Raw genomic sequence first — 72,089 nt, 5'->3', positions numbered from 1 at the left:
TAGCCTCAAATGGATTAAAAATAGTATATCAAAAAAATGTGACAGAGTGATGCAGCCACCATAATACAAAGTGAAATAGCAATCTCATAGACACAGAACTTGTGCCACCCCAGACTGTAATAAGAGTGTAGTATATCACACTATAATCAATGGGGGATTACTGGTCTAGATGCTAATAATTCAAGCTAGCTGCTTTGAAAAGCACATAAATTGCATTCTGTGTAATAAAAGTATATAGAAAGTAGCGTTATGAGAGCATACTTTACCAAGTGATGTGCACATGGAAATCCCAGGCGTCCCAATGCCTTGACGCGCGTTTCGTACTGCTTCTTTGGGAGGCATCTATCTATCCATCTACCTCATCTATCTATTTATCAATTTATCTATCATGTATCTATTCATCTATCTATCATTTATCGATCTATTCATCTGTCTATCTTATCTTTTTTCTGTGTGTTCTTTTCTCTATCTGTATTATTTATCTATCATTTTATTTATCTATTCTCTATTCTTCCTTTCTTCCTTCCTTTTATCTGTCTGTTGGTGTGGCTGTTCACCTTTTGTATTCCATTTTTTTCTTTTTCTGAGTGTCTATTAGTTTATCTAGTTATCCTTTTATCTATTACAATCTGTCATTTTCTCTTTTGTTTTATCTGTCTGTTGGTCTGTCAATTTTGTCTTTGTGTTTATCTATTAATGTAGCTATCCATCCATTTATATATGGAAATTTATCCATCGTTTTATCTGTCAGTCCATTAGTTTTTTTTTCTGTTTTTCAATCTTTTTATCTGTATGTTGTTCTGTCCACCATTTGTCTATCTGTCCACTTTATCTGTCAGTTTTCCTGTCTTTCTCTGTCTGCTTTTCTGCCTGTCATTCTAGTTATATATCCTTTTATCGGTCAGTCTGCTTTTCTTTCTATCTATTGTCCCTTTAGATGTCTGCCAGTTTGTCTACCCACCATTTGTGTGTGTCTTTTATCTCAGTTTTTCTGTGTTTTATCTATCATTTTACCTTCCATATTCTTCTACATGATGGTTAGTAATCATTGTGGCTCTATATCCTTATATGTCAGTGAGCTGTAACCCTCCAGCACATGTATAGAGATATATCCGTGATATATAGAAATATATTCTTACACAATCATCTGTACGTCTCGGAGCTCTGATGTCACTTTATTCATATCCGATATTGTGCACCACAAGTAATCTGCCAGTGGCCATTACACATGTAACATGCAGGAAATTCACCACTGACCTTAGCTGACAATGTAATGAGGGATTCCTGATAGAACATCGTCCCGCGCACAGGAGATGAATTGTACATGAGCCATTAGAACTTTCTATCATGATTGATCTGTTGTAGTACAGTCTGTATATACCTGTGGATACTGTATCTGCTGCACCCTGCACATTGATACAGGAGCTGTGTGCCAACATATGGCTCCTTTACAAATAGCTGTCTTCACCTCATGAAACTTTCTTCTTTCCCTTTAATGACAAGTTAAAATGACACCTCTGGCTGCAAAAAGTGACACAATGATTAGGCTCCCGTATTTATAAGAGGCGCTAACTCCGATTACAGGTGCTCACGTTTAATTAACACTTTGCACCTTTTTGTGAATAAGATAAGAATATTGTAACCGTCTGCAGGGTGGCAGTCTGCAGTATGGCGGGTGCATGCCTGGTACAGCCACCTTCTGCTCATTACTCCTCACTACTGAAATCTGCAGGAACAATGCTAAATCCTAGAAAGGGAATGATAGCTGTACATTGTGTGATGGGACATGAATATTGGAGTATACGTAAATGTGAAATACCAGGTAACCCACAGCCAGGAACAGGAGGATCCCCTCAATGACAAACGTTCCAATAATATAAACCTTCGATACCTCCTCCATCATTTCTGATTCCCTTTGTCTGACAGATGCTGGATTTGTAATGGTGGCAGCCAGACAGGAGCTTATAAGGGGATGTTATCCAGCTTTCCAGGGTCCCTAGCTGCCTCCCAAATCTCTAATTTCTCCATCCGTTCATGTGCCTTTCATTATATTTTACCTATGTGTTTGTCATTGGATTTATGAATCAGGAAGCACAGAATGACCTACCCCTGCCAATGGCCTACCCCTGCCAATGGCCTCCCCCTGCCAATGGCCTCACCCTGCCAATGACCTACCCCTGCCAAATTGGGCAGTGCAATTATAAACATGTTTAGTGGGAGTGTAAAACGTGTGGTGACTATAAAATCCCAACAGGCAATGAAGCGTGCCCACATCCCATACGATGGCTGATATTGAGCAGCTGAGCTCATACATGTATAATATGTGTGCCCAGCAGACAGGTAATCTCACCCATGCATTTTCTTCTCTGTCCCCAGGCACGGAGCGCCATGAGCTGACTTCCTGGAAGAGCTTCTCCTCCATCTTCAAGTTCTTCACTGATGCTCTGGAAGCCAAGAAAACAAAAACCCCGACAGTACCAACAAGACGCTCCATCAGAATAAAGAGCGAAGAACTGTAAAACAAAAGAAAAGTGTAGTGGTGAGGGGTGATCGCTCAGATCCTCCCGTCCTCCCCCCCACTATTGGTCTCTCAGCCCCTCATTAGATTGTTTTCTTCCTAGAGCACAGGGTCATGATATATACATTTAAATAGCGTTTTGCATTATTTCTAGATGACTGCAACTGTCAAAGCAATATGGGTTCACCGGTTGTTCTTCCTGTGGTCTGCTGCTTGCATTCTACGCAGCCCATCAGAGCACAGATTAAGGCTGACAGCAGCGCTGCAAAGTACAGCATGGTGCACGTCTAATTGCCCTGACATAACCCTACACTGTGAGTGGATGCCATAGCTTGTCTGCTACTCCAAGGCCCTGGGCCTACTCACTCGTTACCTCTACTGCCTACTCTGCTTAACCCTTGCTGTGTTAGGTGGGGGCTCAATGTCTTCACACTGTGGAAGAAAAACATTTTATCCTACATGTGTCCCTCTCGCATCTGACAAATGTTACGGAGTTTGTTTTTTATAGTTCACATAATGGTTAACTCCTCCTGCGCTGGAGGAAAGCAATAGGTTGCGTCGTTCTGAGGTATACAAGTTTCCATGACAACACGTAAAACTCCTTTCAGTACGACAGGTTCTTACATGATAATGTCTGCAATCCTTGAACTTTTTCTTATTCAGTATTGTAAATTGGTAAAATGGCTACTAGGCTCCTAGATTATATAATGTATATATGCCTCATAAGTTGCTCCCTCAGGCACCCAGGCCATCTTATGTTGCTCCCTCAGGCACCAGGTCCTCATGGTAATCCTTAAGGCACCAGGCCCTCATATGGTGCTCTCTCAGGCATAATGCCCTCTTAAGGTGCACCCTCTGGCACTGGGGCATCTTATAGTGCTCCTTCAGGAACCAGGCCCTCGTGTGGTGGTTCCTCAGGCACCAGACCCTTTTGTGGTGGGACTTCAGGCACCAGGCCCTCTTGTGTTGGGACCTCAGGCACCAGGCACTGTGGTGGTGGTCTCTCAGGCACCAGGCCCTCTGTTGGTTGTCCCTCAGGCACTAGGCCCTCTGGTGATGGTCCCTCAGGCACTAGGCCTTCTTGTGGCAGTGCCTCAGGCACCAGGCCCTCTTGTGGTGGTCTCTTAGACAAGGCCCTCTTGTGATGGTCGCTCAGACACCAAGACTTCTTAATGAGCTCCTGGGTCACCATGGCCTGGGTAGGACTGCGAGGTGTGTAACCTGCCCCTGATCTTCTTAGTATACCCCGAGTGTACTTTACATACAGTGGATGAGTAGGAACCCTTTTCTCTCAAGAAGATACTGTGACCTACAGCTTGTATTCTGTCTCTGCACAGGGAAGTCATAGTAACGAACCTAGGTTACCTTTTTGACTTATTTTACACAGTTAAACATTTTTTACACAAATGAAATTCTATTTTAAGGTTCAATAAAGGTGGATAATTTTATAATTGTAGCTAGAATCGGTAGACAGGGCGGATAATAGTGAATCATGCTTAGCCTGCACCCACCCAGAAATGTCAGAGTATTTCATGTCAGTTCACCATGCTTACAAGAGTAGAAGTGAAATTGCTTGTATGTAACGTATCCAAGTGCACTTTTCTGTCAGGCGTGCACTAATGGTTAATATTGCCTATTAAAACTGTGAATTATTTACACAAATATCTATATTTTACAGCATGTTACACCAATAGAACATAGGTTTATCTTCCTGATCTCAATCACTGTGAACTGTACAAGCAAGAGAAAAAATCGAATGTTATACAAAAATTTTTATTTTTTTTTTTTTGCTATAATTGTTAGAAATCATTAGAATTGTTCTTAAGACGTCTATTTTTAACCCCTTTCTGTCATGTGACGTACTGTCCCATCCATGTGCCCTGGGACTTAATTCCCAGGGACGGGATATTACGTCACAGCGATCAGCGGCACCCACATGGTGAGCGCCGCTGATCGCGGCCGGGTATCAGCTGATTATCACAGCTGACACCCGGCACAATGTGTCAGGGGCGGTCATGGACCGCCCCCGACAAGTTAACCCCTTGCACACCGCGATCAAACACAATCGCGGTGTACCGGGGGTTAAAGGGAAGCATCGGCAGGGAGGGGGCTCCCTCCGTGCTTCCCTGAGCCCCCCACAACACCGCAATGTGCAGCGCTGCTTCGGGGGGGCTCCATCCCTGCAGGTCCCCGAATCCAAGATGGCGACGGGGACCTTCGGGGGCCTGCAGGGAGCTGACTTCCTCAGTGCCTGCAAAGCGCAGGCAAGGAGGAAGCCTTGTGCAGTGCCTGTGACGGATCGCTGATCTGTCACAGTGATCTGTCACAGGACAGTGATGTCCCACCTGGGACAATGTAATAGTTAAAAAAAAGTGTAAAAATAATTTTTTAAAAATCGCTAAATAAATTAAAAAAAAAAAAAATTCCCTAATAAATTCATTTTTTGGAAATAAAAAAACAAACAATAAAAGTACACATATTTGGTATTGCCGTGTCCGTAACGACCCACCCTATAAAACTGTCCCATTAGTTAACCCCTTTAGCGAACCCCTTTAAAAATAAAAAAAAACAAAGCAAAAAATGATTTATTACCATACCGCCGAACAAAAAGTGCAATAACGCGCAATCAAAAAGACGCATATAAATATGCATGGTACCGCTGAAAACATCATCTTGTCCCGCAAAAAACGAGCTACCATACAGTATCATCAGCAAAAAAATAAAAAAGTTATAGCTCGCAGAATAAAGCGATGCAAAAATAATTATTTTTTATATAAAATTGTTTTCATTGCATAAAAGCGCCAAAACACAAAAAAACGACCTAAATGAGGTATCGCTGTAACCGAACTGACCCGAAGAATAAAACCGCTTTATAAATTTTACTGCACGCGAAACGGTGTGAATGCACCCCCCAAAACAAATTCATGAAATGCTGGTTTTTGTTCATTCTGCGTCCCAAAAATCAGAAAAAAAAAAAAAGCGATCAAAAGATGTCACGTGCCCGAACATGATACCAATAAAAGCGTCAACTCGTCCCGCAAAAAATAAGACCTCACATGACTCAGTGGGTCAATATATGGAAAAATTATTGCTCTCAATATGTGGTGATGCAAAAACTATTTTTACAATAAAAAGCGTCTTTTAGCGTGTGACAGCTGCCAAATATAAAAACCACCATAAATAGTAAATCAAACCCCCCGTTATCACCCCCTTAGTTAGGGAAAAATAATGAAATTAAAAAAATATATTTATTTCCATTTTCCCATTAGGGTTAGGGCTGAGATTAGGGTTAGGGGTGTGTTGGGGTTGGAGTTAGAATTGGGGGGTTTCCACTGTTTGGGCACATCAGGTGCTCTCCAAATGCAACATGGCGTCTGATCTCAATTCCAGCCAATTCTGCGTTGAAAAAGTCAAATGGTGCTCCTTCCCTTCCAAGCTCTGCCATGCACCCAAACAGTGTTTTACCCCCACATATAGGGTATCAGCGTACTCAGGACAAATTGCAAAACAACTTTTGGGGTCCAATTTCTCCTGTTACCCTTAGGAAAATAAAAAATTGGGGGCAAAAATATCATTTTTGTGGAAAAAAAATGATTTTTTTATTTTCACGCCCGGGCGTTATAAACTTCTGTGAAGCACTTGGGGGTTCAAAGTGCTCACCACACATCTAGATAAGTTCCGTGGGGGGTCTAGTTTCCAAAATGGGGTCACTTGTGGGGCGTTTCAATAGTTTAGGTACATCAGGGGCTCTCCAAACGCACATGACACCCACAGACCATTCCATCAAAGTCTGCATTCCAAAACGTCACTACTTCCCTTCCGAGCCCTGATGTGTGCCCATACAGTAGTTTTCTCCACATATGAGGTATCAGTGTACTCAGGACAAATTGGACAGCAACTTTTGGGGTCCAATTTCTCCTGTTACCCTTGGGAAAATAAAAAAATTGGGGACTAAATGATAATGTTTGTGGAAAAAATACGATTTTTTTATTTTCATGCCCGGGCATTATAAACTTCTGTGAAGCCCTTGGGGGTTCAAAGTGCTCACCACACATCTAGATAAGTTCCTTAGGGGGTCTAGTTTCGAAAATGGTGTCACTTATGGGGGGTTTCCACTGTTTAGGTACTGTACATTCGGGGCTCTCCAAAGGCAACATGACACCCGCAGAGCATTCCATCAAAGTCTGCATTCCAAAACGTCACTACTTCCCTTCCGAGCCCCGACGTGTGCCCATAAGTAGTTTTCTACCTCATTTGGGGTATCAGCGTACTCAGGACAAATTGGACAACAACTTTTGGGGTCCAATTTCTCCTGGTACCCTTGGGAAAATTAAAAAAAATGGGGACTAAAAGATCATGTTTGTTGAAAAAATACAATTCTTTTATTTTCACGCCCAGTCGTTATAATCTGTGAAGCACTGGGGGGGTTCAAAGTGCTCACCACACATCTAGATAAGTTCCTTAGGGGGTCTAGTTTCCAAAATGGGGCCACTTGTGGGGGGTTTCCACTGTTTAGGTACATCAGGGGCTCTCCAAAAGCAACATGACACCCGCAGTCCATTCCTTCAAAGTCTGCATTCCAAAACGTCACTGCTTCCCTTCCGAGCCCCGACGTGTGCCCATACAGTAGTTTTCTCCCGCATATGGGGTATCCGCATACTCAGGACAAATTTAACAACTTTTGGGGTCCAATTTCTCCAGGTACTCTTGGGAAAATAAAAAAATTGGTGACTAAAAGATCATATTTGTGGAAAAAATACGATTTTTTTATTTTCACGCCCGGGCGTTATAAACTTCTGTGAAGCACTGGGGGGTTCAAAGAGCGCACCACACATCTAGATAAGTTCCTTTGTGGGTCTAGTTTCCAAAATGGTGTAATTTGTGGGGGGTTTTCACTGTTTTGGTACATCAGGGACTTTCCAAACGCGACATGGTGTCCGATCTCAATTCCAGCCAAAAACGTCAAATGGCGCTGCTTCCCTTCCGAGCTCTGCCATGCGCCCAAATAGTGGTTTACCCCCACATGTGGGGTGTCAGCGTACTTAGGACAAATTGCACAATAACTTTTAGGGTCCTGTTACCCTTGGGAAAAAAAAAATTGGGGGTGAAAAGATCATTTTTGTGGAAAAAATATGATTTTTTTAATTGTACCGCTGTACGTTATAAACTTCTGTGAAGCCCTTGTTGGTTCAAAGTTCTCACCACATATCTAGATAAGTTCCTTGGGGGGGGTCTAGTTTCCAAAATGGGGTCACTTGTGGGGGGTTTCCACTGTTTAGGTACATCAGGGGCTCTCCAAACGTGACATGGCGTCCGATCTGAATTCTAGCCAATTTTGCATTGAAAAAGTCAAACGGTGCTCCTTCCCTTCTGAGCTCTGCCATGCGCCGAAACAGTGGTTCCCCCCACATATCAGGTATCAACGTACTCAGGACAAGCTGCAGAATAACTTTTGCAGTCCAAATTCTCCTGTTACCCTTGGTAAAATAGAAAAAAATGAACCTGAAGTATTTTTTTTTGCGAAAAAAAGTTAATTAATTTTTTTTAAAATATTCAAAAAATTCCTGTGAAGCACCTGAAGGGTTAATAAACTTCTTCAATGTGGTTTTGAGCACCTTAAGGGGTGCAGTTTTTAGAATGGTGTCACTTTTGGGTATTTTCTATCATATAGACCCCTCAAAGTGGCTTCAAATGTGATGTGGTCCGTAAAAATAAATTGGTGTTGCAAAAATGAGAAATCGCTGGTCAACTTTTAACCCCTATAACTTCCTTAGAAAAAAAAATTTGGGTTCCAAAATTGTGCTGATGTAAAGTAAACATGTGGGAAATGTTACTTATTATGTTTTTTTGTGTGCCGTATCTCTGTGATTTAAGGGCATAAAAATTCAAAGTTGGAAAATTGCAAAATTTTCAAAATTTTCGCCAAATTTCCGTTTTTTTCACAAACGCAAGTTATATGAATGAAACTTTACCACTAGCATGAAGTACAATATGTCAGGAGAAAACAATGTCCGAATCACTGGGATCCATGGAAGCGTTCCAGAGTTATTACCTCATAAAGAGACAGTGGTCAGAATTGCAAAAATTGGCCCAGTCATGAACGTGCAAACCACCCTTGGGGGTTAAGGGGTTAAAGAATGATTTTAAGTCACCCAGAAACAAGTGTAATGAAGTCATTGTCAAGTTTCAAGCTGATTTTTGCTATATTTAGGTAGATGTATTAAAGACAAAATCTTTGTTTTGAAATTTTTCATTTTATGGATTATTTCTCTGAGATAAATTAATCTTTCCTATTGTTCTTTTTAGATATTTGCAACACAATGTATTGTAATTGGATAGTTCTGATCTCTTCATACACTCTTCTTTAACTGTACAAAAATGCACAGAAATTTTGTGATGTGAATCTTCCCAAAGCTGTTAACAAGAGACCCCAGAATTGGCACGCCCTGTGGTCACGTCATCATTAGGGCTCCCCTCCAACTAATAATGATTCCCTGAAGTGGAGAAATGCAGAATTAGTTTAAATGGTAGAGGTAGATGATGAAAATGTGCCATTACCCATCTTTTATTTGTGCTCTGATCCAAAATTGGCACCCTGGTGATTCCGGGACAATTCCTACCATGACAAAATGGATGGACCAGCAATTCAGACCTTGTGCTTCCCACTTCTTTATTAAATCAAATAAACAGGAGAAATGCTGCATATCCTCATCTTGTCAGACCAAGAACTACTGGAGGACATACCCAACAACAAACAAGTAGTCTTGATTCATCGAGGGTCACTAACTAACAAGGCCTCTTGTTGCCCTATCCGGACATTCAGTTCAGCTTGTTAGAGGATATAGATCTTTATGGTTACTTTGTTAATCCGCTATGGGCATCTTATAGGTACCCCACTGTTTTAAAGTACGGTATGTCAGACTTGGATAGATGCATTCTGATGGTAACCTCCTACTGTTTGTTTTTCTTGTTAGGTTGGAGACTTGGAACTTGTGTTCTACTGGTCGACATCCTATTTAGCCATAACCCCAAAATATTCTGCAGCAAAATCACAATGTGATCAGGGACTTATATATAGTGCACTCCGGTAGATTAATCACAAATAGCCTTGTTATCTCATATATTTTATGTAAGACTGAGCACAATTTTTGCATTTCGCAGTGTCATCTACAGACACTAGCTGTACAACATAATGAAAGCAAATATACAGGCCAAAAAGAATGGTCTTTAAGGCTGGGCAGTGTAAAGAAAAGGGTGTAAATGATGAGGATCTGTTCTCTGAGTGTCAAATTCCAGAGCTAAAGTAACACTCCAACTTTCTAAACTGCAGTACATACAGTCTTCATAGGCTTATGACATTTGCATACAGTATTATACGCACACACATATAGATATATATTTATATAAACTACTCACACAAAGTTAGGGATATTTGGCTTTCGGGTGAAATTAGAGGATGATCCTAAAATGAAGCTAGCTTTTTCAAGTGAACTTAATGTTAACATCTCTAAACTTCTGAATGCACATGTCCAGCTGCTCAATGTTTCACACAAAGAATGTTTGCTGGCACCAAAAACCTGTGTGTTTCTCTGTACAACTGCTACTTGGACAGAACACTCACACCTTAAGGTACCCAGTCCTCACCCAGCCAAGTCCATGCAAATTTAAGACAAGAAAAAATGGTGGCACTCACCGGTCCTTTGAAATCCAACATTTTTATTCAAGACATCACATTTAAAACTGGTCACAAGTCCGTTGTCCGCCCTATGTGCCACACTCTCACATGTGGCCTGTTTTAAATGTGATGTCTAGGCCCCCGTATCGTTCCTTATCAGAAGCTCCAGTTCGCCTTATGGATTTGCCTTAACTGTCACAAGAGTAAAAATAACATGTCAATTAATTATTGTCACATCTATAATGAGCTAAAGGAATATTAAAAGTGTAATATTCATATAGAAGAGGTGCGGAAACGTCTGCTTGCTTCAGTACCTCTTCTTTATATGTGGATATGGCACACACTTAGGCCCATTTCACTCATCCATATGATGCCTATGGGGCTGTCGAGTTCATGTAGGAAGACCCGCGACTAGGCCATTCCCATAGTCCATTATGTTGATCTGATCCATAACTGTAATATTTTATATATCCTATTATGCTACCCATGCTACATATTGTGTGAATATAGCATGTGGACTCTCCTCACTTTCTCTTGAATACTGGGAATAATTTATCTTTGCTTATGTGCCAATATGTTGCCGCAAATTGTGACACTTCATTGTCTGAAATGCCTAAGCTAAATTTCTTAATGTTTTACATCGTTTAAAGGGATCCTGTCACGTGAAGAAACTTTATTGACTTGAAGATATGTGGTTAATCTGCAGGTAATAGCGTTCTGATCCTGCCCTGCCCACTTGGAGCCCCTCTGCCGGGAGGAAATATTCTTTATTCCTCCCAGCATCGTTCGAAGTTTAGCCATAGTGGCAGCACCAGCGCGGCTTCACTCACTGTTCTGTGTCTAGAAAGCAGGGGCTGTAACCTGTGACTGAACCGCGCCAGCACCACCCCCGTGACTGAACCCACGCCAGCATCACCCCTGTGACTGAACCCACGCCAGCACTACCTTTTTGATTGAACGCCGAATCCTGCAGGGAGGAATTAAATTGATTTCCTTCCAGCAAAGGGGCTCTAAGTGTGGGTGTTGGGCAAGTTCAGTATTCTATTAACCTCCAGATTAACCCCATATCTGCTGGTTAATAGCATTTTTTCATGTGACCGGTTCCCTTTAATACACTATTTTGTTGTAACTCCGCAAAAACTTAAAAATAACTAGAGAATAAGGTGTGGTTAACCTTTTGGCATGAAGTATGATATTTATAATTACACTTCTACATAAAAGCCGCATATTGTAGACAGGTCATAGCTTAAAAATATGTAAAACAAATAGATTTATGGTGCAATTAAAGAACCATATTTGACACATTGATCTCACTCTTTTCTTGCCTTGGAAAATGTACCAATTACCATGTGTAAAATGTTATAATTTGCTCCAAAAATAAATTGCATTAACTGGTGACATTTGACAAATTGGTCTCAGGATCCTATTATTAGTGAGAAATGTGCTACAGCCAATAAAAAGTTACGTTGGCGTAGTTTGTGCCAGATTTAATATTAAAGTGTGACATTTCATAGATATGGAGTGACGGAAGTGAAGATAGTACACTAAAGAATTGCTAGAAACTAGGCCATTTTTGATAAATGGGGGCTATTGTGTCCATTTCGTCCGAAAATCTACCGTATGTCCTGGGACTCCGAATCACTGTATTCTCCATGCAAACTGAATACAAAGTTAAAATGGATACAGAAACCAAGAAACAAAAGTAGTTAGAAGACTTGAGCACCATAGTGCTAGAGGACCTGCCGGCTGTAAACATTAGGTTATGTAAGGTGAATAAGTAGTGAAGACTTAAATCTACAAGTAAGATTACCAAAATGTTCTAGTCCATTCATAGAAATGGCTCCTCCTCCACTATGAATGATGGAAGGTTGGGTGACATGCCCTCATCAAAACTGCGCCTAATGTTTCTGTGCTCAAAGAAGAACAGGCCAAAAGCAAATTTATGGCAAAGTCCAGGACCTAATAGATGATGAAACAGATTACTTGAGAAGGTGCCCAATAATTTACGCCAGTCTCCAGTCTTGTGTAATGTGTTAGTGTCAGGGACAAGACACAACGTTTAGGATGTATTAAGTAAATCATAATCGAATGCTTCTTGAAGGCGACTTTCTCCTTTATTCTATGGGGGTAACAATCAGTAGGTGCATCCACATATCATGCCAATGGTGCTGTAAAATGTGGATACTTCTTTCCAAAATTTTGGTGATCTGTTAAGAGACCAAAAACAGGATGTTGCTGTCTTATGTGATATTTGCCTGTTTTTCTGTATACTGTAATAAACGAACATTGCAAAATGCTTCCAATATCTGCAGAAATCTCTCTACTGTATTGTTCTGTTGTGCGTCCAGTTTTTAATATTTTTATATGTATATAAATATATATATATATATATGGTTTTAAACTATGGATTAGAAATAAAATATATTTCCCTATATAATGTTAATGTGGATTGTTAAACATGATTAGATTGTGGGTTCAGCAATGGTCAACGAATCATGAAAGATACATAAGAACCTAATCTGTTTCCTAACCTGTAGTGAACGCCCGAGTTGGTCCGCCAACTCTGATATAATCTTCACATTGTCACCTCCCAGACACCCGCGTGCATACATACCAGGCCATCTGATGTGTTTTGATGTGAGACATAACCTCTCGTCCACCTTGTTTATAGAATCCACCATTTCCAGGAAAGTCATTGATACAAACTTGTTTTAAAGTGCCAAAAAATTGCATTTCACTTCCTTTTTACAATTTGATGATAAATCTGTACAAATATTTGGATGTTATTTTGAGTACAATCCTTTTGTATGTCCCTTCTTCATGCTCTTGACTGACTTGTGGTATTTGCTTATGTTTCAATTTGTAAAGCACCAGAACTTCTTACTGTGTATATTTCTGTTTACACTTAATAAACCAAGCATTTGCTCTTGTAATATGATGTGTACCTTTGTTTTTCCTCCCCTCATTGGTTTCTTGCCACCATCCCTTATTTATGAGGGCATGTGGTAAGGTACAATCTTCATTAATAAAACAACATACAGGGATGGTGGTGCTGCATATAACAATATTTAAAACTGAGTTATGTTCTGGTCGAGATATCTCTCTCACATTTCTTATTATATCCTGGGTTTTCTACTTATCGTGATGTGCAGCAAAAAGAGATTACCTTGCGTCTTCCATCCATTCATGGCTGTTATGGTGATATCATGTCATACAGAGAGCACATATTCATGTGCACCATCTCACTGGGGTATGCTGCCTTCATATCTGCTTGCCCTTCCACAACCATCCTCTTCCTTTCATTTTTCTTAGATTTGTGGATTCTCCTTTATTACTTTGAGCTTGCTATCATTTTCTTCATCAAATCCCATTGCATGTCTTTAGTTCTTCATAGTTCCTCTCTATACATCTTAACAGCCTAGGTTTTATCCTCATTATACTTCTATTCCCTACTTTCTCCTCTTTGTATATTTTTATATGTGTTTCCTGTAAATCTGTATATACTGTATGTTCCTCACTATACCTCTCCTACAGTGGGTACGGAAAGTATTTAGACCCCTTTAAATTTTTCACTTTGTTTCATTGCAGCCATTTGGTAAATTCAAAAAAGTTCATTTTTTACTCACTAATGTACACTCTGCACCCCATCTTGACTGAAAAAAAAACAAATGTAGAAATTTTTTGCAAATGTATTAAAAAAGAAAAACTGAAATATCACATGGTTATAAGTATTCAAACCCTTTGCTCAGACACTCATATTTAAGTCACATGCTGTCCATTTCCTTGTGATCCTGCTTGAGATGGTTCTACTCCTTTATTGGAATCCAATCCAGCTGTGTTAAATTAAACTGATAGAACTTGATTTGTAAAGGCAGTCCCCTGCCTATATAAGAGCTCACAGCTCACAGTGCACGTCAGACCAAATGAGAATCATGAGGTCAAAGGAACTGGCCAAGGAGCTCAGAGACATAATTGTGGCAAGGCACAGATCTGGCCAAGATTGCAAAAGAATTTTTGCTGCACTCAAGGTTCCTATGAGCACATTGGCCTCCATAATCCTTAAATGGAAGAAGTTTGGGACCACCAGAAGTCTTCCTATACCTGGCCGTCCAGCCAAACTGAGCAATCGTGGGAGAAGAGCCTTGGTGAGAGTGGTAAAGAAGAACCCCAAGATCACTGTGGCAGAGCTCCAGAGATGCAGTAGGGAGATGGTAGAAAGTTCCACAAAGTTAACTATCACTGCAGCTCTACACCAGCCGGGCCTTTATGGCAGAGTGGCCCGACGGAAGCCTCTCCTCAGTGCAAAACGTACGAAAGCTCGCATAGAATTTGCTAAAAAACACATAAAGGAATTCCAGACTATGAGAAATAAGATTCTCTGGTCTAATGAGACAAACATAGAACTTTTTGGTGATAATTCTAAGCGGTATGTGTGGAGAAAACCAGGCACTGCTCATCACCTGCCCAATACAATCCCAAAAGTGAAACGTGGTGGTGGCAACATCATGCTATGGGGGTGTTTTTCAGCTGCAGGGACAGGACGACTGGTTGCAATTGAAGGAAACATGAATGCGGCCAAGTACAGAGAGATCCTGGATGAAAACCTCTTCCAGAGTGCTCTGGACCTCAGATTTGGCTGAAGGTTCACCTTCCAAGAAGACAATGACCATAAACACAGCTAAAATAACAAAGGAGCGGCTTCAGGACAACTCTGACCATTGTTGACTGTCCCAGCCAGAGCCCTGACCTAAACCCAATTGAGCATCTCTGGAGAGACCTGAAAACGGCTGTCCATCAACGTTCACCATCCAACCTGATGGAACTGGAGAGGATCTGCAAATTCAGGTGTGAAAAACTTGCATAATTTCCAAGAAGATTCCTGGCTGTGCTAGCTCAAAAGGGTACTTCTACTCAATACTGATCAAAGGGTCTGAATACTTATGACCATGTGATATTTCAGTTTTTCTTTTTTAATTGCAAAAATCTCTACATTTTTGGGTTTTTTTCAGTCAAGATGGGGTGCAGAGTGTACATTAATGAGAAAAAATGAACTTTTTTGAATTTACCAAATGGCTACAATGAAACAGTGTGAAAAATTTAAAGTGATCTGAATACTTTCCGTACCCTCTGTATGTATGTTCCTCTGCATCTTCTAGGTTTATTCCTCTCTATGTACATCTCCTAGGTATGTTCCTCACTATACTGTACATTTCGTTTGCAATGTCCTCTTTTCACATCTTCTAATCTTCTAGGTGTGGTCCTCTCTGACATATCCAGGTTATGTTCCTCACTGTACACCTATGTATGTTCCTTTTTAGAAAATCTTTTAGATGTGTTCCTCTCTGCATCTACTTTGTATGATTCTTGCTATACATCTCCTAGATACTGTATGTTCCACTCTGTGCATCTCCCAAGCATATTCCTCTGTATACATTTCCTAGCTGTGTTCTTCACTATAAATCTCCTAGTTATGTTCCTCCCCATGCATCTCATACAGTGGCTTGCGAAAATATTCAACCCCATTGCCACCCATTGGCTTTTTACCCATTTTGTTACATTATCACCTGTGTTTAAATATAGAAAAAGAAGCAACAAAGATCAGCTCACCTCCTCTCAAGTCCCACCGCTCGGATCATGCAGTGCTGTAAGTAATATGAAGGTGATGCAGAAGTCCAGCATGGGTGAAATCCATAAAAAATAACTTTTATTCCGTGGTGGATGTATCAACTTAAGTCCAGAGCTCCCCTAGGCATGAATATTCGGCAAGATCTTATGAATTATTATGAATGATACGTTATAATTCTTGTATTTTTTTTTTCTCTCCTGCCTTAAGCATAGTATCTGTATATGCAAATTCCAGGCTGAACTCATTAATTATCTGTAGGTGTTGCTCTGTTTCTGTTGTCTGCAGGATCAGAGGGTGTAACCTAATGGGCCTAGTCCTTTATAGCAGCCTTCTTCCATTTTATTTTTATCACAATGATTAAGGCGTCACGACCGTTGAAACGCGTATGATTTTAAATGCACTTTAAGCTTGTGACCAGGGCTGCCACTATGAATTTCAGGGCCCCATACTGTAAAAATTTTTGGGCCCCCTTGAGACTCCACCCAGGCTCCACCCCAGCTCCGCCTCCACCCCTTGAATCTTCCACAGCCCCACTGCCCACTCTTGGAAAAACTCCACTTCTGCACCACATCCTCACCAATCACGCATTAAAAGTTCCTAGATCATATACTGTATATAGCCATCAGCTTTTGTTCTGGCCAAAAGAATTTTAAGCCGCCACCATGACAAGGTAGACTCTTTTGGCCGAGCACTACTCTACTATAACCTATTAAACATTTGTTAAAATACCCAATAATCTTTTTTTTTTTTTTTTTTTTTTTTAAGGTATATTTTTCTTTAAGGAAATGAGTCACATACATTTTTTTTTAAATAATTGAAACCAGATTGTGACTTTTTTATAATCTGTATTTCTGACTGCAGATTATTGTATTCTGTTTTCTGTATATTTATGGAAACTGTAGGTGGATATCGATCTGTGCTCGGACAGCAGTGCATGGATGGGCCCTGGGTCTCCTGACTAGAGCTCAGCAGCATCATAGCATGTATGAGGATGCAGGCCAGAAGATCGGCGCCCAGTCCATGCACTGCAGTGCGAGCGCAGAACAATTTCCCAAATAAAGATGTTTCCCAACCATATATACCCACTTTTTATTTTTCCATCAATATGGCCATGTGAGGGCTTGTTTTCTGCGGACGAGTTGTAGTTTTGAATGACATGATTAGCTTTACCATACAGTGCACTGGAAAATGGGGAAAAAAAATTCAAAGTGAGGTGAAATTGCAAAAAAAGTGGAATTCTACAATTATTTTTGGTAGTTTCAGCAGCCTCCCATCTCACCTCAGCAGCCTCTCATCTCCTCACCGCAGCAGCCTCCCATCTCCTCACCTCAGCAGATTCCCATCTCACCTCAGCAGATTCCCATCTCACCTCAGCAGATTCCCATCTCCTCACATCAGCAGATTCTCGTCTCACTCCCCTCTGCAGCCTCCCCAGAGTCCTCACACACTGCCCGCCTCCTCGGCACAGACTTCAGTATCTCCCGTCTCCCAGAAACATGACATGCTGCTCTGCTCCAGAATGAAGAGCGCGCAGCGTGTCACATGACCAGCGTCAGGACCATGATGCACTCGGGCCCGCTGCTGCTCAAAGGTACAACACCGATTTCTGGCCGCCAGATGCACTAACAACACTGTAGGTGTATCTTTAAATCACCGCAGTGTTATTAAGTATCTGGCTTGCAGCGGCCATGAACTATTGCGCCTGGGGCCCAAACAGTAGTAGCAAGAGAGGAGGGCCCAAGCTGCCAGCGAATCCGGGCCCCCCTTTTTGTTACTGTTCATCGGGCCCCATACAGTAGTAAGTGCAGTAATGCCCTGATGGCGGCCCTGCTTATGACTGTCACTGGTAAAGAATTACCAGTTTTTTGTGTCTCTGGATATAAAGATGGATTTTGGACTTATGTGCTTTTAATGAAAATTGAATAAAAGTTATTTTTTATGGATTTCACCCTCGCTGGACTTCTGCTTCACCTGTGTTTAAATAGTTTTGTAATCCGGTTTGTGTGTGATGCACAAGCTTTAAATAGTCTAAGTTGGTGAAGTGAGAAAAATACAGGCATAAATAAAATTTATGGTATCAAATAACTAAAAAATGGCATTTGCATATTTATTCACCCCTTTTGCAATGAAGCCCCTAAAACATTGTGGTGCAAGCAATTACCTTCTTAAGTCACATGCTTGGTGAAAGGAAGTCCACCTGTGTGCAGTCTAAGTGTCACATGGTCGGTCAGTATATACCTTTTCTAAAAAGCCACATAGGCTGCAACATCATTAACCCCTTTTAATAGCACAGTTAGACCATGGATGGTATAATACGTCATGGAGATCGGACGTGCTCACAGGGAGTGTGGCCGATCGTGGCTGGGTGTCAGCTGATTTTCACAGCTGACACCTGGCACTAAGTGCCAGGAGTGGTCACGGCCCACTCCCAGCACTTTAACCCCTGAAACACTGATAAAACAAGATCTCAGCATTCTGGTGCCGGCAGAGGGGCTGACAGCCCCTCTGCCTTTGGATTGGAGACCCTGCGGCATGCCGCGGGGTCGCAATCGCTGCTATGGTAACTCAATGTCGTCATGACAACATCCGGGTCACCAGAGCTGAGAAACTTCCTGTCATGCTCAGTGTATGTTGTCAGGAAGTCACTCTGGTCATTGTGCAGAAAGTGCAGCGCTGACAGCTTGGCATGCAGATGCTGCTTCATCTGCATGCTATAGAAGCGATCAGCCTGCACAGAATGATTGTCCCATAGTGGGACAAAGTGTAAAAGTAACAATAAAGTAAAAAACAATTAAAATAATTGTAACAATATTTAAAAAAAAATAATTAAAAAAATGTATTATATCAATAAATATTTGAATGAAAAAATATATAAACAAGAAAAGTACACATATTTGGTATTGCCATGTCCTTAACGACCCGACCTATAAAACTGTCCCACTAGTTAACCCCTTTAGCGAACTCCATAAAAAAGGGAAAAGAAACAATGCTTTATCATCATACCGCCGAACAAAAAGTGGAATAACACGCGATCAAAAAGACAGATATAAATAAACATAGTAACGCTGAAAACTTCATCTTGTCCTGCAAAAAACAAGCCACCATACAGCTCCATCACCAGAAAAAGAAAAGTTATAGCTCTCAGAATAAAGCGATGTAAAATAGTTATGTTTTATATAAAATAGTTTTTATTCTATAAAAGCTCCAAAACATGAAAAAAAAAATATGAGGTATCGCTGTAATCGTACTGATCTGAAGAATAAAACCGCTTTATCAATTTTACCACACGTGGAATGGTATAAACACCCCCCCAAAAGAAATTCATGAATTGATAGTTTTTGTTCAATCTGCCTCACAAAAATCATAATAAAAAGCGATAAAAAAAGTAATGTGCCCGAATATGGAACCAATAAAAACGTCAACTCGTCCCGCAAAAAAACAAGATCTCACATGACTCAGTGGGCCAAAATATGGAGAAATTATAGCTATCAAAATATGATGATTCAAAAACTATTTTTTGCAATAACAAGTGTCTGCCATGTGCCCAAACAGTGATTTACCCCCACATATGGGGTATCGGCGTACTCCAGACAAATTGCACAACAACTTTTGGGGTCCAATTTCTCCTGTTACCCTTAGTAAAATAAAAAATGGGGGTGGAAAGATCATTTTTGTGGAACAAAATGATTTTTTATTTTTTACGGTTCTACGTTATAAACTTCTGTGAAGCACTTGGGGGTTCAAAGTGCTATCCACACATCTATATAAGTTCCTTAGGGTGTCTCCTTTCCAAAATGGTGTCACTTAGGGGTTTCCACTGTTTAGGCACATCAGTGGCTCTCCAAACGCGACATGGCGTCCAATCTCAATTCCAGTCAATTTTGCATTGAAAAGTCAAACTGTGCTCCTTCCCTTCCAAGCTCTGCCATGCGCCCAAACAGTGATTTACCCCCCTATCGCTGTTTAACTTTTAACCCTTGTAACTTCCTAGCAAAAAAAATGTAGTTACAAAATTGTACTGATGTAAAGTAAACATATGGGAAATGTTACTTATTAAGTATTTTGTGTGAAACATCTGTGTGATGGGCATGAAAATTCAAAGTTGCAAAATTGCAAAATTTTTGCCAAATTTCCATTTTTTTCACAAATAAACACAAGTAATATCAACAAAATTTTACCACTAACATGAAGCACAATATGTCACGAGAAAACACTGTCAGAATCACCGGGATTCATGGAAGCGTTCCAGAGCTATTACCTTATAAAGGGACAATGGTCAGAATTGTAAAAATTGGACTGGTCATTAACATGCAAAGAACCCTTGGGGGTAAAGGGGTTAGGCAAGAGGCACCACTTACCAAACACCATGACCACCAAGGAGCTCTCCAAACAAGTCAGGGACAAAATTTTTGAGAAGTGCATGTCAGGGTTGGGTTATTAAAAAAAAAAAAAAAAAATCTTCCAATCTCTGATGATCCCCCAGAGCACCATCAAATCCATTATCATCAAATATAAAGAACAGAGTGCCACAACAAACCTGCCAAGAGAGGTCCACCTGCCAAGAGAGGTCCACCCACCAAAACTCTCAGCCCGGGCATGGAGGGCATTAATCGATCAATCAGGGAGGCAGCACAGAGACCAAATGTAACTATGAAGTAGCTGCAGAGTTCCCAAGCAGAAACTGAAGTATATGTCCATACGACCACAATGAGCCATGTACTCCATAGAGGTGGCTTTTATGGAAGCGTGGGCTTAAAAAAAAACTTAAGCACAAAAACTGAAAGGCTTGTTTTAAGTTTGCCTAAAGATATGTGGGAGACTCCCCAAGTGTATGGAAGAAGGTCCTGTGGTCAGATGAGATCAAAATTTTTTAACTTTTTGGCCAACAAGGTAAATGCCTTTTTCTGGCTCCAAACCAACACAGCTCATGACCCCAAGAACACCATTCTCAAAGTGAAAGATGGTGGTGGCAGCATCATGCTGTGGGGATGTTTTTCAGCAGCAGGGAGAGGGAAAATGAACCAAGTCAAGGAGAAGATGGATGGTGCGAAATACAGAGATATTCTTAAACAAAGCTTGTTTCAGTCTGTTAGTGATTTGAGACTCAGATGGAGGTTCACCTTCCAACAAGACAAAAAGCAACACTCAAATGGTTTAAGGGGAAACTTATACATATTTTGGAGTGGCCCAGTCAAAATCCATCCAATTGAGAATTTGTGGTTAGACTTGAAGATTGCTGTTCAACAGAGGAAACCATCTGACATCTAAAGGAGCTGGAGCAGTTTTTGCTTTGAGGAATGGGCAAAAATACCAGTGGCAAGATGTGGAAAGCCATAGAGACTTATCCAAAGAGACTTTCAACTGTAATTGCAACAAAAAGGAAGGAAACCAGACCAAATCTATGCAAACTCTGGAAGAACACATACAAACTCCTTGCAGATTGTCCTTGGTGGGATTTAAAGCCTGGACACCAGCGCTGCAAAGCAACAGTGCTAACCACTGAGCCAATGTGCTGCCCAAGGTTCAGCTTTCTCATTTTGTTTTGCCCTCTTTTCCTCTCTGGCAGAGATTTTTACTCATCTCCCCTCTGTTGTTGAGGTTTTCTCCCCTCTAATATTACCTTCCTGTTTAAAATTAAATAACCACTGGGGCTCATTATGTCCGCCCACAGATCACCTGCTGCAATGCAACACTCCCATCCACCTTGGGATAAATTATTATATTCTGCACATAAATAGGCTAATAATGCATAGTGATAAAAGTGGAACATATGTATTATAACACCTACAAATACTTGGATACCCACACGTGTCCAAGTATTTAAGACCTCACAGGATCAGTAGACCACACTTATCACTTATAGTAGATGCGCCAACCTGTCAGTTTATAAGAGTCCATAGGTTCACTTTTCTTGTTCAAATGCATTCAGGAGCTTTACTTGTGGATATAGGCTTTTAGGTCATAGCCACCGGTCAGGGCACGACTACAGGACTGACAGGATCCTTTTGGACTTATTTGAGAGATCCTTGTCTCGCAACCTTTGAACAAGTAACGCAAACCTGCGGACTCATATACACTGACAGGTTGGCGTATTTACTATATGTTTTAGTGTAGTCTATTGATCTTATGAGCTCTTAAATGTTTGGATACACAGTGCTATATATGTGGGTGTTATAATACGCATGTTCCACTTTTATTACTCTGCGCAAGTGAATGAAATTACAATAGTTATGCCTATTATACAGATTATTTGTACTGTGAATACTTCATGTTCTTTCTTCAGATTTCTCATTGTTCTTGCTTTCCTCTGCATTCTGGCTTTTTATTTTATTTTACTCATTTATATAGCGCCATTAATTCCACAACACTTTACAGACATTATGATCACTGTCCCCAATGGAGCTCACCAGTGTAAATTCCCTATCAGTATGTCTTTGGAGTACCCGGAGGAAACCCACGCAAACACGGGGAGAACATACATACAGTTAGGTCCATATATATTTGGACAGAGACAACATTTTTCTAATTTTGGTTCTAGACATTACCACAATGAATTTTAAACAAAACAATTCAGATGCAGTTGAAGTTCAGACTTTCAGCTTTCATTTGAAGGTAGCCACATTAAAATTGGATGGAGGGTTTAGACGTTTCAGGTCCTCAGCATGTGCCACCCTGTTTTTAAAGGGACCAAAAGTAATTGGACAGATTAAGTAAAATGTTCTTTTCTAGTACTTGGTTGAAAACCCTTTGTTGTCAATGACTGCCTGAAGTCTTGAACTCATGGACATCACCAGACGCTGTGTTTCTTCCTTTTTGATGCTCTGCCAGGCCTTCACTGCGGTGGTTTTCAGTTGCTGTTTGTTTGTGGGCCTTTCTGTCTGAAGTTTAGTCTTTAACAAGTGAAATGCATGCTCAATTGGGTTGAGATCAGGTGACTGACTTGGCCATTCAAGAATATTCCACTTCTTTGCTTTAATAAACTCCTGGGTTGCTTTGGTTTTATGTTTTGGGTCATTGTCCATCTGTAGTATGAAACGACGACCAATCAGTTTGGCTGCATTTGGTTGGATCAGAGCACACAGTATGGCTCTGAATACCTCAGAATTCATTCGGCTGCTTCTGTCCTGTGTCACATCAATAAACACTAGTGACTCAGTGCCACTGGCAGCCATGCATGCCCAAGCCATCACACTGCCTCCACCATGTTTTACAGATGATGTGGTATGCTTTGGATCATGAGCTGTACCACGCCTTCACCATACTTTTCTCTTTCCATCATTCTGGTAGAGGTTGATTTTGGTTTCATCTGTCCAAAGAATGTTCTTCCAGAACTGTGCTGGCTTTTTAAGATGTTTTTTAGCAAAGTCCAGTCTGAGTGGCTTGCATCGTGCAGTGAACCCTCTGTATTTACTTTCATGCAGTCTTCTCTTTATGGTAGATTTTGATATTGATACGCCTACCTCCTGGAGAGTGTTGTTCACTTGGCTGTCTGTTGTGAAGGGGTTTCTCTTCACCATGGAGATTATTCTGCGATCATCCACCACTGTTGTCTTCCGTGGGCACCCAGATCTTTTTACATTGATGAGTTCACCAGTGCTTTCTTTCTCAGGATGTACCAAACTGTAGATTTTGCTACTCCTAATGTAGCAATTTCTCGGATGGGTTTTTTCTGCTTTTGCAGCTTAAGGATGGCTTGTTTCACCTGCATGGAGAGCTCCTTTGACCGCATGTTTCCTTCACAGCAAAACCTTCCAACTGCAAGCACCACACCTCAAATCAACTCCAGGCCTTTTATCTGCTTAATTGAGAATGACATGACGAAGGGATTGCCCACACCTGTACATGAAATATCCTTGGATTCAATTGTCCAATTACTTTTGGTCCCTTTAAAAACAGGGTGGCACATGTTAAGGAGCTGAAACTCCTAAACCCTTCATCCAATGTTAATGTGGATACCCTCAAATGAAAGCTGAAAGTCTGAACTTCAACTGCATCTGAATTGTTTTGTGTAAAATTCATTGTGGTAATGTCTAGAACCAAAATTAAAAAAAATGTTGTCTCTGTCCAAATATATGGACCTAACTGTACAAACATACAAACTCCTTGCAGATGTTGTCTACAACCTTTCCATTCATATTCCAGAATTTTATACTTTTTCTTTTGTCTCCTTATTTCTTTGCCATGTTCCATGTATAAATGTAGTAGTGTTTTCGCAGTTTCCCAATCTTCCACCTCTGCTGATACTCCCTGTCCTCCTGTGTTCTCTCCTTTACCTCTTGGGTTTCCCTCTGGTTCGTTTCCTCTTCCTTTTCCTCCATCTGTTTGATGCTCTGTTCTAAGTGTCACCCTTTCTTGCCTTCTCCTTGAGTCTCTTCTTCCAGTTCTCCCTCCTCTTCCTCTCTTCTCTGTGTACAGAAATGACATTGCCATAAACATTTAGGCTGTGACTAGCTCTCCTTCTCATTCGGAGCCTGATTGCAGTTAATACAAACTTTCTCTCCTCATCTGTGAGGAGGTAAAACTAAATTATGTGGATAGTGTTGTGGTTTCCCTTGGGAAATCTGCAGATATTTTGGAGGGGTTGCGCAGCTAAGTCTTTCTTTTGCTTGGAAGCGTTATGGGATTTCTCTGGCTTGCTTCCTAGCCCCTCTGTTTTACAACCTACAGTATGCATATATTATGGCACCTAATCTGGGAGAGGGAATGGGGTCCTGGGACTGTGATGTGTGTTCTCCAATCAGACACAACTGGCTGAGCTTCTGAAAAGGAAACTTCTCCTCCACTGAGATAGGAAGCCCCAGGAGTGACTGGTTTGAAGGCTGCTAATTCTTCTTATGTTTCCAATTGTCAGATATTTAAATCCGTCCTCAGTTCCTTCCCAGGCCAATTTAGAAGCGTAAACCGGATAATAAATAAGGTTAACACTGCTATTTGCAATATGGTAAATTATTTAGGAACATGATTATTTCTGGTTTTATTCTGAAGACTTCATATTACCTGTAGGAAATAAGGTCATAGTGGTCGAAATCCTACAGAGCAATCTCAAGTATCGCCCAATCTTGCACCTCTACAAAAATCCCTGGAAGATCTCCAACCACATATGACTAAAAGTAGCATCTCTTTCTGTATGGGATAAATTTTATAAATGTTTCCCCATGTCAGGATATAACAGCTCTTATGACATTTTTTCACCAAACGCAGAATATATTGACTTTCCAGGCTACAGGATGTTCTCCGATTTTTCTCCTCTGATGTTGTCCTAGTGATGTCTCTGAGAGTCAGGGATGTGTCAAGAGCCTCCTTACATTTCATCTCTGAAGAGCTCTTGTTCCTCTGAAAGAAAGTAGGGAAACTGCTCCAGTGACCCTGAGAACCATGCCCACACTGATTATGTATGGGAAATCTGTAAGGTCCTGAGGATTTCAGTATTGACACTAAATGGCCGAGATTTGACACTTCAAGGAAAAATAAGACCAGAAATGTGCCATGTAGTACACGAGGACTGATCCCACAAAAGGGGCTGAGGAAAGTCTTGCATCTTGACACACACATGTGAACAATGGGCTGGATGATCTCAGAACCATTTTCCATGTGTGATGGTGAGGAGCAGTGGACGGTGGGGGGGGGGTTAGAGGACCACTCTCACTGAGGCTTTGTGTAGTCATAACTACTTGCAGTTTCCACTTTTTGTTCGCATTTTCATTGATTGTGTTGTGAAGATTTCACTAGATCAGTGACAGCTCTTTATTTGCATAATTATATGCTCTGGACTAAAGAGAAAACTCACCCCCAAATTTCATGGGTCATCAACCAGCAACAATCAGTGTTTTATCATCTGTGCTGAGCAGAACCTGAAGAGTTGCATGTGTCTTGGAAGTGTCTTAGAAACTTTTTTTTTCTTCCTACTCCTGGCTGAAGTAGAGGTTCTGGCCCCTTCAATGAAGGAACAATCTCAGGGAAAGTCTTTGTGAGCTCTGTTCTGTTTGAAGGCAAACGAGTTTATCACTGGGTGCTCCAGCCATGTCAGTGAGGGCTTCCAGCACCAGCATCTCTCCTGTCTGTTTGGGGTGTGCACTTTACATACAGGGAAACAACCAGACCTCTACAAAATGACTAAACTCTTGAAACCCTGTAAGACATCCAGATCGTTAGCAATCAGATGGATAAATAGAATGATTTACTATCATTCCAAATGAAGAATGACCCGTTTTATACCAGTGGTTTTACTAGAATGAAGAATGACCCGTTTTATACCAGTGGCTTTTACTAGAATGAAGAATGACCCGTTTTATACCAGTGGCTTTTACTAGAATGAAGAATGACCCGTTTTATACCAGTGGCTTTTACTATCTTATTTTACAATATAACTTGCATATAATGAACTGTAATAATCTGATAGCAGGAAGCCTGTTGCATCATCTTATCCTTACAATGCATGTAGACACATTATGCACATAAAGCCTTGATACTTTATCAATCTATGCTTTAAACACATTATTATTTCTTGCCTTTAAGAGAAGGGATAAAACAAATGGCGCAGTTTCTGCCTCCACCAAAAAAATGACTTAAATTCTAGTCTTTTTGAATACGAGCTGTCCCCATGGTCGGGCAGGTGAGGGCTGCTCCCATTCTGGCCTGAGAACTTCTCCTGTCCTCCATGACCTTGGAATAATCGGGCAGCATTGGGCTGGATACTGGGCAGGGTTCTGTTCCCAGACTACATGTGATGGGAAAGTGAATGGTACTCCTGATAATAAAATGGCAAAATAAGAGGTCACTGCAGCTGGAACCCCCCCCCATAACGAAAATGGCCACTTATTACAATCATACAGACACGGCGGAATTGTCGGAGAAAGACTTTCAAGCAAATGGGGGATGATTTATCTTGTTAGATAAATGATGTAGAAACATTTTACATAGATGGCTAGTTTATCTACAGATCTACTGAATATCTCTATTATCTATGTCTATCTGCCTATTATATCGATCTATCATTAATATGATCTATGAGAGATATCTATCATTAATATCGATTATCTATTGACAATATCTATTTTCTACCATTAATATCTATTATCTATCTGTCCATCGTTCTTCTTGTCTTTTGTTCCTTTGGCCCCTCTGACAGTCTGTCTACCCTTGCATCTCTTTCCTGGGTAGTGAATGTAAAACATCGGAAACTTCCTCTTCACAACCGAGAATCTGATCAGTTCGGAGCTGAGCTGCAGACGATCATCCCCCTGTGTGTGACCTGGAGTGTGCGGTGTGTGACCAGGAGTGTGCGGTGTGTGATCAGGAGTGTGCGGTGCGTGACCAGGAGTGTACGGTGCGTGACCAGGAGTGTGCGGTGCGTGACCAGGAGTGTGCGGTGCGTGACCTGGAGTGTACGGTGCGTGACCTGGAGTGTGCGGTGCGTGACCTGGAGTGTGCGGTGCGTGACCTGGAGTGTACGGTGCGTGACCTGGAGTGTACGGTGCGTGACCTGGAGTGTACGGCGCGTGACCGGGAGTGTACATTGCGTGATCAGGAGTGTACGGTGACTTTCTCGGTGTCGGGAGCTCCACAGTCCGCGCTGCTGACAATCACCACACTCTTCCTATAGATCGTGTATTTGATCAGTTACATGTCCAATCCACAATGGGAGCGAATCAGAGTAAATGTCGGAGAAGTGTAAATCGGGGCCTGAAGGAGCCACTGCTGAGTGCAGGTGACAGCTGTGCTGCGTGTGGTGACTGTGCACACAGTGCAGCCGGGCAGGTGATGGCTGCTGTCCCCGCTGCGGAGATAGCACCATGGACAGCGCTCAGCATCTCCTGCCCAGCGACCTGCGCACGGAGCAGGCAGTGGGTGAGCGGGGAGCTCGGGGTGATCGCAGGTAGCAGCTCCGTGCAGGACACCTGGGCAGAGGAGGAGGTGAGTGGCGTCTGAGGAGCTGGACCCGGTGCAGGCAGCTGGTTAATTGCAGCCACTGAGGAGCGGCAGAAAGGAGTGTGCTGCTAAACACCCTGACAGCAACTGCACCGGACCCTCAGCTAGGAGGCACGGTTAACCCTTACTGGGCGAGCCTGCCAGGACAAGGGCCACGGTTTGAAAGATAAGAGGGGATGATGGCTCCTTATGGGCAGCGAACGGGTTAAGCAGAGCTCGTCTGAAGCTGCAGCAGATCCGGGCTGCTCACAAGGCTGCGACACTTACTGGTGTGTGAGACTCCGCTCCCCCCATTACCAGCCCTGAGAGCAGAGAGACCCTCAGACACTGGTGGTCACCGCACACACTCACAGCTAGCTATCCATCTATCTATCTATCTATCTATCTATCTATCTATCTATCTATCCATTATCTATCTATATATTATCTATCTATCTATCTATCTATCTATTTATTATCTATCTATCTATCTGTCTATTTATCTATCTATTATCTATCTATCTATCTATCTCTCTCTCTCTCTCTCTATATATACATACACACATGCATCTGACAATATTCCAAAACAGTGTGCTCTCTATCTATCTATCTATCCATCTATCTATCTATCTATCTATCTATCTATCTATCCATCTATCTATCTATCTATATATTATCTATCTATATATTATCTATCTATCTATCCATCTATCTATCTATCTATCTATCTATCTATCTATGCATTATCTATCTATATATTATCTATCTATATATTATCTATCTATCCATCTATCTATGTATTATCTATCTATCTATCTGTCTATTTATCTATTATCTATCTATGCATTATCTATCTATATATTATCTATCTGTCTGTCTGTCTATGTATTATCTATCTATTATCTATCTATCTATTTATCTATCTATTATCTATCTATCTATCTATCTGTCTGTCCATCTATTATCTATCTATGTATTATCTATCTATCTGTCTATGTATTAGCTATCTATCTATTATCAATCTATCTATCCCATATTTATCTATCTATCTATCATCTATCTATCTATTATCTATCTATCTATCTGTCTGTCTATTTATCTATTATCTATCCATCTATCTGTCTGTCCATCTATTATCTATCTATGTATTATCTATCTATCTATTATCTATCTATTATCAATCTATCTATCCCATATTTATCTATCTATCTCTCTATCTATCTACACTATATAGATTATATAATCTGTGTATGCTTATACATATGTATTCATACAGTTTGAGACAAACCTGCATGTATATCTATATATTTATATATTATAACTTATACTTTTGTTCTCTTGCAGCAAAGTAAGTTTTACAAAACTATTGTATTTGCTTTTAAGTAAACTTCACTCCGTCTGTCTCAACTCAATATATATATATATATACTGCTCAAAAAAATAAAGGAAACCCTAAACAATTCATTGTATTATTAGTGTCCCCATGTGTTTGAGCAGTATATATATATATATATAGGTTTTTAACCGTGAAACCCTTGTGATCACCAAAAGACAGACTGCACCGAATAAAGGTGCCCGGAGCGATCACGGGGTGAGGATGGAGCCTGTCGCGATAGCAGCAGTGTGATCCGCAGTCAGTGTTCTCCCTGTCTCCTGATACACTCAGCACAGCCCGAGTTCTATTGTTCTGCGAGTTAGAATTATTGTTGTCTATTTTAATTCGGTTGCTTTTTTGTAAAACAAATAACTGTGACCTTTTGCGCTATGTCCCAGCTGATTTATTCTATATGTCACCCTGTGTCATTCAGGTGTAATATCGATATATCATTTCCCTAAGTAATTTCTCAGATTGTGCAACTTCAAAGAAAAAACAAAAAAAAAGCTCTGCGACTTATTTCGTTCACTATCTACAATGTGTGACACCGCTCCAGTCTGTGGGAGAAAGATTGAGGACAGATTTCCAATGAGGAGAAGTGTCTCCATGTGATGTGTGTGCTAAGCTGGAGACCGAAGCAGCAGGGACTGGGCTGCTGCCGATCAGTGCTGGTGAAGCAGCCACTACTACTAGTAACGTCAGGGGAGAATATCTCCACACCTGCCAGACTGTAATACCTGGTCAGGAAATAGTTACCAAAATGACACAAATTAAAACATAAATTGGATTTGTTTTAACATCGGGCAAACATCATAAACGAAATATATATTGATTGGTCCACTAAATAAATAATCTATTAATGAGTTTGGTTATATTTTGTTTAATAATACCTAAAAAGGGGAATGAAAGACAATTTCTTCACCAACATCACATAATTGAACCTGTAATACATTACTGATCCTAATGGAAGTTTTGGAATATTTTTTATTACAGAATGTGACTGTAATGATTCCTATTATTTTTTGTAAATATTTATTCCATTGCAAAGTAGATGCATAAATAGTTAAATGTATATAGATAGGTAGATATGGTTTATTAGATTATCTATCTAATATTTATTATTCCTGCACTGAAAGTGTTAGGAAATGTTTACTACTTCTGTCACACCCAATAATTAGAAGTACAGGAGAATATAAAGAAACAGAAATATATTTATTTTTTCACTTTGTTTTCGTTTTCTATTTTTCAATCAATCTTTATCCAGGTGACTGACAATCTGCAGGTCCGGCTGCTCCATGATCTGACAGCACAGGATCCACTATAGAGAATCTCACAGACCGGCGCTAACGCGTTTCCACTATACTCGAATACAGACTCGGCAAACGACTTTTAGTTTAGAATCTTTCTTCTTGCTCTTTTCCTTCTTTCTATCTCTTTGCCTGTGATTTATGTGTCGTATAATCCTTAGCACTGTTTTTTCTATTATTGTATCTGATCCGTGTTTTATGCCTTATTATAATTTAAGTTACATTACATTTCATACATAAGGAGATATTAGTCCTCAAAATCTTTTCTATCTGCTCAGTTACCTTCTAAACCGATCGTTTATATACATTATATGCAATGCAGTGTGGATTATATAAAGAGTGCGAAGATATATATCTCTTTATTTTCTGTTTTATACTAGAAATGCTGTAAAAAATTAGAAATGATTAAATAATAATCTAAACAAAGAAAAAATTCATAAATAATCGCAAAAAAAATGGGTAGCACTCAATAGGAAATTTCACGAAAAACAAAAACAAGAACATCCTGTATTTATTGGTCTATGTGAACAGGTATCTATCTATCTATCTATCTATCTATGTATAATCTATCATCTATTTATTATTTATCTATCTATTATATTATCTATCGTCTATCTATTATCTATCTATATCTATCTACTGTATGTATAATCTATCATCTATTTATTATTTATCTATCTATGCATTTTCTATCTATCTATCTATTATCCATCTATTACACTATCTATCATCTATCTATGTATAATCTATCATCTATTTATTATTTATCTATCTATCTATCTATCTATCTATCTATCTATTATACTATCTATCTATCACACTATTTATCATCTATCTATGTATAACATGTCATCTATTTATTATATATCTATCTATCTATCTATCTATTATACTATCTATCTATCACACTATTTATCATCTATCTATGTATAACATGTCATCTATTTATTATATATCTATCTATCCATCCAGCCATATATAATCTATTTTATCTATCATTTATCTGTGTCTCTCTCCAACTAGTGTATATTTTGAGGGGAAATGGTATATATTGGTATATTTGTAAAATGGTATATATATATATACATCTGAAATATATTTATCATAATTAATAAAACACATAGATAAATGTATTTGTGTAGAACAAATATTTAAATTATTTCAATGACAATTTACCTTTCCTTGTATAAGACAGGTGCTGTGACTAGGTAGATTTACAGTATGGATGATTCTACTGTAGAGAGATACAGATGATAGATGGATGCTATTAATAGTAAAGCAATGTAACTGCGATCTCATCCCGGGGACTGAGGAGCAGAATGTGGAGAGGATGGGAACTTGTTGAGGGTTTGCAGATGGCGTCACTGCTCTAGAGCGACACCTAGCAGCCACAGAGGAAATGACAAGCGCTGTCACCAGTCCATAGGAGCAGGGCAGTGGCTGGGCTTCGGTGCCCCTCACCTGTATTCTCTGCTGATCTCTGGTGAATGGAGACACCAGTGAGATTAATATGGACATGTGGAGGAAGCACACACTTCTGAGGTGACTTTTTCCTGAACCCATCTTTCCAAGTGATGTTTTGCTAGTCGTCCCCTCCATCTCTGTGCACTTGTTATTTATACATGCAGCCACCCCCCTATACTTCTCCCTGCAGCATCATGGAAATATTCCCACCAATATCAGATCGCACTTCCAGTCACCAGGCTACCTCTGCTTCACCTCGGAGCTCGCAGATCTCCTGCAGGGGCAGAGTCTCAGGGGGGCAGCAACTAAGGGGGCAGCATCTCAGGGGGCAGCATCTCAGGGGACAGCATCTCAGGGGGCAGCAACTAAGGGGGCAGCTCTCAGGGGGCAGCTCTCAGGGGGCAGCAACTAAGGAGGCAGCATCTCAGGGGGCAGCTCTCAGGGGGGCAGCTCTCAGGGGCGCAGCAACTAAGGGGGCAGCATCTCAGGGGGCAGCATCTCAGGGGGCAGCATCTCAGGGGGCAGCATCTCAGGGGGCAGCAACTAAGGGGGCAGCTCTCAGGGGGCAGCTCTCAGGGGGCAGCAACTAAGGAGGCAGCATCTCAGGGGGCAGCTCTCAGGGGGGCAGCTCTCAGGGGCGCAGCAACTAAGGGGGCAGCTCTCAGGGGGCAGCAACTAAGGGGGCAGCATCTCAGGGGGCAGCAACTAAGGGGGCAGCATCTCAGGGGGCAGCAACTAAGGGGGCAGCTCTCAGGGGGCAGCAACTAAGGGGGCAGCATCTCAGGGGGCAGCTCTCAGGGGGCAGCAACTAAGGGGGCAGCATCTCAGGGGGCAGCATCTCAGGGGGCAGCTCTCAGGGGGGCAGCATCTCAGAGGGGCAGCTCTCAGAGGGGCAGCATCTCAGGGAGGCAGAGGTGGCTGCACCTACAAGGCTCCTCAGCACTGCACCCTTTCATCTCCGGACCCCCGGCAGAGGCAGCTTTAATATTCCTTCTTTATCCCATGACCCATAAAAATACCCAGTCCTGCGCCGTCATCCATTGGCAGGTGTCTCTGGAGTTCTAGCCTCCATTATTCCAGCACTGCCCCCAGGTTTATCACTTGTTGTGCCAGTAGTGAAGCTGCTGCTCACACTCCACTCACCCCTGCCCCGAGCTCCGTCCTGTGCACTCACTGCCCCCCATGGGCTGCACCTCCTGTGATGGAGCCTTGTGCAGCCGTCTGTATGGCCCCTATAATAGGAATGCGGCTTCTAGATGGGAAAGCTCCAGGTTTAGAGCTGTGACGTGCGGCAGGTGAACTTTATATGGCATATTACTATTATTATTATTATTACTATTATTATTATTATTATTACTATTATTATTATTATTATTATTATTACTATTATTATTATTACTATTATTATTATTATTATTACTATTATTATTATTATTATTATTATTATTATTATTACTATTATTATTATTACTATTATTATTATTATTTCCTATTTCCCATCACAATGATATATTACGGGCGGACGGAACTCTTCAGTGGAGCCACAGATTGCACCTGCCCCGGTACAGACAAGGGGCCTGCAGTTTATTGCAACATTGATTTATGGCGCTTGGAAGTAACTGCAGAAGCCAGTGCGGGCAGATAGCACTGCACAGCGCCGGGACATCACTGCACAGCGCCGGGACATCACTGCACAGCGCCGGGACAGCACTGCACAGCGCCGGGTCAGCACTGCACAGCGCCGGGACAGCACTGCACAGCGCGGGAACAGCACTGCACAGCGCCGGGACAGCACTGCACAGCGCCGGGTCAGCACTGCACAGCGCCGGGACAGCACTGCACAGCGCCGGGACATCACTGCACAGCGCCGGGACAGCACTGCACAGCGCCGGGACAGCACTGCACAGCACGGGGTCAGCACTGCACAGCGCCGGGACAGCACTGCACAGCGCGGGAACAGCACTGCACAGCGCCGGAACATCACTGCACAGCGCCGGGACAGCACTGCACAGCGCGGGGACAGCACTGCACAGCGCCGGGACAGCACTGCACAGCACGGGGTCAGCACTGCACAGCGCCGGGACAGCACTGCACAGCGCGGGAACAGCACTGCACAGCGCCGGAACATCACTGCACAGCGCCGGGACAGCACTGCACAGCGCCGGGACAGCACTGCACAGCGCGGGGACAGCACTGCGCCGGGACAGCACTGCACAGCGCCGGGACATCACTGCACAGCGCCGGGACAGCACTGCACAGCGCGGGAACAGCACTGCACAGCGCCGGAACAGCACTGCACAGCGCCGGGACAGCACTGCACAGTGCGGGGACAGCACTGCACAGCGCCGGGACAGCACTGCACAGCGCCGGGTCAGCACTGCACAGCGCCGGGACAGCACTGCACAGCACTGCACAGCGCCTGGACAGCACTGCACAGCGCGGGGTCAGCACTGCACAGCGCCGGGACAGCACTGCACAGCGCGGGAACAGCACTGCACAGCGCCGGAACATCACTGCACAGCGCCGGGACAGCACTGCACAGCGCCGGGACAGCACTGCACAGCGCGGGGACAGCACTGCGCCAGGACAGCACTGCACAGCGCCGGGACAATGCGGCGGTCCCTCCTGCTCCCGTCCATCCCCGGGGTAACTGCGCTCTGCCCACAGCCCGGGGAAGCCTGGAACTGCCCCACACACCATAGACAGCAGATCAGCCCGCACCGAGTGTGTGTCATTACTGTATTGGTGTTTTATGCAAATAATAATAATAATAATAATAATAATAAACATTCCAATTTATGTTTTATAGAATGGAAATATCATCAATGAAAAACCATTCATTTCTTCTAAGTCTCGGCTTGCTGGACTCAGTTACTCAAGTGTTAGATTACCTGGGTTCAGATTAAAAACTGATAAGCGAATATATATATATATATGTGAATGTGTATATGTGTGTGTGAATTTATCAGGCCCATAAACAGGCATTTCATGTGGGTATATATATACTTTATATGTATATACAGTATAAACACACATGTATGTATATATATATTTTTCCCAGTATGTTCTATATAGAATTTATCGAACTCTTTGATTGACAAATAATATAAACACTTTATGAGCCAGGAATGAATCAAATATGTTTTTTTCTTTTAACCATTGGGGATTAGGAGAGTTTCCAGTTGTGCAGGTGGCAGGGGGCTCCTGTGTCAGGGTCAGTTATCTATAGAGCACTATGGGAGATGCAGCATTTATTTCCCATAAAGACCCCCTAAGTGGGAGCGTGACCGCCCCTGGCCACATCTTATCTTTCCCCCCATAGAGTAGTGAGGAGGGGAATCCACTGTGAGCTCGGTCCTGCAGCTTTCTGTGTGTGCTGTGCTCGGTCCTGCAGCTTTCTGTGTGTGCTGGGCTGGGGAATCCACTGTGAGCTCGATCCTGCAGCTTTCTGTGTGTGTTGTGCTGGGGAATCCACTGTGAGCTCGATCCTGCAGCTTTCTGTGTGTGCTGTGTTGGGGAATCCACTGTGAGCTCGATCCTGCAGCTTTCTGTGTGTGCTGTGCTGGGGAATCCACTGTGGATTTCTAGTAAACAAACCACTGCTGAGATCCGTGGGAGGCTGGGAAATTGTCTATTGGCAGCAGAGTGGCCTCTCAGAAGGGTCCTGTCACTCAGAGAAGGGGCCACTGCTGCAACCTGCTGTCACTGCAAGCACAGAAGCCCAGGGACACTTCTACCCAGCAGACACTCTAATCCAAGTACACACAGACCTAGAGATATGCACAGCTATATACACACAAGCTGCAGAGTGCGAGACCTATACACCGCCACACGAATACATACAACACACAGAGAATGTATAAGATACTACAAATATAACAGCAATCATCACATGTCAAAGACAAACTTCATACAAGGTGTCTGTGCTACACCAACGAGTACAGCCAGACATACACATAGAAGATACAAAACGATGCCACACACACTCACATTACACACACTCACTCACATAACACAAGCACACACACTCACAATACACACACTCACATTACACACACATTACACACACACTCACATTACACACACTCACATTACACACTCACATACTCACATTACACACACATTACACATACTCACATTACACACTCACATACTCACATTACACACACACATACTCACATTACACACTCACACACACATACTCACATTACACACTCACACACACACTCACATTACACACACTCACATTACACACTCACATACTCACATTACACACTCACACACACACTCACATTACACACACCTCTAATAATACACATGGTGTATCTACAGATATACATACAAGACATAGGTATAAAACGGCAAGACTAATTGTGTTAATAGTATACACATGTATACACACCCGAGATACATTATAATTTGTCCTGTGATACATATATACATCATTTGTCACAGTTACACATGGTAAACGCACAAAATACAAATCACTCTCCCTATAATCACTGACATACATACAGGACACAATAATAAATGTACAGTACCCTGTGACATAGATTAAACAAAATACTCACAATGCTATGGACTCCAAAGAGGGCACATAAAGCAATGTACAAAAAGTAACTGTCACACAGACCGGACTACTATAATATATGTAATGCACACTGTCACATGTACAGACACGGTGCATACAAACAGAATACATGCTGACACACATACAATACACAGAATATTATACAAATGCCTCCTGTCACACAATACATACATTGTACATACTCCTATATTTAATATACATACAGAAAATGAGTAAACCACATGCATCATCTACACTGCCACATATGAGTAATCTATATACACCCTATTCTTACTTGATAAACATTACATTTCCCCTACATTACTTATACTCTTTGTAAATAATAATAATCTCACACATGCAGATATAAAATGTTAAGTAAACACAGGTAATATGTGTAATATATAGAAATATATGTGTGTGATATATGTGTAATATATATACGTGTGTAATAAATGCGTGATGTTTGTGTAATAATTATATGTAATATATGAATGTAATATATGTGTGATATTTGTGTAATAGATGTATGTAATATATGTGTGTGTGTAATATATGTGTGATATATGTGTGTGATATATATGTAATATATGAATGTAATATATGTATGTAATATATATGTGTGTGTGATATTTGTGTAATAGATGTATGTAATATATGTGTGTGTGTGTAATATATGTGTGATATATGTGTGTGATATATGTGTGATATATGTGTGTGATATATGTGTGATATATGTGTGTGATATATATGTAATATATGAATGTAATATATGTGTGATATTTGTGTAATAGATGTATGTAATATATGTGTGTGTGTGTAATATATGTGTGATATATGTGCGTGATATATATGTAATATATGAATGTAATATATGTGTGATATTTGTGTAATAGATGTATGTAATATATGTGTGTGTGTGTAATATATGTAATATATGAATGTAATATATGTGTATAATATATGTGCACTAGGTGTGTAATAGATGCGCACTATATCCCCAGCATGAACACTGCATTACAGATACATTCTGTTGACAGCCAGGGGTACACACCGTCACACATAGATCACATCGATCTGATGCCAACATGTAATAATCACAGACATCAGACACATAGATGCGACCCACTGCTCCCCATGTCCAGACTACACCCATGGATGTCACCGATAACTGTGACCCTATCACACCCTGACACCCGCGGCCACTACACACCGTCACCCGAATAATACACAGAGAGCTAACGATATCAGGGCTCGTGTAGCCAAGGTCAATGCTATGGAAAAGCCTCCCAGGCCTGGCTACCAGCAGCAATGTCCTCCCTGCAGTGAGGGGCTGAGCCCAGGTTCTCATCTCAGATGCACTTTCGGGTTAACCTGTTCGCTGCCTGCCCCTCCCGGACGCTGCTGCAGTCTGACTTCGGAGTGCGGGGCCTTTGTGGGAGAGTGCAAAAAGAATTATTTGGGAGGAAATTTGGGGTCAGTTCAGGTCTGAGAGTAACATCTGTAAATCATTGACACCGGCGGTAGAGACAGAAATGCCATTGGCCGTCCCAACCCTGCACTAATGGCCGCGGTCCTGCCTGCAGCCTAATTGTGGGAGTAATATTAGTGTGTTTGCCCAGCACTGTAAGAGCAATAATATGGATGTTTAAGACAAATAATACAAAAACAGAGCGGCTCTCCCCGCGGGATCTCCGCACGTGGGCTCAGCCCCACATGTCTGCAGATAATGCCCCGCTATCACCCAGCGGCACGGCCAGTCAGGGGTTAAGGAGGCAGCCATTACAGCTATGCCCTACATATGGGGGACACTCCGAGCGCCACATTTCTTGTCCCCAACCAGCAAGGCTGCAGGAAGGCAGATGCTCAGCTTTGCCCGTGTCTCTTATGGCTGTGTCCGTGTGTAACACTGGAAGCTTTCCAGAACGCCGCCATTATTCCGAAATGGAGCTGCTGTATCATATCAATAAAGCCAACATCTGGGGCTTCACCCGAGCACCCAGCAGGAGGAGCAGCCGGGAAATTAGGGTTACTCGTGCACTGTGTATTGGTAGAGTGGCACCCTGCATTAGACTAGGTGGGTAAATAAGGCTATATGTGGATGTTATCCATCTACCTATCTATCATCTATATATATATCCCCATGGCCTGAGTAAGGCTCCGGGAACCGAAACGCTGCACTAGGGGCGTAATAAAATCCATGGTGTTTTTGCATATATATATATACTGCTCAGAAAAAAAAGGGAATACATCCTAGTACATTGTGTTGTCTAAGTGTTACCTATATTTTTTTGAGCAGATATATATATATATATATATATATATATATATATTCACACACACACAGAGGTAGCATTCCAAAATAAATGCAAAAAGACCATTAATTTTATTAAGCCCATACTTCAGCGCTTCGGTTCACAGAGCCTTACTCAGGCCATGGGAATATACTGTGTGTATATATATATATATATTTCTATATACACACAGTATATATATATAGATGATAGATAATAGGTAGATAGATAACATCCACATATAGACTTATTTACACATCTATTCGAATGAAGGGTGCCACTTACTCTACCAATACAAATATATATCTCTCTCTCTCTCTATATATATATATACTTTTCCATCCACTTCTTATTTTGTGTGTATTGTTTATTTATCATAATTGTAACTTTTTATTGTATTCGATGTTTTCTGGTTTTATCTCCGATGTCTCTGAAGTCACTTCACAGTAATCACAACTTTCAAAGAATTGTGTCATGTCAGTAACCTTGAAGTCACCACTGACTTTTCTAGGCATCCATGCTTTTCACCATGTGCTTTCTGTGCTGATGAGGAGAAGTTACAGCTTAAAAATGTGGAATTTCTGCAAATATGAAAAATCGGTCCCTAACAATCTCTTGCTCTCAGCATGGTGTCATTGTAACACAGTAGCACTGGGTAAAAGCTTCAGCACTTGCTGATTGTGATGACCAAGGCTCAAACCATCTGGAGGGGATTTATAGAGCAAGGACAGTAAATATTCCCAGCAGCTCATGTATTAAATGTGCACAAGGCCTGGAAGCTGCTCACCTGCTGGACCCAGGAGGATACATGGCCTCACCTAGTGTGAGGCTGCAGCAGCCATAGGGTAAGGTGTGACTGCTCCCTCCACCCCCAGCAGCCCCCTGCCAGTCACTGCTCAGATCGCTGCACACAGCAGTGACGTCACTGGAGGAGACCCCATAGTCCTCATCTGTTTCCCATCACTTATGGTGTCACTGCAGGATGAATATAGCAGCTAAGAGGGGATCTCTGCAGGGCTATTTATACCACTGCTGGGTCATTATGTCACACCACACTGTAGCTTAGGAAATTAGCAACTTAGCCACCAATGAACCTGGCCAGAGAGCTGGTGTGCTTATACTTGGGGTGTTTCCATGGAGTGACTATATGCATGTATATATTATTTATATATACTATTTATGCTATTCAATTCCTGAACAAGAGCTGCAGCAATATCTGTGGATGCTGCCCAGGCTCCACTGTCTGCAGTGTGTGCCCTTTTATTACCCTTTGTGTTAGTATTTGCTATTTACACCACAAGTCTGTTAATGATAAAAAAATAAATAATAACAATAAGAAAAAAATAAGAAAAAAAAAAGAACTCTTACTTCTTGTTGTTGTTCTCCAGGCTCGTGTCCCCTGCGCTGCCTCCATTAATGATCTGAGCTGCTGTTTCTTCCCTGGTGGGGATTTTAGGTGGGCAGTGATTTTGGAGCAGGGAGCTGCTCATGCCCACAGGCTTTCACTGGAGTGCAGATTGAGACATATCTTGTTCCCTATAAAAGGATCATTTCATGTGGGAGGCTGGACACAAAGTTTGGACTCGTGACTGGCATTCCTGAGAGACATGCATATTTTACTACAACAAAGCAGGCCTGGGAGAGGGCTTAGGGGGAGAGGGGGGGAAAACTTGGGAAGAAGTTACTTAGTGACAAACATCTGTCAACATGGGTGATGTGAGAGGAATGGTAATGATTGCTATATACTTACCAGGAGGGCACCACAAGCACACAAGGACCACCAGCTGCAAAACCTACAGCAACCTTTATTGGGAGTCTGGGTTCACATCTCCAGCACCCTACACCCCATTCATGGATGATGGAAGCACATCCTGAACACTGCACACAATGACTATGGCTGAGGCCACACACTGTCTCTACTCTACATATATTCTTTCATATCTCAAACATCCATGATAACTTTCAGTAAAAAAAAAATGTCAGCATTGACATAAATCAGTGGGACTGCAAACAACAGGAGAGCAGGCCTAGTGATGATCTGGAGGGCTGTGATTTCAGTGGAGATCCATTGGCAGAGGATGCTAATTAGTGTTTTCCAGGATCTGTAGAGGACTGCATCTCTCTGTGTATCTCTCTCTTTTCCCACTGTCTCCTTCCCCCTATATTTCAATCCCTCCCCCACCCCACTGACCACCCCCCCCCCCCTCCTTCTTTCAGAGCCAGGAGATCAATAACTGACCCCAGAATTTGGCCAGGGCTTTCTGCTTCTGACCGTCCAGTGATATGATCAGTCTTAAACGTTATATCCAGCGAATGTCTCCTTAAATCAACACAAAGGATGTCTGAGAGCCAGCAGCCTGGCCTGCTCCCCCCATAACCTCCTCCCCTCTGCCCAAGCTCAGGAGGATAGTCTATGCCCCCTACTTTTGGATCTGATCCATTGCATTGCTTTAAGCAAGATGAAGGATTGTGCAGACCTGGAGATGTAGATACACTATTATACAGCCATCATCCAGATTACTAGCAGTGATTCTGCTGTCAGCCTGCTGAAACCCTCCCCTATCAGATCACCATTTGTGCTGAGCACCCAGGAAAGCCATCTTCAGCCACATCTCCAGGTGTGAGGAGCCTGGGAGCCTACACCATGAGCATTGTACCAGTATCCAGAACAGTGAAACAGAGGTAACTTAGGAGAAAAGTATAAAATAATAATAATAATAATAATAATAATAATAATAATGTCATTAAATACAAAAAAACATTTGGAGCAAACAAGAAACAGATCCAGACATAGAAGCCCCATCTCCATTAGTGAGTGCTGACACCTCTGACATGAAGTCACCCAGTCCATTAATGTGTAATGAGGAGGCACTGGGATATTAGTGGGAGCAGCAGCAGGCTGACAGGGGCCTCCATGCTCAGAAGGCTCAGGCAGTGCTGAAAAGGACAGAGAAGTCCCTGACAAGAGGGGATAATAAATGAGAGGGGCTTTCACACAGATATCTCAGACGTGAAATTGTGCCCAGCTGCTTGTGTAAGCAAACAAATAGCCTCATGTAAGGGACCCCCGACTTGTGGCCGGATGAATGGAGCAAGACAGAGGGAAATGGACTTTAACTCATCTACCAATAAAACTGTTCGGCTCCTTAAGTAAAAAAAAAAGAGAAAGCCCCAATGCCGCCAAGTGCTCGGAGCAAGGAGAGTGAGTGCAGCTTTATGCCCAGCTCTGCCTCCCCACAAAGACAACATCTAGCACAAGTCCTATTGGTGCTCAGTATCGGGGGCCACACAGCGCAGGAGCCTGCAGGGACCGTCTGGGCCTCAGTGTTGGGGGTGAGGGGGGAACAGAGGACCCAGCCAGGGGGGCTGCACCCAGACATCACCTTCTCTGGAAAACTAAAGAGCTCAAGCAGAAATGCAAGGGAAGTGTAAGGACAGGACAGGACAGGACAGGACAGGACAGGACAGGACAGGACAGGACAGGACAGGACAGGACAGGACAGGACAGGACAGGACAGGACAGGACAGGACAGGACAGGACAGGACAGGACAGGACAGGACAGCCATCGGGTGGTCACTGATCAAACTAACCGCTTTTAATATTTCCATCATACATGGAGGATTATATATATATATTTACACACACATAAACTTAGCTGTAATTATTTAATGCATGCCTGTTAAAGCAGAATATACAGGTGTGAATGTGTGAATTAATCTTATTTTATGGCTCCTAGATGCAGCGTATATAAATCACATCACTAGAGTTATAGGAAGTCAGAGGATCCACTACATTATCTATCAATCATCAATCTAGTATATATGTATTTATCTATCTTTCTTCTATCTATCTCTCTAGATATCTATTATCTATCTATATTATCTATCTATATTATCTATCTATCTATCTATCTATCTATCTAGCTATCAATCATTAATTTCACCCTAATAATAATAATAATAACTCTATCGCCAAGATCTCAGCACAATGAAATAGGTGAAGCTGATGATAATGAGCCCAGCCCCGGGACAGTCTCTCTGCTGAGTCCCCTATGCTGAGGCTTGGCCACATATTGCCTTTAGATTCCAGCCAGGTGTGACTTGACAGTGCCAGCCCCAGTGCCCTGCATTCTCCATCCACTGTACCGTCCGTGGCTGGGCCTGGCTGACTCTCAGCACTGGGCAGCCCAGGACACCAGAGTGCAAGCACCATCACTTATTAACCCTAGCGGACTATTGATTGTGCCCATGCAATGGTCATCCCTAGTGTTGAAGCTTGTGAACAAAATTATACAAAAAATAATAACAAAAAAAAATAAACAGGTAGAGATGTGCGAGCATAATACGACGTAATATATGGCTGTGGACATACACATTCTTCATGACCACATATAGAAAAGAATGATCATTATAATAAAAATAAAATGTAAACACAAAGAAAAACAAAACAAATAAACAACAAAAAAAGAGTATTGTTAAATAACATAAAATCTGTGGCCTTATATAATGTCTCTGCCTAATCAGTGATTACAGCTGGGAGCAGCCAGAAATCACTGTCTACACTTATAGCTGGTATCTGGAGCCATCACCATAGGCCTCCCCAGCTCCAGGAGGAAAGTCTCTGATGTGCCTGGTATTATCTCTGTATCCCACTGCTCCATGACGTCACTGTGCAGCCCCCTATATACAATATACCACCTCACCACACACAAGGCTCCATAGGAAGGGGGTGGCCTCCTACTAATATATATATATATATATATATATATATATATATATATATATATATAGTAAGGCCAAATTTGCACCTGAGCTGCCAGTGACAGGGGGCAGCCACAGCCAATACCCTCTTGCATTGCAGGTGCTGGTTATTTGGAAGCTGCAGCGTTATTAACACGTTAAGGAAGGGCTCCCCTGGCACTTTGTGCTCTCAGAGATCTGTCTCACATCGTATAAAACATTAATGCTGGGAAAGCTGTTACACTGAGAGCAGAGGGGGAGACTGTACCTTCACCAGAGCTCTATTATGGGGGAGATTCTTAAATAAAGATTGTGTGTGAGCTGGATAGGAAGAGGGGAGCAGGGGAAGGCACACAGCCCCCATTCCAGCAGCCACTGTATGGGATCCATAGATCTCCCACCACCCAGTGAGAAAAACCTCGGGTAAGATATCTACATTAATAGATTGGGGATAGCCTTTACTCTGGGAGAAAGAGAAGAGGAAATAATAAGATGCTACAACAACAAAAAAGACAGCAAAATAGGGTCAGATAAAAGGCACATTGTTAACAGGAGAAAATCTCCCCCTCACAATCACTGGATCCATGACAATCCACACTCTGCCTATACATTAGTGCTCACTTATTACACGGATTCTATAAATTCTTGAAAAAAACAAACAAACAAACAACAAACTAAATAAAAATAATCTCAATCAAAAAAAGTAGAAAAAAATCACGTAAATCAAATACAAATGAAAATAAATAGAAATACAAATAACATAACACAACAAATAGCATAGAATAAAACATAAACTAAAATGATATAATGTAAAATAAATAGCATTTCACCTTGGCAGGTTTCAATCGTCCAGTGATAAATAATGAAGCATAAAAAATAAAATAAGATCCGGGATCATACTGAAGATTGTTTCTTTGCACATAACAAATGAAATAATCTACAACTATATTAAACACATTCGTGGGAATTGATCACCCGTCAAGAAAACACAAACTTTTGCTAAAGTCTTTTATTTTTGATGTTTAAATTCTCACTTCAATTTTTTTTTAATTCTTGAAGAACATAATAAGCTCGGACAACATAGATCGCACTCATTATAAGAAGCAAAGGGTTATATCAAAAATTATTATTAGTAGAGAATTACAAGGAAAACCTGGTTTGGAACCAGAAAAAATACAAAACAGATATAGATACATAGACACAGGACGAGGTTCTTCTCTTATAATTATTTGGAAAGTGTTATTTTCCCCTAATTCTTATGTCTTGCTTTCTTTATGCGCATACAATGGTTGTTCGCTTTGTGTTTTTTTTTTTTAATTTTACAAAAAAATGAAAATAAAGACTAATATATTACAAAATCCACAACGACTGTCGATGGGCTAATGTGCGTGTCTGCAGCAGTGTGCAGGTCTGTACACCGTCCATCCAGCTCAGTCCACAGTGCATTGTCCGCCAGGCTTCTCCACATGGGTCACAATGGATCCCACTGCTCCTTCCTCAGTGGGGCTCCTCCACACACATGGAGTCCATTAGACTCATATCCTAAGAAGTCTGTATGGAGTAATGAGTTGTCCCCTGATTGTCTCTGCCGCCGGTCTCTAGGAGCACTGGATGGACATGTAAGGCCAGTTGAAGCTACTTCCAGATAATAACATATCTCTGATGAGGGTCTCTATAGGGGTCTTACCTACCAAGCGCACGAAGAAGAGCTGTTCAATGACTGAGGAGGAGACGGTGCGCAGGGAGGGCAGCCTCAGCAGAAGCTTCCCGAAGCGGCTCGGCTGGTTGGGGTACTGGCTCCTGACATACTCCTCCAGAGCGCACTGCGACTTCTCCTGGAGACTCTCAATGTGAGCAGCGTCTGAAAGGCCGCAGGCATCTGCACGGAGGGGAGACAGGCAGGGCACAGCATTAGTCATGGAGCAGGCCTCACCGACACACAAACGTCCAAAAAGAATAATAATAATAATAATAATAATAATAATAATAACAATAGTAATAATAATAATAATAATAATAACAATAGTAATAATAATAGTAATAATAATAATAATAATAATAACAACAACAACAACAACAACAACAATAATAATAATAATAATAATAATAATAATAATAATAATAATAATAATAAGTAAAATACATTCCAGGTGTGAAATGAATATGACAAACTGAGCCATCAGCGGATCTCCCTGATACATGCGGCTATTACAATCCCTCTGCAATGTCTACAGTGACTCTACATCTGGATCTTGTGGCGAGCACTGGCACAGCCGTCCGCACACTGGTCACTAGCCCAGCACACTCGCCACAATTCCAGAACACTGGGCAGGGATAATTAAGCCACATCCGTGACCAACTCTTATTTCACGTTGTTTTTTTTTTTTTAAAAATGTGCGGTTTTAATGGCTGTATTATACACCACGTGCTTCCTCTATATCAATCAGCCCTGATACATGAATCTATACAATGCCCAGTGATGGCGGAGAATGGAGGTGGCGGCAATCTGCGGGAAAACCACCAAATAAACTAGAACAACGGCTCACAACGTTGACAACTGCCCCTGCAGTGCTCTGCACACACACACTGCACGCACACACTGCACGCACACACTGCACGCACACACTGCACGCACACTGCACGCACACACTGCACGCACTGCACACACTGCACACACACACACTGCACGCACACTGCACACACACACTGCACACACTGCACACACACACTGCACACACTGCACGCACACTGCACACACACACTGCACACACTGCACACACTGCACACACACACACTGCACGCACACACTGCACACACTGCACACACACACTGCACACACACACATTGCACTCACATCACACACACATATCGCTCACTCACACTCACTCAAATGACCTTAGGAAATGACAAATTAAAGTGCACTGATCAGCTGAAAAATGTAACATGTTAGTTGCCATGAGTGAAGCTAATGGCTAAATATATGATACGCTGATGGATAAAGTGCCGGGTATAACAGAAGCTTCACTCATTCATTATTTCATGTAAAGTAACCACTTTCCCAGGCTCATAAAATGTAAAAATAATAATAATAATAATAATAATAATAATAATAATAATAATAATAATAATAATAATGGACATAATAAAGGGACTACATAAAGATGACATTTTTGGACATTGTAATTCCTGAGGATGAAAAGATTTGCTGTAATTACCTTTATGTGGCAGATCACTCTCTAAATAATTATTTTTGTGCCCAAGGCGAAAATGCAAATAAAACAAATGGCGGCTGTGAACTTGTAATCAGCCTTCAGATGTATGTAATGACCAGGCTTGTACTACTTTATTATGTATGGATTGTATCTTTCTTTACTTTTTTTTTACAACCTGTTTTATAGAGCAATGCAACATGACTCCATTGTTATAAAACCCAGATTATATAACATATCTATCATCTATCTATCTATCTATCTATCTATCTATCTATCTATCTATTATCTATCTATCATCTATCTATCTATCTATCTATCTATCATCTATCTATCATCTATCTATCTATCTATCTATCTATCTATCATCTATCTATCTATTATCTATCTATCATCTATCTATCTATCTATCTATCTATCTATCTATCTATCTATCTGTCTATCTGTCATGTAATCTTCTATAACAGCCCCCTGAGCCTCGCTGTAAAGCTATACTCCTGTATGTGTGTAAGTACAACAGTCTTGAAGCGCTGGAATAACAGAATAAGGCTCCCAGTACCAGGAGGACATTTTCCTTCCGATAATTGCTCCTGACAACTCTTGCAGAGCTGTGTGTTTCCTGGACTTCTCTGCACCAGGAGCCGGGATATGGCAGTGATGACGTCGCGGTATGTAATCCCATCATCAGCAGTGACTACACCCACTGATACATATTAATATTAATGTACACATGATGATGCTATCCACAAGTGGCATCTGAACACATGGACCGTCTCATGGCCTGGAGAAAATGATGAGAATTCTCTGTATCTCTAGGATTAATACAACACCCAATCCGTATATTCCAGCCGGCTTAGCTTTGTTTGCCTTGTCCCAGTTTTTCCTTTAGCTTTGTTTGCCTTGTCCGAGTTTTTCCTTTAGCTTTGTTTGCCTTGTCCTAGTTTTTCTTTTAGCTTTGTTTGCCTTGTCCCACTTTTTCTTTTAGCTTTGTTTGCCTTGTCCTAGTTTTTCTTTTAGCTTTGTTTGCCTTGTCCCACTTTTTCTTTTAGCTTTGTTTGCCTTGTCCTAGTTTTTCTTTTAGCTTTGTTTGCCTTGTCCTAGTTTTTCTTTTAGCTTTGTTTGCCTTGTCCCACTTTTTCTTTTAGCTTTGTTTGCCTTGTCCCAGTTTTTCTTTTAGCTTTGTTTGCCTTGTCCCAGTTTTTCCTTTAGCTTTGTTTGCCTTGTCCTAGTTTTTCTTTTAGCTTTGTTTGCCTTGTCCTAGTTTTTTCTTTTAGCTTTGTTTGCCTTGTCCTAGTTTTATTGCCCTGTGCCCACTTTCTCTTGACACGATCAGGGCACAACTTACAGCAAGGCCTGCTGGCAGGAGAAGTTAAGTTCTGTGTAAGCTCCAGAAATGAATAATGTTTAGAGGGCAGCAGAGGTCATGGCCTGAACCTTGGGATGGAGTCCAGCCTGCAGGAGCCTGACAATCTGCAACCCACAAGCAGCAGGCCACGCTTTACACTCTGATTATCCCACTAACCTCGCTCTAAAATGAGGCCGAAATTTGTGTTTTCATCACTTAGAACATTGTTTTTGAAAAGTTTGGGAGGGGTTTGGGGTTCTCAGTAAATTCCCCCCAGAGACTGGGAATTACAAGTAAAGTGATGGTGTGTATAGGGAGGGGAGAGAGTGGTCTACATGGGGGGGGGGGGGGCTGCAAGCACTGCTGCTGTGTCACTGTATATGCTGCAGGGATTGGTAGTATGTGTAATGCATGGAAATAGTGACAATATAAGGATATATAGCATCTATCTAAATATCTCTAATATTCATATATAACTTAATGGAAGAGTATATGGAGTATATACTGTATATAGGAATGATTGTTATTTCTTTATAATTGTTTTTCTGCAGCCTGTGTGCTGCTGCCAGGGCTAGCCCATATACCGACACATGATTATGTCATTATGAACAATGGGAGTCGTTGTACACAGAGAGGGCATCCTACAAGCTTCCACCATGATAGACGGCATTTTCTGCCGGCCTCATTGCTGAGGAGGACGGGTATGTAGGAGGCATCATGTCTTTATTGCATGGCGGCCTGGGCCTCTGTAGGTGCTGATGGAGGCAGATCTGGCTGAGGAGCCCCCATTGCAGCCTTTGCACTGCTCCTATAGAGGGGCAGACCAAGGACTCCCTCTAAAGAAATGACCGCCGCTCACATCGATGCTGTGCCAGCAGTACAGGCATGTTATAAAATGGCAATTCTCCTTCTCCCCGGTGCACCGGAGGCCGGAGCTGGGCCCTGCCCTGTCCTCATTGTCTGGGAATCATTCTGCGTTATTTATCTGCGGCTTTATGGGATCGGTTTCATCAACATGGCTGAGCTATGTATTGCATAGTATGATTAAAGAGCAGCCCGGGTGACCTTAGCTGCATCCCCATTGCAGCGTGCTAGTCTCTGCTTTGTTTACATGGGGCTGCCGTCTGCATTCAGCTCTCATTAAAAATGCCTTGTTCTTGTAATAGACCCAGTTTAGAGGGCTGCCCTCCATGATTACCTCCGAGATTGCTTTTAGAATCTATCACCGACCCCTTTCTCTGTGTACATGGATGCATGTTGTGTGGAGCCACTGGCTGCTCTCCATTTGCTCTATTTTTCAGACATTCTCTTAAATATTTAATAGGAGTATGGTTTCCATAGCAAAATGATTTATTACTGGAAATTGCGCTGGGTGTTTTTTTTTTGCTTCTCACTGCCTTTATATTTCAGAAATTGTGTGAATCACTATCACAAGTGTCTGCTAAAATCATCATCTCTAAAAAAAAACAATAATAGGGGCTAGATCGCTAGATAATAGTGGGATGGATCTGTATTTTACATCTTTATGCTTCACCATTAATAATATGCATGGTGTGCACATGATTGGAACAACACTCATACACTCAGCCTCACGGATGGATTCTGGAGCACAATCCAATTTCGTAGAGTGACAGCAAGGCGCTTCATTAATGTTGGCACCATTCACATAGTGCATCACATCTCCACTGATGGCAGAGGAATCCCTTGTCATGTGGGGGTGAGATATGGCTGAGGAAACATCCCAGCTGGGATCTGACGGTAGCCAACCTGGGATATGTGATGTACAGTGAGCAGGGCTGCATGGCAGGGCGCACAGCAGCGGTCGGGTGCCCACGGTAGTGCCCCAAAGTCTCCCAGTCTCACTCACCTGATGTGAACAAGACGATGGCTTTCAGGCAGCTGTATTCTGCAGAGTCTACATGCAAGGCCTTAAGCTTCTCCACCTGCTCCTGGAAGATACGGATGTGGTCCATAAAGGCCACCACTCGGTCGGCAGACATTGGGGAGGCATGGAGGCCGGCAGCTGCCAGGAGAGGGGCCACATGAAGGGGCATGGAGCACTGGGCTGCATTCAGCACGAACAGCTCACTCCAAGTCAGCCTGAGCAGAGCCACCTGGTCAGTGATCTGCAGGTCAGGGAAGAAGGGGATGTTCCTGGCCCACTCCACAGCACTGAACAGTAACCGGGCCGCCAGCTCGCAGATGTTCTCGATGCCCATGATGTTATTAGGCTGCATGCACTGGCTGCCATAGCGGGACGTGGGGTAAGGCTCAGCCCGCAGCAGCAGGGAGATGTATCCGGACAGGTAGCAGTGGCCGTTCAGGGGGTCCCCGTTGGTCAGGGCATATTGGCCTGGGTTCGGCTGGGTTGGAGGCATTCGTCCTCGCTGAACCGCTGACAAAAACAAAGAGAAAGAAGAGGAAATGTGCAACCAGGGCTGGAAATCATAGCAATAACATCAGCTCTATGGATATATGTGTGTGTGCTCAACTATATATATATATATACTGCTCAAAAAAATAAAGGGAACACATCCTAGTACATTGTGTTGGTAAAGTGTTCCCTTTACTTTTATATATATATATATATATATATATATATATATACACACACAGATATATCTATTTGTATATATAGAAAGTCATTATGAAAGTATATGTAATATGTCTATTACAGGCACACACAAATATCACTAGAGCACAGTGTCATGGACACTGCACCACAGCACAGAAAGTAACCACCAGCACAATAGAAAGAATAAACTGTCATCTCACACCACTGCAACAAACCCAACAGCTACAGCAGCACATTGGCCTGCGAGTCCCTGGGACTGTAGCTATCCCTGCTGATAGGTGATGTAGGAATATGGAATATAGGAAATAAATAACAGGAGGATTTCACAAATCGCAGGGAGAGTCGCCTGTGCACGTTGTGCTGCAACTTGGAGCTGCCCCTCTCCCAGATGGGGAAAGTGAAAGGAACATTTAATAAGAAATGATGATGATCATAGAAATAATAATGTGTAAAAATAATCTATATATATATGCATATAAGCCCGATAAACTTACAATAGTTAAACATTGTGGGAATGAAGTGCTGAGCCAGTCAGTGAGCACAGGTAGGAAAGCTCCCTGTGTGTGCCATGATGAGTGTGCCTGCTGGAGAGTGAGTGCCCACTGCTTACTATTCATTAAGTGCAAGGATGCTGAGTGTGAGCAGGCTTATGTATGCTGCAAGTTATAAAGCTGACCCCACTGTGTGTGCCTATGTGTGTGCCCAATACTGTGCTGCCATGTAAGCAGTAATGCAGGGACCTATACCCAGCATGGGACACTTTACATATGAATAAGTGACAAGTCAGGGCATCATTTACAGAGTCATTATTTACACTGTGTATATATATATATATATATATATATACACACACTTTTTTATAGTAATTCAGTTTATGTGAAGTAGAAACACTCAGAACGCTTTGAATGGATGACATCGAATGTTTTATCTGGGCTTTTTATTTAAATTATTCTACTTCATTTCTCCTCCAGATTTGGAGACATTTGTAGAAACTAGTTGTACTTTCCTAAAGACGATTAGACCTGTAATGACCTATCCTGAGTGCTCATTTCTAGAGGTGTATAATGCGCCCACCATGGTCAGAACAAGCCTGCAGTTTAATGGGAGAGGAATTGCCAAATGGAGACAATCTAATATTATGTCGACCATCTGAATGGCTCAGTAATTATGATGTAAATTTCCCTCCCAAATTATTTCCCTTTAAAAAAAAATAAATAAATAAATAAAAATGAAGACTGAAATGGAATAAAATGAAACCTCTGTATATCTATGACACTGGATTCTTAAGGAAACTTCTTGTGTGTTTCCCAGGGTGGAGAAGAATATAGGACCAGGCCAGTTCTCGCCTAGGGCCAGGGGACAATACTGGGGTCCCATCGGGGGGCTGCTGCTTCTGACTACACACGTTTGTGTGGATGTGTTTGTATTGGTTTAATGATGACAAGTACAAGAAAGGCTGGAATGAGCACATGTAAGGAGGATCAGCCAACATCCCACAGCCTGCTACCAGACACACATACCCACTAGTCATGGCAATATTCACCTTCCCGCCTCATGCCCACTTTGAGGCACTTCTTGAGCCGGCAGTACTGGCACTGGTTGCGGTGGTGCTGGTCTATGGGGCAGTTCCTGTTGGCACGGCAGGTGTAGGTTAAGTTCCTGCGGACGCTCCTCTTGAAGAAACTTTTGCAGCCCTCGCAGGTGAACTGGCCGTAGTGCTTCCCGCTGGACTTGTCCCCGCACACCACGCACTCGATGTGCTGCTGCTGCTGCTGGCCGGAGCCCTGCTGGCCCTTGTCTCCCGCCGCGCCCGGGGTGGAAGGGGGTCCCGGCTGGCTGGGGGTCTGCGGAGTGTGGGGGGCTTGCTGCTGCTGGTCCCTGGCAGGCTGCGCTGCCCCCGGGTTAGGGCCTCCTGGGTTCCCCCCGGCCACGTCTTCCTGCGGATCTCTCCAGCTGCTAACTACCATTGCCATATCTCGGGCCCAAAAAGTGCTGGGGAGCGAGGTCTGGGGGGATTTTATTTTGGAGGAGAAGAAGAAGCTGGCGGTCTCGGCCGTGGTTGCCGCTGATGGGAGCCGTTTCCTTGGATTTGCTTTGCAGGGATTTCCCCCTTTCTTTGCACAGAGCAGAAATGTCTCCTATGTACAGAGCGGCGCTGGGAGGGCAGGGACGCCGGCGGGATGTCGGCACGGTGTAGCCGGGCTGCTGCTTCCCCCCTCCCTGTCTGGTCTCCAGTGCCGCCTGTGATGACTGCTCTCCGGGCTGCAGGCTGGGGCTGCTCTGGAGGAGGGTGCAGCGTCAGATCAGGCTGGGGAGGCGGCAGAGTTGTCAGCCCCGAGCTCCCCAGTGCACGCAGGGCGCAGACATAGGACGGCAGGAGCCGGCTTCACCCTCACTGCTGCCGGGGCGAGGAAGAGAAGGAACCCGAGGCAAACACTAGAAGCCGACGAGGGATTGTAAGTGTCCAGGAGGCCAGAGCCAGGGCAGCGCGCAGCCAGCCATTCAGAGCCAGCCGAGGAGCCAGAGGTGCCGCACACGGCCCCTTTCGCCTTTGTATTTTTTTCCTCTTGTCTCTTTTGCTTTTATGATGTCAGGAGGACAAATAATCCTCGATCTGTCATTAGATGATCAAGTGCCACATTGTGAGAAAAAAACAAAGTATCACAAGGAACAATCCAAAAGTGTGCAGCCGACAAGGAGCAGCAGACCCCAGTCCTAGGAAGGAGCAGCAGACCCCAGTCCTAGGCAGGAGCAGCAGACCCCAGTCCTAGGCAGGAGCAGCAGACCCCAGTCCCAGGCAGGAGCAGCAGACCTCAGTCCAACCAGGAGCAGCAGACCTCAGTCCCAGGCAGGAGCAGCAGACCTCACTCCAGGCAGGAGCAGCAGACCTCAGTCCCAGGCAGGAGCAGCAGACCTCACTCCAGGCAGGAGCAGCAGACCTCAGTCCCAGGCAGGAGCAGCAGACCTCAGTCCAACCAGGAGCAGCAGACCTCAGTCCCAGGCAGGAGCAGCAGACCTCACTCCAGGCAGGAGCAGCAGACCTCACTCCAGGCAGGAGCAGCAGACCTCAGTCCCAGGCAGGAGCAGCAGACCTCAGTCCAACCAGGAGCAGCAGACCTCACTCCAGGCAGGAGCAGCAGACCTCACTCCAGGCAGGAGCAGCAGACCTCAGTCCTAGGTAGGAGCAGCAGACCTCAGTCCTAGGCAGGAGCAGCAGACCTCAGTCCAGCCAGGAGCAGCAGACCTCACTCCAGGCAGGAGCAGCAGACCTCACTCCAGGCAGGAGCAGCAGACCTCACTCCAGGCAGGAGCAGCAGACCTCACTCCAGGCAGGAGCAGCAGACCTCACTCCTGTGCTGCCTCTTCTGCTGCTTTATTCCTGGAGATGGCATACAATCATCATCATCAGTGAAGAGCTTTCTCTATTTCGCTCTTGTTTTCTCTCTGAAGTCTGGGAAAGTCAATGGTGGAAGCTGCTGTTCTGTTCTCTTGTTGCAGAAGGAAATGAAGAAGAAAAAATAAAAATGAAAATAAAGTGTTCGCCTTGGACGATGGAGGAGCCGGCGGTGGCTGATCGTTCTGTTGCTGGAATGGAGTGAAAGAGGTGAGGGGTAAAAAAAAAAAAGGAAAAGGAAAAAAAACCGCACACACTCACTGACACACACAGAGAGACAGGCTCATAGAATATGCAATAAAGAGAGAGAGGGAGAGAGTGAGGGGGAAAGAGAGGGGGACAGAGAATGGCACAGAGACACACAACAGATGAATGCCTTATAACGGGGAGACCGGCGCAGCGATGTTTCCGAAAGGGGGATCTGCGCGAATGTCTGTATATAGTGAACTTTGACACTACTATTGAAAGTGACACGTTTCTATGGAGATCTCTGCCTTATATGGAGCTCATGTCAAGGAGCCAAGCGAGGGGCTGCTGGCAACTGATAATCAAAGGCGACTGACTGGTCAGAGCCCCCAATCGGGGGGGAGAGGAGCTGGGAGGCTGGGGTTAGCCAAGCCCCCTGAGCTCCATTGGTCGGGGGCTGCTGCCTTTCTTCCTTTCTCTCTCCTCTTCGCCTTGTTACCTATGGTTGGGGCTGCAAGGAGAGGAGGGAGGGGATGGGGAGAGGAGGGGTAGGGGGCTGCAGTGACAAGCACACTGTTCATTCACAGCGCCTCTCCCCGCTGCTATTTACTTTCAGAGCTGATTAGTATGGGTCGTCTATGGGCTCAGCAGAACAAAAATACTCCACTTGGGGTGGGGGGTCCATGGGGGGCTGAGGAGGGGGATAGAAATTAGAAGATAGAGAATGAAGATGTAAAAATTAAGACACCATTTAGATTCATGTCTTCTTCACTTGCCCTCCCCTTCTTTCTGGGTGACAATCACAAAAGTCACAAACTTAAAGGAGAATGTGCAAAGCTGGTAAAAGTGAACGTGCCCCTCTGAGTAGACAGATGGAGGGGAAAGGGCCTGCTGCTCCAGAGACATGGCTGGCCAGGCCCCCCAGCACCACAGATGATCAGCAGGGTCCAGTCTGGGGAGGCTGCCTACAATGGAGGACTCTCACCATCACACATGCACATCTACACAGTACCGATGCATTACACATGGATTCATAGAGAAGGATGACATACTTCTGTATCTATGGAAAGCATTACATAAAAATAATGATGGAGGCTAGAAAAGTTTGCAGTGGGGGCAGGATGGAGCCAGTGGCAGGATGGAGCCGGGGCAGGATGGGGCCAGGGGCAGGATGGAGCCGGGGCAGGATGGAGCCGGGGCAGGATGGGGCCGGGGCAGGATGGAGCCGGGGCAGGATGGAGCCGGGGCAGGATGGAGCCGGGGCAGGATGGGGCCAGGGGTAGGATGGAGCCAGGGGCAGGATGGAGCCGGGGCAGGATGGAGCCGGGGCAGGATGGAGCCGGGGTAGGATGGAGCCAGGGGCAGGATGGAGCCGAGGCAGGATGGGGCCAGGGGCAGGATGGAGCCGGGGCAGGATGGAGCCGGGGCAGGATGGGGTCAGGCGCAGAATGGGGCCAGGGGCAGGATGGAGCCGGGGCAGGATGGAGCCGGGGCAGGATGGAGCCGGGGCAGGAGCTGCAGTGTTACCATCATTATTAATGAAACAATGCTCAGCTCTTTTTGTTGTCTGGGAAGATCCATGCTCTGCAGGGAGAGTCCCAGGATCAGGCCTGTGTGCTCGTCACAACTGTGGAGCGGGCTGCCATCTAGCGTACAGTGAGCGCAGCATGAGTGCATGGCAGACAGCAGCCCTGGGAGCACACTCACCTGCAGCTCTGCCAGCATCGGCTCCAGCCTGCCCCTCACTCCCTGAGTGTGAGTGGCTCACTCACTACCTGTCACCCAGCTCTGATGAGCTCCAGGCACAGAGCCCCCTCTCCCCCCCAGTGACATCGGCCTGAAGCAGAGGGGGGATGGGGCAGCTGAATGCATTAATGACAGTTTCGGATCATTTCCAACCGAATAGTTACCGGCTATTTCTTGCCCGCTATAATGAAGGGATTGTGAGTGGTGCCGCCCGGCCGGGGCCCCCATTGTGCCAGTGATGGAGGGGCTGCTGGTCGGTGCACAGCGCTGCCTCCTGCCTGCAGCAAAGGTGAGACGAATACGAGCGGACAAAAGGCGGCAGCTCCTGAGTGATCGTGCTGCGGGCTCTGCTGCTGCTCCACGGGACGAGCGGGCACCCACCAGCCGGGCTCCGAGGAGCGAACACTGGCAAGTACCCACTGCTATGCGTCACCCCTGGGGCTGGCACCAGCGGCCAGGTCTTCATTGCAATGATGGGGGTGACTGGAAATGTTACTTTATATTACTTTATGGAACAATGCTACATGACTTCATATACTTAATACATAATTATCGATCGATCCATCCATCCATCCATCCATCCATCCATCCATCCATCCATCCATCCATCCATCCATATATCTATCTATCTATCTATCTATCTATCTATCTATCTATCTATCTATCTATCTATCTATCTATCTATCTATCGGTCTCTCATCCCCTATAGGCACAGTGCAGTTCCCTGTAATATAGGGAGCAGGACACTAGATGGATCAGTGATGTGTATGCTGCTCTATTAGTGATGAAGACCCAGATAAGTTGAGGCCAGTGATCACTCACTAATGAGGCCACCTAATGCAAAGATCAATGCGATCACTGTGTGTGTGATAGTGTCACTTGTAGAGGGAGCGTCACAACCCCGAATGGCAGAAGCCCCCATCCTGACCATGTCCCTTCTCCTTGCTGCCTCCATGGTCGCCATAGGGGGCTCAGTAGATGTCAGCTCCTACATGTGTGGCTTCCCCATAGTGAACTGTCCCAGGCTCTCCTATCCATTGTCTATACATAGAATTGTGCTAATTATTGCAGGAATCGCAGACTGTTTGGTAGGTTCTGCTCCAATATCTCCTACTGCCTGCATGCCTGGAGTCGGGAGCAGGTAGATGACCTTGTGATCACCCGCAGCTGCTGCAGCTCCTCCTGCCCCAGCAATAGTCTGATCTCCAGTTCCTGTCTTGCAGACCCCAGTGCACATTACAGTCGGATTCCCGCCATGGACAGGGTCAGATTAGTGCGGTTATATTAGATTGCTCCTCAGTAATAAATGATCTGTGCTTTAAATGTATTTTTGAAGGGGAAAATCCTACACAGAACACTCTTCCATTTTTGGACTGGTTTATAAACAGTGACTTGATAATTTATTGGCACACATAATGTTAGGCATATAAACATCAGGCTTTACTTTGCTACATTGATATATTCACATCTTCCCCCAGTGCATCATTATAAACAAGGTAAGGGGATGGCTGTTTTCTTTTTCTAACTATTAGTATTACAGTATAAAAAAATATCACACGAATGAACACTAAACAGTCTGAATTTCAATACAACATTCATAATAAAGACTTTTCACATTGTTTCCTCCCCAGCTTTGCCGCCATATCATACTGTCTAATACAATCTGACGTTTAATTATCGGCAGAGATAAACCTTAATGCAACTATAACAAGTAATATTGAATTAAAGTTACATTATCCTTTAAATGAAATGAACGCGGACATTCCCTGAGGATTAAAAAAGAAAACCAAGCATCAAGACACTAAGAAAAAATAATTAAGAACAGCCAAAATATTTTACATTTCATAGTTTCCTACTATACATAGCTGGCAGAGTGAAATATAATAATACATAAAATAGAATTTTGCAAAGGAAAATTTATCCATAATAAAGTAAACTGGAATATATTGTTACAACCTGAAACTAAACATTACTTAGCGATTTTTTTTACCTTTATAATAAGTTAGGAAAAATATCTATATCCCTGATTAATGCTGACTTTTAATGAGCCCTATCATTATTACAAATGTGTTTGCATAGGTGCAGATGTATACTGCTTTGTAGAATACAGTGAATTATTTTTACTTTTTTTTTCTACTTGTTTTATGGAACAATACAACGTGACTTCATTGTTATAAAAGCATAATGATTCAACATCTATCTATTATATCTATCTATCTATTATCTATCTATCTATATCTATCTATATCTATCTATTATCTATCTATCTATTATCTATCTATCTATATCTATCTATATCTATCTATCTATTATCTATCTATCTATAGATTTATCTATCTATCTGTCTGTCTATCTATCTATTATCTATCTATCTACCTAACTATCTACCTATCTATCTATAGATTTATCTATCTATCTATCTATTTATCTTTACTTTGCTCTGAAAACATTCCCATTTAGTTGTTTTTTATCCTTTGCATCTGATGTAAATGCAATATCTCAATTAAGCAGGGCTCCTGGAGTGGTGGCAGAGCCAGTGCAGCGATTTTCCTCTCTCTGGTTCCATACAATAAATATATCAGTGCTTTGTGTGGAGTGGGATTCTTTCTCTATGGGGGGAGGGAAGTGTGGCTAATTTACCAGACCCAGTGCGCTTCTAAACAGCTTGGAGTGTCCCAACTGGTCTGGGAACAAAACCTCCATATCTGACCCAGCTTCCAGCCACCGAGGGCCCTGGGTGTGTGTGAAAGTTGTGGCGTGAACCCTTCAGCTGGACGGTGACATGGAGAGGTCTATTGTAAGATCTCTGGCTATTCTAAGCTCAGGTTGGTGTGAAAGAGGCGAGAAGGTCACTTGAAGTCTCCTTTCAAGTGCTCCCATTTTCTCTCTGGATCAGCAGCTCTGAATAGACACCAGCTAATCGCTCTCAACAGAAGAAAAAAAGGTCTGCAGCCCTAAGATGCCCCAATCTCTGCACACCACACATGCATCTGAGAGTATTCCAAAACAGTGGGCTCCCTATCTATCTATCTATCTATCTATCTATCTATCTATCTATCTATCTATCTATCTATCTATCTATCTATCTCTCTATATATATGTACACACATGCATCTGACAATATTCCAAAACAGTGGGCTCCCTATCCATCTATCTATCTATCTATCTATCTATCTATCTATCTATCTATCTATCTATCTATCTATCTCTCTCTATATATATATATGTACACACATGTATCTGACAATATTCCAAAACAGTGGGCTCCCTATCTATCCATCTATCTATCTATCTATCTATCTATCTATCTCTCTCTCTCTCTCTCTCTCTCTCTCTCTCTATATATATGTACACACATGCATCTGACAATATTCCAAAACAGTGTGCTATCTATCTATCTATCTATCTATCTATCTATCTATCTATCTCTCTCTCTCTCTCTCTCTATATATATATACACACATGCATCTGACAATATTCCAAAACAGTGTGCTCTCTATCTATCTATCTATCCATCTATCTATCTATCTATCTATCTATCTATCTATCTATCTATCTATCTATCTATCTCTCTCTATATATATACACACATGCATCTGACAATATTCCAAAACAGTGTGCTCTCTATCTATCTATCTATCTATCTATCTATCTATCTATCTATCTATCTATCTATCTATCTATCTCTCTCTATATATATACACACATGCATCTGACAATATTCCAAAACAGTGTGCTCTCTATCTATCTATCTATCTATCTATCTATCTATCTATCTATCTATCTATCTATCTATCTATCTATCTATATCTGTACACTCATGCATTATGTGTGCATATATTCATTGTAATGTGAGGCATCGGATGAATTCAATAAAGTCAATAAATAGGCTGAAACCAATTGTGAGAAGTTGGCCGGCCTCGCTGCCCCCAGGACCAGACCAGAGCGACTGTGCAGGACAGGGGAACACTAACGTTGTCTTTCTGTTGTAGGTTCACAAGTTGATGGTAAAAGAAGTCTACACACAGGCTGTAGGGTTTTTTCTCCCCCTGGGAAGCTGTAAATTCCTGGAAAAGTTTACTTTGCTGCTAAGGTGACAAACCACAACTTGAGCTTTCAAACCAATTGATTCTGTGTTTACAGTTTTCCAGTATTTTATTTAGTTTGAATCAGTATAAGATAATGAAATGATATATTATGTGTAGTAATCTCTCTCTCTATGTATTTCTATATCTATATATATAATTAGTATTAATCTCATATATGAATAAGCACACATATTTATACACACACACACATATATAAAATATGTATATATGTACATATATGAGGTCAATGCTATCCTATTATTACCATTGAGTCCAATGATAGTGCTCCAAGCCTTGCATTTATTTATTGCGGGTGACTTTGCATTTAGTTCGTTTTTCCAGGTGCTTTCTTTTACAAGTCATCGAACAGTTTTTAGTTATAGCTCTGTGCGGGGTTTATGTGGCTGTTCACTCCCTCTAAAATGCTTTTTTAAATAGTTTTTAATCAATTCATGCTATTTCCCACTTATAATTAATAAACTGCATATACCACAACAACATTTTTTTTAGATTTATTATTATTTTTTTGTTTTGCAAACTGCAGAAACCTAAATTCACATTTCATGTTTGCTCCTAATGCATTCATTTTTTTCAATATGTCCAACTGGCGATAATGTCCATCATCATCATCATCATCAGGATTTAACTTTTCTTCTCCTTCATATCCTTTTTTTTTTTTTTTTAGGTGTGTGTGTAGGAATATACAGGCACAAATTAGCCTCAAAGCAACTAGTTGGGTTTAGTAGTTTAGCCAGACTAATTGGAGACAATGGAGATAAAATGACTTTTCCAATTAACTGCTGGTTGGAGTTTAGTTAGAAGGACTGTCAACCCTGGCGATGGGTAATTGCTTTATTGCTCTCTAAACTATCATCCACTTAGAACATATGTGCTAATTATTCTGGCCGGCCCCAGAAATAGACGCTACACATCTATTAGCCCACATAAAGTATATGGTGGCTTGAGGCAGGGGATCCATCACACCGCTAGGAGGGTAATGCCAGCTTCAGAGGGCGCTGGGCATAGGACATACCTCTAGGACAAAAGACTAGAGGCAGACATTGCCTTACAGAGGCTTTTCTCACTAATATCATTTATGAGCATAATTATGTGAATGCAAGATTTATTCTGCAGCTTTAAACGCCCATGAATCTAAAATAAAATCATGTATCCAATTATTGTAAGCTAATTATTCATCGCGGGGAAGAAAGTGGCAGTATTCCTAATGCACAGGCAAGCCAAAGGTTAACCGCGGTCCTGCAGTAAGGCAGAGGGGAGCGGCTGCGGTCGGTCCGTGCTGTCTCCTGTCACTCTGAAGTGACTCTTCTGCTTAAATAAACACTTTACATTCCTGCAAAATGCGAGATTCTGCAGCAGAGAGTGCGGCTGATGTAATAACAAGCACACTGGTGTGTACACAGCCTGTCTCCCAAGTCCTAGCTCTCATCACCTTCATGTGCTGCCCACCACATGGCAGTGCAGATGCCCCTCTTTCACGCCCATATGACTCGCAGACAGACAGGTGCAGGCAGCCACAGAGGCAGATAACTCAGGTGTCTGCAGAGAGAAGAGGAAGCATATTGTCAATTAGTGAGATCAGGTTATTCTTTGTTACATCCTCGATGCTGCATTTAACTCCAGATGTATCAGACCTGCTGTTCTTCTTCAGTTTAGAGCAGATGAAACCCAAATTGTGAGGGGAATTCTGTTTTGTACCCAAAATATTAATATTTTATTGGGGTCTTTGGTTAAATATGATCTTGTCTTGTTGGAAGAACCCTAAGGTCTGTGGGTTATTGATACATGGCCCCCTAAAGCCATTGATGCATTGCTCTCTGCTGTCAGCACCTACTGTCCATAATATTAGTTACTGATCCTGGACCCCCACAGGACACAATCTATATCACTGCTCTCAGTGAGACCACCTCACATCAGTAGGGTTTCACTTGTGTATTCCATATCTGACAATTAGGGGATCCCAAGAGCAGATGAGGAGACTCCTGTCAGATCTATCAGGCAGTTTTAAGCATTTTCTCTTTCTGCCTATTTACAAACATTTTAAGGCAAATATGGAAATTTAAGTATAACTAAATAAATTAAGATATATCTTATTAATATATGCTTTACGGCAATCTTCAGGTATGAGAAATATTTTTGTGACTAAAGACCATTGAGACCAGAACATGAAATGTGACTTGTGTATTCACTTTATGTTTTGCCTTTACAGAGCTGTCAGATCATCACCCTGGTGCGGATTCATGCTTTTCCTGTAAATGACCTGGCAATATCTATAATGGTAAGGGACTCTCTCCAGTATGTTGTCTGTACAGTTACATCTAAGGTTACTGCCATCCATCCTCTAACCAGTGGGACTTGCATCTGTGATCAGTTTACTAGTTGCAGGTTTCTTTGCTACTTTCATGGGTTCAAAAATAATATAACTGCATGGATTGTTGTGGACTTGTCTGAACTTACCGAACATTTGATGTTAAAAAGAGAAGCTTTTTGTGATCTTAGATGCAGGCTTTAATTTATTCGATTGGGTACAAGGTTTAGTTCACTGCCCTAGAACTATCTCTAAATATCCTAGATCTTGCAAAGTGGCGCCCAGAACTGTGGCAAATGCCCCAGTAGCCAGCCCTCTACTCAACTAATACATTCTCAATATTCTGTATTTTTTCATTACATTGTAAATAACTTAATTTTGTCAAAAATCCTTTGACATATGCAGAAAACATAAGGACAAATGCTAATAGTAAAAGTATCCTTAGGGGTATCAATTAATAAAACCAGAATTGTAGCTAAATCCAGAATTAGTTGTGTTTTCATGCTGCAATAACATATGCTATATGTGTACGGATTGATAAAAAAAATGATACAATGGGCGCTTCCATTTATAAGTTCTTTAATTAAATGTGAATAATAATAATACTACAGTATTATATTGGGAGGTCATTGATTAATTTACTTGGAGTCTCACCACAATCACCTGCCTGACAACCCAATTTTTTTTAACTAATGTAACATAAATTTACTTATGATACCAATTATGGTAGTTACTGTAAATAGAAAAATAATGATTATTATATATAGACGCCAAAATGAATAGAATGTTATGCAAAACAATAGCATTCCTCTTGGTATCTGTTATGATCTATGTGATTATTGTTATGCTGTAATGTCTGTTGTCTGTACAAGTCCCCTCCGAAATGTAAAGTGCTGCGGAATATGTCGGCGCTATAGAAATAAAATTTATTATTATTATTTATTAATAATAGCATGTGCTCTCTTCTCCTTGCAAATGGTATTTTAGTATGCACTTTGATGAAATCTATTTTTGGAGCTCTCTTGTATGCATGGACTACATCGAGAAGTATGTTAGCATAATAATATTAATAATAATAATAATAAGAATAATAATAACTCGCAGCAGCATTTACTTTGGCCTTCAAGCCATATTTCTAAGAGTGGAACTCATGAACTTTTATTGCGTTAAAAGTTTAAAAACCAAATGCTTGGTTTTCCAATTATAAAAATGGTCTACATGATAAAATCACCCGTAACACTAAAGTTCTTGAAAAAGCTTTGGCTCTCCTCTGGTGTTACCTTGGGTCCTAAGGATTCCTATCTGTGTCCCTCCCAGGACTTTCTGGCTACAAATTCTGAAAGTGAGGTATTGATGTAGTTTGCACAGGTCAAACCAAGAGTGGATGCCAAACCGAGGAACAGTAAATGGCTTGGGTTAGGTTAATAATAATAATAAATTTTATTTCTATAGAGCCGACATATTCCGCCGCACTTTTCATTTCAGAGGTTAGGGGTTTCTTGCAGCCTGAAATACCAGTTTTTAACTGATGAGTGACCGCTGTAGTCTGCAGAATGCGACTTAGAAAAAAGATTTATACTATTATTTTTGGTGCTATATATATATATATATATATATATATATATATATATTTTTTTTTTTACAATATATATATTTTTTTTTTTACAAGAATGGAGTACATTAATGAATTGAGCACAGAAATGCAGCTTTAGACACCGGTACAGCCAAAGAAGCTGAGCTGGTAAGTTTAACAACTTGTACAAGCTATTTTAGAAGTTCTTTGCCAGGTATTTTGAAAAATAGATCATTATTATTATTGTAATATTTTTTTTTTTTGGAGAGACACCTATTTCTTCTAGCTGACCCTCATGCACATTTAGTGTGCCATATATTGGGTTGCCTTTTCCTGTTCTGTAGAGATCACTTCTTAGGAGTTCTCTCATTGTGATTGCAGACAGGAGTCTAAAAAAATATAGCATGTAAATGGATAAGACATTCACAATAGATGGTTTCAAAGCTTCTTCTCCCCCGATCTGCACAATGACCTCTGCACAGGTCAGAGAGCATGTCCACAGCTCTGTGCTTTTCCAGTACAAGTCAATGAACCTCCTGAGTGTACAGTTTCCTGTGGTTCATGTGGCTGCTGTACAGCATATCTCTGAAGGCTGATGGCTGTCCCCATAATCAGCAACTGAAAATACAATAAGGAGAACAAATAACTAATTACTAACAATGAGGAAGGAGAGGAGACCTTACTACTAAGTGTTCAGGAATGGAAACCGTGCATGCTCCATTAGCAAAGCTTATATCTAGGTATAACGTCATCTGACCCAACACCCTTTTATACTTTATTGATTTTTATACATAATTGTGGTAACAATATCTTTTATCTTCAGATGCCCCTTTTGCATGTGGTTGCTATCTTGTGTTTAATAACTGGAGGTAGTGATAATGTGTCATTGTGCCAAAGCCAACTTATCACAGCAAAGATCATTGATGTTTGAATCATAGAATCCTAGAATGGTAGAGTTGGATGGGACCTCCAGGATCATGGTGTCCACCCAATGCTCAATGCAGGAGTCACTAAGCCATCTCAGACAGACGTCTGTCCATAGACTCAGAATAGATTGCATGGCGTTAGTCCTTTAAGATCTAAAACGCTACCAATAGAATATTTGCCATTGTTATCTGCTGCACCCCTGGGCAAATTATGGTCACTATTTTACAGTGGAGAGGGTCAGGAACACCCCCGGTGTCAGTTAGATTTCCAATCGAGCTATAGTAATATTACAGTTCAGGTGAATACTTTGGATTGAAAAAAACCCATTGCACTGAAAAGGAAAAGTTGCCCTACAAAAAGCCTCCTTGTGACCCAACACAAAGAATTATTTCACATGGCAAAATTCTGGTCAGTTTTCTGGTCAGCAATTCGGTTTATTATTTATAAGCCAAAATCAGGAGTGGGACCAAAATACAGGAGATGAGCTAGTGTCTCCATTAGACCATGTGCCTGTAGGGTCCACCCCTGGTTTTGGCTTAGAAATACTGACTAAATATTGTGTGAAACTGGCAATCACTTACAAACACCAAGGAAAAGCTTGTTTCACCATTTAGTTGAAATCTAAGCAATCTAACTATTAGATATAATATAGAATGTTATAGAAACATAAAGAACAGAATGTATAAAGTGCAACGTCTCAGGGCTTCTTAAAATAAAATACTGGGAAGGGAGGAAAGAAACAGAAATTTACCAGGACTTACTTTCTTCAAAACTGTTTCCAGATCGGTGGAAAGTTTGCATTTGTTGATACCAAATTGAGTTTATTTGGATTGTGAAATAGTAAAGTCCGTGTAAATCATTATTGAGGTCCCTGCTCTGGACAATATTTGGACTTTCCAATACAGAAGCCATACAATGGGAAAAATCTACATTAACAATAGAAAACAATTCTACAGTAATGCACATGCTAGACCTGGCATACAGACATTTTCAGATGGTTTTGGTCTAATTTTTAGCTGTAATATAGTGATGGGATTCTCACCTGCGCCTCTGGTGCCTGTGTGTGGACCCAGACTTACCGTAGGGAGGGCGAAATACTCATCATTGCATTCAAAGATATGGTTCTGTTTTTAGGTGTCACCGTGCTAAACATAACAAAGCCTTCCTGTGGTTGTGATATTTAGGTAATTAATATAAAGGCTCATTCAGATGTCAGTGATCATACTGATGAAAAAAAATAAATAATAGGATTTCCATCAATGTTTTGGATCAGATTTTCAGCAAAGTTTTTCAGTGTCAGTTTTTACCATTAGGCTATGTGCACACGCTGCGGATTCTGCTGCGGTTCTGCAGTGGATTTGGCCCTGCGGATCCGCAGCAGTTTTTGCTGCGGTGTACAGTACCATAATATCCTATGGATATTAAAAACCGCAGTGCAGATGGTGCGGATTTTTCCGCGCGGTTTTCCTGCGGTTTCTAATCCACAGAAAGAATTGACATGTCAATTCTTTCTGCGGATTCCGCTGCGGTTTGCCATCTCCTCCATTGTAGAGGCTAAACCGCAGGCTAATCCGCAGGTAAAACCGCAGGTCTTTTGACCTGCAGATTTACCTGCGGATTTTACAAAATCCGCGTGGCCAAATCCACACCCTCATCAGTTTTTCTCGATTGCAAAAAAAATCTGATGGCGTTTTCTCAAGCTTCTCCTATCAAATAATGAAAGATGGACAGCACTCTGATGGCATCTGAATGCTGTATGATTTTTTTCATGGACTCATAGACTTGCGTTGATGAGTTTGATCCATGTCTCAGATCAAATTCGGACATGTCTTGGTGATTTGGTGTGGTCTCAGTCGACAAAAATACGTGGACATGTGAACAGCCCCAAAACTATAAAAAGTCTGAGTTCTGTCTCTGAAGAACGTGGATAGAAATCGTACGTGAAAAACTGACGCGTGAATGAGCCCGAACTGTAGTAAATGTATCTACTGATATCTGCTGACATTTTTGCGGATAATGAAGGCAGTGATATTTTAGAAATCTAGCACAAGACAGGACGATAATCCTATGTTACAATACTAGCTCACTTGTAATGTAACAACGTAAAATTAACGCTAAGATTAGTTTTTGGATAGAAAATATCAGAAATTCTATGTATTGTATAGATGTGTAGCAAATTAATAAAAAAAGAAACAAGTAAATTAATTAGTTAATTTTGTATTTTTTAAAACTTTTATTTGGCTTACAAGAATGGATTTAAATATTAAAATATGTATAAAGAATGATAAAATATAAAGCAATGATACATTAATGATCTATTATTATTACTTTTTTTCTTTTCTTCTAAGTGAGTAAGAATATATATTTTTTTTACCTACTTGCTGATGATGGAACAATTAGAGATATTGTTCTTTTGAATATAATTAGAATTATTTAAGTGCACTAATACAGAATGACAAGCCGCCGGGCAACTGTGGATCCCGCAGAAAGAAATAATTTTACATTAATGTACATACATTGTTGAGGAATAAATCACTGGTGCTTCTATTAATTTTGTTGTCTGAGTGCTGCTCATGAAGAAGAATACATTTCAATTTGACTAGATGTTTTTCAGTAAAAAAAAAAAAAGAAAGAAAGAAAGAAAGGGAAAGGGCTAATGGAAGTCCAGAGAAGGAAATGAATAAAATATGAGAACATGGAAATGCTCGCACATATTGTAAATGGGAACATAATTTGGAATCAAAGGATATGATGACGAATAAGAACCAATTGGCCCATATAAACTTCAAGGCTTGCTTACAATCACAGAGAGGTCACCATGCCAGTGCACACATGCTGCATACAGATGGAACAATGCAGCAGCGAGAAGATCCACAACAGCGGGGAAATGATGCATGTTACCTTTATATGGGACAACTACGTGTGTCCTCCTCCGTTACATATTTATGGGCTTTTAATAGCGGTAACACTAGACACTTTGCAGGATCATTTTATAAATACTTTTTTTTGGCTTTTGGCTTCTTTTTGGCTTCTTTACAGAAAGTTAACACAATGAATACACAGGATACATTTTAGGCTGTAAATCAAAGAAATCAGTGGGAATACAGATTTATAAATACAGCTGCCAGAGAGTATAAGCTTGCCCCTTTCCTGACCAGCATTTCTTTTATTACAACCACTGCTCTTATGCATTGCTGGATGGGAATTTGTGGAGTAATAATAATAATATAGTAGTAGCTACAAGAAAAAGTCAAAGACGTGTCCCAACAGATATTTTGGCTTCATATACATAACAAATACTGTTAACATTTTCCTTTTTATCATCTGATTGATATTATGTTGATGTAGTTTCATCTATGGCAATCTATGAAATGGTACCAGATCCACTATGTCAGTGCCCAATTTTGCACAGATCATACAATTTACACAGGCACAGTGTCGGTTAAGGCGCAACCTGTGTGTTGACTTTCTGACGTAATGATTTAATTATAGAATGAGCAAAACTTTTGAAATTATAATTTGCAAACTTTGGCAAATTTTTTTTTAGAAAAAAGTGTTTAATTTGCAGTGAATTGATTTGCCATGAATTGCCCTGAAAAAGCGTGTATTATACTCTTGGGTATCTTAGGATTGTATCCAATCCAAGTCAAGGTCTTTAAATAAACACAACCTTAGTAATGTCAAATTGACCTTACCATAAAGGGTTATGAGTAAATGGATGGCAATCATTCATCACTTCAGTCCTGTCCCACACTACCTGCAATGTTTATTCACTGTTTTAGGATTTTCTTTCCCTATCTCTTTTGCTAACCTGAGAGCTGTTATATTCTCTCACTATACAGATTCAGCCCAAAATGGCAGCTGCACTCCTTGTCTTGGCTTTTATACAGGATATGATAGTTCCTCCTGATTGGCTGTGCTATGCCATGTGATATAATAGCTGCATGTTATTATAAGGAACACCTGGCCGAACCCAAGGCTGTGTGAGCCTTTTCTGGCTTATACAAACTTTGCCTTTTTTGGCAATTTGCATGAATCAAATTAAAAACAGTTTGAATTCCTAAACATTTAATACAAAATTGATTAACATTGAATCATCTAGCCCCTCCCTATTTAACCATTAATCTCATGGATAGCACTATTATTCATATACTCATATAATTCATATAATCATATTACTGAGTGTTTTTTTTAAGAGCAGCTATACAATATAATTATACAATAATTAATATCTATTTATCTATCTATCTATCTATCTATCTATCTTTAAGTAAAGTGTTGTTTTAATTGTGTAAGAAAGTAATAAATGTAAAGATAAAATTAAAGTAATAAAAGTATAAATGTTAAAATTTGTCAGCTATTACTAAACATGATTGTTTTCCCCATGGCATTAAGATGGTCTACTACTAGGCAAATAATTTAGAACACTGTACTCTTGACTAAAAGAAAAAGCAAAAACACTGAATTGTAGGAAGGCGTATGTATACACCATAAATGGTGAACCCTTACTTGGCTGACAGCTATCTCTCCTAACTTCCTCATTCATACCCCTGCTCGGATGGGCCAAACATGCATTTATTTTTAATAGAGTGGAGTATGTTGTTTCCAGACATCTTTGATCTACCTATAAAACAAAAGGCTCGTGCCTTGTAACTTTTTTAACAATATCTTTTTATTTGGTTTTAAGAAAATAACAACAAACAGTGTATACAATACTTTAGACTGACAAACATTGAAGTCTACATAGGGATTAAACCTACAGAAAATAAAATACAACATAACATACAGGGCTGTATTCAACAGATTTCAAGGATTACATTCATTAATGACAACTATTAAATTAGAACAATATTTTCTGGATGATTCAACCATTAACATTGAAAATTTGTAACTTATTATTTTGTGTGCTATCATTTTTTCAAAAGCACAAGTTTTATTTATCGATTGTATTATCAAATCGTTGGCAGGCATTCCTGGGGACTTCCAATATCTTGTAATTGCTATTTTTTGTAGCTAGAAGAATATTTGAGGCAATTACACTAACATTGGAGGAAATAGAATGTATATCTAACAAACGTAGTGCTAAAGAAGGAGATGGTTATATTTTTTGGTGGGGTAGAGAAGAGATTAGATGAAAAGTAAACGACCAGGTGGAAGTGACTAGTGGACAGCTCCAAAATGTGTGGATTAAAGAACCTTTTTGGCCACAGTTACACCAGAAGAGTTGAGTAGAAGAGGGGAACAAAGAGTAAAGCCTCATTTTGGTGTAATGCCATCTTAAAACTGTTTTCATATAGGACTCAAGATAAGAGAAACATTTGAATGAGTGAGATGCAAAGACTAGTGAGCTTGTCCATTCACTGCTCGAGAATGTTTTATTCAATTATTTTTCTCACAATAAAAAGGTAGTCGACTGTATAAAAACATTTTTCATGTCTATTAAATTATATATGGGTTTTAGGCCCACTTTATTGGATGGGACATTTGAAAGAGTCAATATTAATCCTGAGTTAACCATTCCCTCTGATATCGGAAAATGCCGTAGTGCATGCCGAATTTGGCATATTTATAGAACTCTTTATTGGGAATTTTGAAATGATTATGTAAAGAAGCAAAAGAGAAGAGGTCAGGACCTTCATATAAATCTTTCACTAGTACAATGCCTCGATTTGTCCATTCTTTAATATTAAGATCTGGTATTAAGAGTTCCAAGGTTTCCAATGGAGTTATGGACATAACCAGTGCTGAGGCGTTAGAACCTTTTTATGAAATGCTTTCCAGCTAGAGATGGATAACACCATCAGAAGAAGAGCATCTATCTTTTTAGTTGGAGCAAGCAAAGATGCACTAAATAGAGCTTTTAGATTTTTAGAGGCGACATATTGTGATTGAATTTGAACCCAATTACAAATTTCATTATCCATTCCACCATGCTCTAACTTGATCTAGTTGGGTAGCTAGATAGTAATCATGGATATTAGGGAGGTTGAGCCCAAATTTCTTAGGTCTTTTCTTAAGGTGATTAGATAAGCGAAGTCTTTTGTTCTTCCACACAAAAGTGTTTAAGGGTAGCGGTGCACCAGCGATCCCAACAACGATATGGATCGCTGGTGCATCGCTAAGTGGTCGCTAGTGAGCTGCCACACAGGCAGATCTCACCAGCGACATAGCAGGGGTCGGCGGTCGTTACTTACCTGTCAGACGCAGCGATCCTGACGTCCTCCCGCCCGCGTCCACGCGTTGCTCATCGGCGCCACAGGAAGCCCAGCAGGAAGCGCCCGACGAGAAATGATCCAGGACCTTCTCGCGCGACCAGCGATAACCAGCGGGGGAGCCGGTCGGAGGTAACTATCAGACATAGCGATATCGCTAGCAATATCGCTGTAACGTCACAAAATCGGTGACGTTACAGCGATATTGCTAGCGATATCGCTATGTGTAATGGGGGCTTAAGATTCTGCTTATCTGACAGAAAAAAGTTTGGTGGAGGGAGATTGGAACAGTGCGAAACAAGTACAGGGTGGGCCATTTATATGGATACACCTAAATAAAATGGGAATGGTTGGTGATAGCAACTTCCTGTTTGTGGCACATTGATATATGAGAGGGGGGAAACTTTTCAAGATGGGTGTGGACATGGTGACCATTTTGAAGTCAGCCATTTTGGATCCAACTTTATTTTTTCCAATGGGAAGAGGGTCATGTGACACATCAAACTTATTGAGAATTTCACAAGAAAAATAATGGTGTGCTTGGTTTTAACATAACTTTATTCTTTCATGAGTTATTTACAAGTTTATGACCACTATTAAAATGTGCTCAAAGTGCTGCCCATTGTGTTGGATTGTCAATGTAACCCTCTTTCCCCACTCTTGACACACTGATAGCAACACCGCAGAAGAAATGCTAGTCTAAGGGGGTCAGATTCCTTGTAGGAATGCTTGGACCTGACACCCATAATGTGGTTGTGCACCATCTTGCTGGAAAAACTCAGGGAACGTGCCATCTTCAGTGCATAAAGAGGGAAACACATCATCATGTGGCAATTTCAGATATTCAATGGCATTCATTAATGAAAAATGGTCACACTATCACATTGCACAAAGTTCATAATAGAGCATACCACCTACCGCTAAACACTCCACAATGGGAAAATGACCCTAGGTCCATGTAAACAGCATACCAGAGTGTGAAAAAATACACCCCCTCAAATAGAAATATTCGTCAGCCACCAAGTGTGGCGA

At 41.8% G+C, this 72,089-nt stretch overlaps 2 protein-coding genes and 1 long non-coding RNA gene across 7 annotated transcripts in view; 2 read left to right on the top strand and 1 right to left on the bottom strand.

Annotated features, from left to right (window-relative positions):
* The window catches only part of ARB2A (ARB2 cotranscriptional regulator A), a 663,887-nt gene extending 650,761 nt beyond the window's left edge, over window positions 1–13,126 (top strand). For all 4 annotated transcript variants that reach the window (XM_073587607.1, XM_073587648.1, XM_073587558.1 and 1 more), the window contains one exon: window positions 2,377–13,126. In XM_073587607.1, the coding sequence (XP_073443708.1) occupies window positions 2,377–2,519 (143 nt within the window). In that variant the 3' untranslated portion in view covers window positions 2,520–13,126. The remainder of the gene's footprint in view (window positions 1–2,376) is intronic.
* A 14,233-nt stretch (window positions 13,127–27,359) lies between these two features.
* On the top strand, window positions 27,360–31,541 carry LOC141088966 (uncharacterized). The gene is made up of 2 exons (XR_012232119.1): window positions 27,360–27,732; window positions 30,366–31,541. It is a non-coding gene; the product is annotated as an uncharacterized lncRNA (long non-coding RNA).
* Window positions 31,542–44,470: 12,929 nt separating this feature from the next.
* On the bottom strand, window positions 44,471–52,578 carry NR2F1 (nuclear receptor subfamily 2 group F member 1). 2 transcript variants are annotated; one of them, XM_073587966.1, is made up of 3 exons: window positions 52,149–52,578; window positions 49,898–50,425; window positions 44,471–45,355 (listed from the first exon to the last, which is right to left on the bottom strand). In XM_073587966.1, exons 1-3 carry the CDS (start codon window positions 52,576–52,578, stop codon window positions 45,075–45,077), a joined length of 1,239 nt encoding a protein of 412 aa, XP_073444067.1. In that variant the 3' UTR covers window positions 44,471–45,074. The 2 variants fall into 2 exon arrangements, with proteins under 2 accessions (XP_073444067.1, XP_073444152.1); XM_073588051.1 differs by lacking the exon at window positions 52,149–52,578 and adding an exon at window positions 51,100–51,317.
* Window positions 52,579–72,089: the final 19,511 nt, after the last annotated feature.

This window comes from Dendrobates tinctorius, unplaced genomic scaffold (genome assembly GCF_039654945.1).
Source record: "Dendrobates tinctorius isolate UK_male_01 unplaced genomic scaffold, ASM3965494v1 ptg000003l, whole genome shotgun sequence".
In the NCBI taxonomy this organism is placed as follows: domain Eukaryota; kingdom Metazoa; phylum Chordata; class Amphibia; order Anura; family Dendrobatidae; genus Dendrobates; species Dendrobates tinctorius.
This window is presented reverse-complemented; position numbering and strand designations above follow the sequence as displayed.

Excerpts from the sequence above, each read along its gene's own strand:
- NR2F1 (XM_073587966.1), bottom strand. The coding sequence starts at position 52,578 with ATGGCAATGGTAGTTAGCAGCTGGAGAGATCCGCAGGAAGACGTGGCC. Across the intron at positions 50,426-52,148 it reads AGTGGGCATGAGGCGGGAAG|CGGTTCAGCGAGGACGAATG; the intron begins GTGAATATTGCC and ends TGTTTTTGTCAG. Across the intron at positions 45,356-49,897 it reads CATCGTCTTGTTCACATCAG|ATGCCTGCGGCCTTTCAGAC; the intron begins GTGAGTGAGACT and ends CCCTCCGTGCAG.